A 72,089-nucleotide genomic window follows, 5' to 3' on the forward strand; every position below is an offset into this window, starting at 1 on the left:
TGCGAAAAATGCGAAATCAATCCCAGAACAACAGCAAAGGACCTTGTGAAGATGCTGGAGGAAATAGGTACCAAAGTATCTATATTCACAGTAAAACAAGTCCTATATCGACATAACCTGAAAGGCCGCTCAGCAAGGAAGAAGCCACTGCTCCGAAACCGCCATAAAAAATCCAGACCACGGTTTGCAACTGCACATTAGGACAAAGTTCGTACTTTTTGGAGAAATGTCCTCTGTTCTGATGAAACAAAAATAGAGCTGTTTGGCCATAATGACCATCGTTTTGTTTGGAGGAAAAAGGGGGTACCTTGCAAGCCGAAGAACACCATCCCAACCGTGAAGCCCGGGGGTGGCAGCATCATGCTGTGGGGGTGCTTTGCTGCAGGAGGGACTGGTGTACTTCACAAATTAGATGGCATCATGAGGAAGGAAAATTATGTGGATATATTGAAGCAACATCTCAAGACATCAGTCAGCAAGTTAAAGCTTGGTCGCAAATGGGTCTTCCAAATGGACCCCAAGCATACTTCCAAAGTTGTGGAAAAATGGCTTAAGGACAGGTATTGGAGTGGCCATCACAAAGCCCTGACCTCAATCCTATAGAACATTTGTGGGCAGAACTGAAAAAGCGTGTGCAAGCAAGGAGGCTTACAAACCTGACTCAGTTACACCAGCTCTGTCAGGAGGAATGGGCCAAAATTCACCCAACTAATTGTGGGAAGCTTGTGCAAGGATACCCGAAAAGTTTGATAATAAAATAATTTAAAGGCAACGCTACCAAATACTAATTCAGTGTATGTAAACTTCTGACCCACTGGGAATGTGATGAAAGAAAGAAAGAAAAGCTGAAATAAATCATTCTCTCTGCTATTATTCTGACATTTCACTTTCTTAGAATAAAGTGGTGATCCTAACTGACCTAAGACAGGGACTTTTTACTAGGATTAATTGTCAGTATTTGTGAAAAACTGAGTTTAAATGTATTTGGCTAAGGTGTATGTAAACTTCCGACTTCAACTGTACAAATGCATACAGCCTAATGATCTATTAGTTTAATAGCAGGACACTGTAAAGTCCATTATTCCACTGAAGAGTATGAATTTGTCTGTTTAAGAAGGTTTGAATCCTAAGCAACCTGCCTACACATTGTTTGAAGTACAATAGACCAACATAGCTACTGTAGTAGGTCAAAGCTGTGTGCTGGAAAACCTTGGTAGAGCATGGGTGGAAAAGGCATTCGACTTCGGACTGCCTACTTCTCACTCATAGTCGTTTTTTTGTTTTTACTTCCCATGGTTTTTGCACCCGCTTATTTGTCCTTGTTTTTTGGCTTGCTCCTTGAGAAATGCCGGCGGCCATGACAGAAGCCAAACGGGAGTTGTCTCGGGTTTGTGGTTCGATGTGGGTGTTTCTCGAGTGTGTCCTTGCCACCACCAAGACACACCCATCTGTCAGAACCTGTCGGTGGTCTGATAACATTTCTATTTACTTTTTTTTTTTTTATACTGGCCCCCCGCGGGAAACGAACCCACATCCCTGCCGGCCAAACCCTCCCCTATCTTTGACGACGCTGGACCAATTGTGCGCCGCTCATGGGTCTCCCGGTCGCGGCCGGCTGCGACAGAGCCTGGACTCGAACCAGGATCTCTTGTGGCACAGCTAGCACTGCGATGCAGTGCCTTAGACAACTGCGCCACTTTTCCAACAGTCTTGAAGGAGCTCCCACACACGCTGAGTACCTGCCGGCCGCCCCTCCCCCACTCCGCGGTCCAACCCATCCCAAACCACCTCAACTGAGTTGAGGTCGGGTGACCGTGGAGGCCAGGCCATCCAACGCAGCACTCCATCACTCTCCCTCCCGGTCAAACAGCCCCTACACAGCCCGGAGGCGTGCTGGGTCACTGCTCTGCCGAAAAACAAACGACAGTCCCACCAAGCGCAAACCAGATGCGACGGCGTATTGCTGCAGAATGCTGTGGCAGCCACGCTGGTCAAGTGTCCCCAAATTCTAATTAAATCACCATCAGTGTCACCAGCAAAGCACCCCCACACCATCTCACCTCCTCCTCCATGCTTCACGGTGGGAACCACACATGCAGAGACCATCCGCCCACCCACTCCGCGCCCCACAAAGACACAGCGGCTGGAACCAAAAATCTCAAACTTGGACTCATCAGACCAAAGGACAGATGTCCACCGGTCCAATGTCCATTGCTCGTGCCCCTCGGCACAAGCAAGTCTCCTCTTCCCATTGGTGTCCTCTAGCAGTGGCTTCTCCGCAGCAATCCGACCATGAAGGCCTGATTCACGCAGTCTCCCCCGAACAGCCGATGTCGAGATATGTCTGTTACTTGAACACTGTGAAGCATTTATTTGGGCTGCAATCTGAAGTGCAGTCAACTCTAATCAACTAATCCTCTGCAGCAGAGGTAACTCTGGGTCCTCCTCTCACGTGGCAGTCCTCATGAGAGCCAGCCCCACCATAGCGCTGATGGTTCCTGCAAATGCACCAAAGAAACTTTCAAAGTTCCTGAAATCCTCCGGAATGACTGACCCTCATGTCTCAAAGCAATGATGGACCGTCGTCTCTCCTCGCTTATCTGAACTGTTCTTGCCATAACATGGACATGGTCTTCCACCAAACAGGGCTATCTTCTGTATACCCCCCACCCTGTCACAACACAACTGATTGGCTCAAACGCATCAAGGAGGAAAGAAACTCCACAAACCAACTTCCAACAAGGCACACCTGTTAATTGAAATGTGTTCCAGGTGACTACCTCATGATGCTTGTTGAGAGAGTGCCAAGAGTGTGCACAGCTGTCACCAAGGCAAAGGGCGGCCACCCCGAACGATCCCAAATACAAAATATATTTTGATCTGTTCAACACTTCTTTGGCTACTACATGATTCCATATGTGCCACTCCACAGCTTTGATATCTTCACTACTACTCCACAATCTAGAAAATAGCAAAAACAAAGAAAAACCACGGAATGAGCAGGTGTGTCCAAACTTTTGACTAGCACCGCATACCCATTGATTCTTGAAGAATATAACTTATAAATGCCTCGTGAGCTTAGTTTAACTGTCCTCCTCATCAGAACCCAAAATAGAAGCTTGTTTTACTCCAATGTTTGTAAACAATGTAAATGGAAACAAACACTGTATAGCCTCAAAACATGGTTCAATCTATAATGTTGGTATCATGGATGGTCAGTCCTTGCATCCATAGCTCTGTCTATTCATCTGAGAGTGGTTACATTTCTCCAGGCCCATTCCTCAGCTTTTTACCAAAACAGAGGCGGGGTGTACGCTTTGTTATTGTTTCAATTAAGGATTGTAGCTTTACTTTTTATGTTTAGTTCACATAATGTAATTTAAAAGTATGCATTAAAAGTATGCATTAAATGTTTCAGGGCGGCAGGTAGCTTAGTGGGTAAGAGCGTTGTGCCAGTAACCGGAAGGTTGCTGGTTCTAATCCCCGAGCTGACTAGGTGAAAAATCTGTCGATGTGCCCTTAAGCAAGGCACTTAACCTCCATGTGCTGGCTCCATACATGTTTCTGTGAACACAAACACACTGTTCTATTACCAATGGCAGTTAGGATTGGAAAATGTCTGACACACAAACCGGTACTATGTTGAAGTTTGAACAGGTCAGATAAAACTATGGTCTCCCCATCGACGACCGTTGGTGAGGCTGGAGGTGAGATTTTTGCCAGAAGCCCGGTTGATGGGCATAGCAGTGTAGATCAGCTTCTGGCCCCTCATCAAAGATACTGGACTGTCAAAAAACACAAAAATGATACTGATGAGGGCCCCCCTTGCTGGTCTGTTGTGCTGCAAACTGGACATCTCTGGAACAACTGGAGCAGGCAATCCTCATAAACAATGTACTTCCTCATCTTATGATGTGGTGTTGACTGGGAGGGCGTGTGACAGGGAGATACAATAGACAGCCAAGTGGTAAACTGTATTTTGTTGTAAAGAACGGACAAGGCTTTTAATAATGCACTTCACAACCAAAATTACTCTACTAATTGTATCTGCTTGGCTGGGGAATTAACCTACTAGTTTATCAAAACCGGGTATTTTTTAATACAACGGTTAAAATATACATAACCAGATACATAACCATCAGTCTATGGTCTAGCTACCGGTATACTCACCGCCACTGGGGACCAATGAACTCCAACCACCTGTTCTGCATGATAGGGTCCAAACCATAGTTTGGCAATATGTATAGGGCTCTTCAGTTGGAGGCGATGAAACAACAGAGCCCCATTCAATGAAGGCAAGCGAAGGCACACTTAGAGCTAAGACGCTAGTATTTGTGTAAACTCTGCATAGTTCTGTGAGCGTCACTGAGTAGGCTGATACCAATTTCATGGGTCCACCATCTGTATAAGTATGTCCTCATTGTAAAGTCTATCACATCCACAGGTGGGAATACATTTTTATCATCGATAGTTTTTTTTGTCTGGTAGTAAGCATTTTGAGAAACAACCTTCATTTTACTATCTGTGAAATCATGTGACCCTTAAGAACCAATGAGGTTGTATCTGAACGTTGATTAATCATTGCATAACAGATGCAGTATAACGGTATGATTTCCCAGAATGGACCATCAAAACGTTTCACTTTCATTTTACTTTCTATAAAAGGTGTTGGACTCAGGCTGTAGATCTACCGCTCTGTGACCCTGACTCAGCGCGCAACCTGCTTGTCCGAAAGCGTCAAAGATTTCAAAGTAAGTGTGCATTTAATGGACTAGATCAGTGTTTCTTAAACTATGGGTCGGGACCCAAAGTGGGCCTTGGGCATGTGAGAGGTGAGTCGCAAGATATGAGAATACATATATATAATCGCACACTATTTCTTCTTAATTTGAGTCGTTGGAGGATGATTTCGGTCATGGGATGACGGTCAATTTCTAATTTGGGTCTCGAGCTGAAAAACTTGAAGAACCCCTGGATTAGATCCTTAGCTCTGTACAGTTCCATTAGAAGTTGTGCTGTTATCACCTAAGGCAGATGTTTCCTCAATCGACATTGAAAGGACTCAAACCTAATTGAAACTGTAGAAATAATGGACCACATTTATTTTCCTCTTGTCATGTCAGTCATTGCAGACCTTAGAGAGCAGTGGAGGCTGGTTGGAAGACCCACAGTATAGGTTCGGAACGCACAGAGACGAAAATCAGGGAACAGGAGGGGACATACAGTGGGGGAAAAAAAAGTATTTAGTCAGCCACCAATTGTGCAAGTTCTCTCACTTAAAAAGATGAGAGAGGCCTGTAATTTTCATCATAGGGACACGTCAACTATGACAGACAAATTGAGAAAAAAAATTTCTCCAGAAAATCACATTGTAGGAATTTTTATGAATTTATTTGCAAATTATGGTGGAAAATAAGTATTTGGTCACCTACAAACAAGCAAGATTTCTGGCTTTCACAGACCTGTAACTTCTTCTTTAAGAGGCTCCTCTGTCCTCCACTCGTTACCTGTATTAATGGCACCTGTTTGAACTTGTTATCAGTATAAAAGAAACCTGTCCACAACCTCAAACAGTCACACTCCAAACTCCACTATGGCCAAGACCAAAGAGCTGTCAAAGGACAACAGAAACAAAATTGTAGACCTGCACCAGGCTGGGAAGACTGAATCTGCAATAGGTAGGCAGCTTGGTTTGAAGAAATCAACTGTGGGAGCAATTATTAGGAAATGGAAGACATACAAGACCACTGATAATCTCCCTCGATCTGGGGCTCCACGCAAGATCTCACCCCATGGGGTCAAAATGATTACAAGAACGGTGAGCAAAATTCCCAGAACCACACGGGGGGGACCTAGTGAATGATCTGCAGAGAGCTGGGACCAAAGTAACAAAGCCTACCATCAGTAACACACTACGCCGCCAGGGACTCAAATCCTGCTGTGCCAGATGTGTCCCCCTGCTTAAGCCAGTACATGTCCAGGCCCGTCTGAAGTTTGCTAGAGTGCATATGGATGATCCATAAGAGGATTGGGAGAATGTCATATGGTCAGATGAAACCAAAATAGAACTTTTTGGTAAAAACTCAACTCGTCGTGTTTGGAGGACAAAGAATGCTGAGTTGCATCCAAAGAACACCATACCTACTGTGAAGCATGGGGGTGGAAACATCATGCTTTAGGGCTGTTTTTCTGCAAAGGGACCAGGACGACTGATCCGTGTAAAGGAAAGAATGAATGGGGCCATGTATCGTGAGATTTTGAGTGAAAACCTCATTCCATCAGCAAGGGCATTGAAGATGAAACGTGGCTGGGTCTTTCAGCATGACAATGATCCCAAACATACCGCCCGGGCAACGAAGGAGTGGCTTCGTAAGAAGCATTTCAAGGTCCTGGAGTGGCCTAGCTAGTCTCCAGATCTCAACCCCATAGAAAATCTTTGGAGGGAGTTGAAAATCCATGTTGCCCAGCAACAGCCCCAAAACATCACTGCTCTAGAGGAGATCTGCATGGAGGAATGGGCCAAAATACCAGCAACAGTGTGTGAAAACCTTGTGAAGACTTACATAAAACGTTTGACCTGTGTCATTGCCAGTGGCGGCTCCTGAAAAAATTCTCAGGGGGGGCAATTTTTCTGATGATTTAGGTGACCTACACACATTTTAAAAAAGATATGTCCAGCAACAACATGAAGACAGGGGCAGCATATAAGTCAATACCATAAGCATTTATTGACTGATCTCAAAAGTGTTGGCTTACCAGGGTTGGTGGAGCCCTCAGTTTCATCTTTGCCTCGCAAAGCTAACTCAAACACTCCGCAAAACTTCACACACTGGATTAGCCGGCTGAGGATGTGGCGGTTCTTGCTAATGTCGTAGTAAATATATTTGTTATAGTGAATATGGAATATGATATGTTGAGTAAAATGTTGTGCTAAGATCTATTTAGGTCAGGAGCTGGTTATAAATTCTGTTCCTATCCAATAACAATGGACAAAAGGGTCCTATCTTGTCAGCCTTGTCAGTTTCAGTTCTCCAGTAAACTTGTGATTATCAACACTAACCTCATCGTTGTGGCGGCGGACAGCTAGCCTGTATCCCTCATCCAGTTGAGTGGGAATGTTCACTCTCCCCAAAGCAGACAATCTCAAACAGCTATCCATGTGGGTCTTTGACAGCTCATGTTTCTTAATCTTTCCTGAAAGATGGTGCATGTCCGTTACACACCAGTCGCTGTCCAAGCGGTGCTGTCTGCCGTGCCGCCTTCAGGGTGAAAGAGTAAGCAGGGGGTAGCAGAAGACTGCATTAGCTACATCGCAGCCTGCTAGCCAGGTTTTTGTTCGTACCAATTTTTGGAAAATCCTCGGGTGTAGGACTTCCCCCCTTTAGTAGAAACCTGTTGAATTATTAAATTTGGTCTGGGAGGTCCTAATTGTTTCGTTGCCAATTTATCTTCATTTGTTCGCCGACAAAAAGGAACTTCTTTCAAAGACACAATCGAGTTGCACTGAAGCCTAGCCATTTTGATAGTAGTAGTGAATTGATTGACGCTCACGCTGCTACCCGCTCTTTTCTTAGTTACGTTCATGGTTATGTTACGTATGACGAAAGCGCGTAAGTGCAAGCCCTCAGAAATCCATAGAGATTGTATTGAAAGCTCTGATATTTGAAAAAAATAGATTTTACATGGGAGTCAATGACAGACTTCTGGGCGATTTTCAACCTGACTGAAATCGCCCCAAAAGGGGGGGGGGGGCATTTGAAACACGACTTTAGCCTGATTGGACATTTAGTGGCACTGTGGCAGATCAGACGTCTAGATTACAACACTGATAACTACTGTTGCCGTGATATAATTGATTAGAAAAAAAATCCCTTCCTTTTCCCGTTTGGCAGTGCGTCGCCCATATCGCCCTATTGAACGCACCGCCCCTGGTCATTGCCAACAAAGGGTATATAACAAAGTATTGAGAAACTTTTGTTATTGACCAAATACTTATTTTCCACCATAATTTGCAAATAAATTCATTATAAATCCTACAATGTGAGTTTCTGGAAAAAAAATTCTCATTATTTCTGTCACAGTTGACGTGTACCTATGATGAAAATTACAGGCCTCTCTCATCTTTTTAGGTGGGAGAACTTGCACAATTGGTGGCTGACTAAATAATTTTTCCCCCACTGTAGCTGTAAATACAAATAGCAGATACATTCCATTACAGCTGCTCCATCGTCGGTTTGGACAACGAGTTTCTCTATGAAGTTTTTTTATTTTTTATTTTTTTATTTTATTTAACCTTTATTTAACCAGTTAAGCCAGTTGAGAACAAGTTCTCATTTACAACTGCGACCTGGCCAAGATAAAGCAAAGCAGTGCGATAAAAACAACAACAACACAGAGTTACATATGGAATAAACAAAAACGTACAGTCAATAACACAATAGAAAATTGAAAATCTATATACAGTGTGTGCAAATGTAGTAAGTTATGGAGGTAAGGCAATAAATAGGCCATAGTGCAAAATAATTACAATTTAGTATTAACACTGGAGTGATAGATGTGCAGAAGATGATGTGCAAATAGAGATACTGGGGTGCAAATTAGCAAAATAAATAACAATATGGGGATGAGGTAGTTGGGTGGGCTAATTTCAGATGGGCTGTGTACAGGTACAGTGATCGGGTAAGGTGCTCTGACAACTGATGCTTAAAGTTAGTGAGGGAGATAAGTGTCTCCAGCTTCAGAGATTTTTGCAGTTCGTTCCAGTCATTGGCAGCAGAGAACTGGAAGGAATGGCAGCCAAAGGAGGTGTTGGCTTTGGGGATGACCAGTGAGATATACCTGCTGGAGCGCAGACTATGGGTGGGTGTTGCTATGGTGACCAATGATCTAAGATAAGGCGGGGATTTGCCTAGAAGTGATTTATAGATGACCTGGAGCCAGTGGGTTTGGCGACGAATATGTAGTGAGGGCCAGCCAACGAGAGTGTACAGGTCACAATGGTGGGTAGTATATGGGGCTTTGGTGACAAAACGGATGGCACTGTGATAGACTACATCCAATTTGCTGAGTTGAGTGTTGGAAGCAATTTTGTAAATTACATCACCGAAGTCAAGGATCAGTAGGATAGTCCGTTTTACGAGGGATTGTTTAGCAGCATGAGTGAAGGAGGCTTTGTTGCGAAACAGGAAGCCGATTCTCGATTTAACTCAGACAAAACTCAAAATTCATAAAGTCAAACACATACTGCGCATCTTGCCCACATCAAAATAGCCCAAGAAACGTTCCTGAATAAAGCCCTGATCGTCCACATACCTGACGATAACTGACGACTGCAAGCAGACTGATGGCACCATAGGTCCCAGAGTGGTGGGGACATTTCTATCCCCTGGGGCTGGGAGTTTTTCCTTATATGTTAACCTAACCAGGAAAACTCTGGACATTATAAGGTGATTAATCAGTTGTAAAAAGGTTTTATATGGGCTATGATGGGACCAGTTTTAAAAAAGTCCTGAAAAAAACTTCAGTCTACTTTATTTACTAGACTAAATAAATTGGAAAATTAGGTAGGGGATTACCCGGACGAAAGTCACACTTCATTTTTGTCCTATTTACTCAGAGATCGATAGAGCTAGAGACAGCATATTTTATGACAACCAACTTATATATGTCCTCTACCATTAGCAATTGTAAATCCATTTCTACGGTAAATTAGTCAAAATTAAATAGACCGAGAACAGAACTACCATTACTTTCCTAACTGTCAGTGGGGCGGGAGCAACACAGACTTTGGACAGAACTAACAGCTGACAAGTGCAGAATATCTGTTCTACCTTCATGTTTCTGGTTTGTGTCGTAGTAAATATATAATGTTATAGCTTGGTCTGACTAAAATCTTGTGCATGACCCATTTTGTGTTGGGCCTTTGTATTCAATACAATGGACAAAAGAGTCCTATCTTGTCAGCCTTGTCAGCAGGTGGCTAAGGACAACACCCACGCCATAGGTCTCTCAGTTCTTCCAACTCACGAGTTCTTGCTCTGAGGACACACACACACACACCCACACACACACACACACACACACACACACATCATCACTGATAAACACACACACACACACACACACACACATCATCACTGATAACACACACACACACACACACACACACACACACACACACACATCATCACTGTTAAACACACACACACACACACACACACAAAAATCCCCTTCTCTTAGGCTGAACATCTGAAGACAGAGAACCCGACTCAGAGCCAATGCAACAGTGATACTAACCTGGAGGGGACCTCGCCCAACTCATCAGGACCAATCAGAAGATCAGAACTACTGGATTCAACCTACTTCATTTTATTGTATAAAATGTCAGCACACAATGTTTCGGGGCTCTCTTCTGATAAACTCCCTACGAGTTTGACGAACGGGTCCGTGCACGCTATTCCAGATATCTTTACCTCTGAATAAACTGCCTTATATTATACAATTATCCACCTTGTCCGAAAGTCTCTACTTGGTCTCCGTTCTCCAGTAAACTTGTGATCATCAACATTTGTAATGCTACTTACTTTCAACAAATGTACTATCAGCCGTAAATTCATGTTTGTGTCGATTAGAATAATTAATGCTATAGGTTAAACATGTATGAAAAATGAACCATGCGTCAACATGTTCAACCTTCATGTTGCGCAACCTCAATATTTTGCCTTACAATATTAATCAGACTAAAATGGATCATACAATAGCTATATTAACCATCATTTTCTCTTCTCACCTTAATGGGAATGTAGTAGGAGATGTTTTTCACTATTTTCAATACCTATTCATGCTTAGTCCAACCAATCAGGTACGCTCCAGCTGTCCTTGTCATGCGCGCTCCTCGTGTCTTGATAGAATAAACCAGGACCGGCACCAGAACGAATCAGTTGAACCGGCCTTTGATTTCCATAGGCGGGCATGTTTTTCACGGGACTTCCTATGTGTGCACGCGCTTGCACGGGTTTAATAGTAAAGACCATAGGCAACTCGTGAGTTTCAAGTTTGGGGAAGCTTACAATTTATCCTACTATTTCTACCGATCTGCGTGCCAGTTATGGTTATTTTTATATGCGCATTTTTCGTGGAACAGTTTCATTTCAATAATAACGTTTTCCTTTCTCAAAATCATTGTCACGTGGTTAATCATAAAAAGCTGAAGTAAATTGATAACGATCTAAAAGTTTAAATTCAACTATGGCCCGAGCACCTGCCTCTGGCATATGGACACATTGATACACTGTGATTCATTGGCGGCTGAAGACATAAGAGCCCAGAACTACTAGATAGCCTACAGGCCAGAGCAACAGTAGGCCTAGAACATGCATCATCAACTAAGTAAAATACATAGGCCTAAAGCCGACAAAAATAAACAGTAGAAAATATCCTAATGAAAATGACGGTTCTTTCAATCACATTTATCTCTTTACTCCGCATGTCTACCTCCCTTTCTATCTGTCTTGACCTGAGCTACTGCTGGCGAACTTGCAACATTGTATCAGCCAGCCTAGTGAACTTGCAACATTGTATCAGCCAGCCTGGTGAACTTGCAACATTGTATCAGCCAGCCTGGTGAACTTGCAACATTGTATCAGCCAGCCTGGTGAACTTGCAACATTGTATCAGCCAGCCTGGTGAACTTGCAACATTATATCAGCCAGCCTAGTGAACTTGCAACATTGTATCAGCCAGCCTTGTGAACTTGCAACATTGTATCAGCCAGCCTGGTGAACTTGCAACATTGTATCAGCCAGCCTAGTGAACTTGCAACATTGTATCAGCCAGCCTAGTGAACTTGCAAAATTGTATCAGCCAGCCTGGTGAACTTGCAACATTGTATCAGCCAGCCTAGTGAACTTGCAACATTGTATCAGCCAGCCTGGTGAACTTGCAACATTGTATCAGCCAGCCTGGTGAACTTGCAAAATTGTATCAGCCAGCCTAGTGAACTTGCAACATTGTATCAGCCAGCCTGGTGAACTTGCAAAGTGTATCAGCCAGCCTGGTGAACTTGCAACATTGTATCAGCCAGCCTGGTGAACTTGCAACATTGTATCAGCCAGCCTAGTGAACTTGCAACATTGTATCAGCCAGCTTGGTGAACTTGCAACATTGTATCAGCCAGCCTGGTGAACTTGCAACATTGTATCAGCCAGCCTGGTGAACTTGCAACATTGTAATAGCCAGCCTGGTGAACTTGCAACATTGTATCAGCCAGCCTAGTGAACTTGCAACATTGTATCAGCCAGCCTGGTGAACTTGCAACATTGTATCAGCCAGCCTGGTGAACTTGCAACATTGTATCAGCCAGCCTAGTGAACTTGCAACATTGTATCAGCCAGCCTAGTGAACTTGCAACATTGTATCAGCCAGCCTGGTGAACTTGCAACATTGTATCAGCCAGCCTAGTGAACTTGAAACATTGTATCAGCCAGCCTAGTGAACTTGCACCATTGTATCAGCCAGCCTGGTGAACTTGCAACATTGTATCAGCCAGCCTGGTGAACTTGCAACATTGTATCAGCCAGCCTGGTGAACTTGCAACATTGTATCAGCCATCCTGGTGAACTTGCAACATTGTATCAGCCAGCCTTGTGAACTTGCAACATTGTATCAGCCAGCCTGGTGAACTTGCAACATTGTATCAGCCAGCCTAGTGAACTTGCAACATTGTATCAGCCAGCCTAGTGAACTTGCAAAATTGTATCAGCCAGCCTGGTGAACTTGCAACATTGTATCAGCCAGCCTAGTGAACTTGCAACATTGTATCAGCCAGCCTGGTGAACTTGCAACATTGTATCAGCCAGCCTGGTGAACTTGCAAAATTGTATCAGCCAGCCTAGTGAACTTGCAACATTGTATCAGCCAGCCTGGTGAACTTGCAAAGTGTATCAGCCAGCCTGGTGAACTTGCAACATTGTATCAGCCAGCCTGGTGAACTTGCAACATTGTATCAGCCAGCCTAGTGAACTTGCAACATTGTATCAGCCAGCTTGGTGAACTTGCAACATTGTATCAGCCAGCCTGGTGAACTTGCAACATTGTATCAGCCAGCCTGGTGAACTTGCAACATTGTAATAGCCAGCCTGGTGAACTTGCAACATTGTATCAGCCAGCCTAGTGAACTTGCAACATTGTATCAGCCAGCCTGGTGAACTTGCAACATTGTATCAGCCAGCCTGGTGAACTTGCAACATTGTATCAGCCAGCCTAGTGAACTTGCAACATTGTATCAGCCAGCCTAGTGAACTTGCAACATTGTATCAGCCAGCCTGGTGAACTTGCAACATTGTATCAGCCAGCCTAGTGAACTTGAAACATTGTATCAGCCAGCCTAGTGAACTTGCACCATTGTATCAGCCAGCCTGGTGAACTTGCAACATTGTATCAGCCAGCCTGGTGAACTTGCAACATTGTATCAGCCAGCCTGGTGAACTTGCAACATTGTATCAGCCATCCTGGTGAACTTGCAACATTGTATCAGCCAGCCTGGTGAACTTGCAACATTGTATCAGCCAGCCTGGTGAACTTGCAACATTGTATCAGCCAGCCTGGTGAACTTGCAACATTGTATCAGCCAGCCTGGTGAACTTGCAACATTGTATCAGCCAGCCTGGTGAACTTGCAACATTGTATCAGCCATCCTAGTGAACTTGCAACATTGTATCAGCCAGCCTAGTGAACTTGCAACATTGTATCAGCCAGCCTAGTGAACTTGCAACATTGTATCAGCCAGCCTGGTGAACTTGCAACATTGTATCAGCCAGCCTGGTGAACTTGCAACATTGTATCAGCCAGCCTGGTGAACTTGCAACATTGTATCAGCCAGCCTGGTGAACTGTCAACATTGTATCAGCCAGCCTATTCTGCGCCCTCAGAGTTTCCTGCGCCAGTGACAGACAGCTGTTTTTTTTTGTGTGCCAAATGGGCACTTGATATATGGGATCATCAGATCATAATCTTTAGCTCTTTCACACCGAGGCTTGGTGATTATCCAGGCTGGGAGTGTTGGAATACATTTTCAAATACCGTGGGACTACCATTCGCAATGGATGTTAAACAAAACTGACTTGGTTGACTTGTGTGAGGAAGAAAAACTGACTGAGAAACGTATCTTATTAGTGGTGAACATGGTGAGTTAAGACAATCAGAAATCACACATTGCCAAATGGGCACTTTCCTACATACGCATGGAGAGAGATGCACAATGTCTTCGCCACACACCACTCCCCTTCTTCATGACATTTTCTCATTTAAAAAAGGTTTATTTAAATAGATGAAATGTACTTTGTGTGGGTGTCATCCCTCAACAGGTGCTACTTATGTACAGTAGCATGGATAGTATGAATTATATTAAAATATCAATGAAAACATGTCATTTTTACCAGTAAATGTGTGCTTGTTTTCTTTTTTGTAACGCGTGGTATAAGCGGGATAAACGTCTTCACTCTTGTGGTCCTCTGTAGCTCAGCTGGTAGAGCACGGCGCGTGGTCCTCTGTAGCTCAGCTGGTAGAGCACGGCGCTTGGTCCTCTGTAGCTCAGCTGGTAGAGCACGGCGCTTGGTCCTCTGTAGCTCAGCTGGTAGAGCACGGCGCTTGGTCCTCTGTAGCTCAGCTGGTAGAGCACGGCGCTTGGTCCTCTGTAGCTCAGCTGGTAGAGCACGGCGCTTGGTCCTCTGTAGCTCAGCTGGTAGCGCACGGCGCTTGGTCCTCTGTAGCTCAGCTGGTAGAGCACGGCGCTTGGTCCTCTGTAGCTCAGCTGGTAGAGCACGGCGCTTGGTCCTCTGTAGCTCAGCTGGTAGAGCACGGCGCTTGTAATGCCAAGGTAGTGGGTTTGATCCCCGGGACCACCCCATACGCAAAAATGTATGCACGCATGACTGTAAGTCGCTTTGGATAAAAGCATCTGCTAAGTGGCATATTATTATTATTATTATACATTATCTGGAACTAATCAACTCTGGGAGCACCAAGTCCTCCATTGTTTCCAGATAATGTACAAAGCGTCAGTGTTTATCGCTTACATGTATGTGTGTATGTACAGTGCATTCGTAAAGTACTCAGACCCCTTGACTTCTCCCACATTTATTTAGGTTACAGCCTTATTCTAAAATGGATTAAATACAAAAAAGTTCCTTATCAATCTACACACAATACCCCAATACCCAATGGCTTCGGGACGAGTCTCTGAATGTCCTTGAGTTGCCCAGCCAGAGCCCGAACTTGAACATGATCCAACATCTCCGGAGAGACCTGAGAATAGCTGTGCAGCGACGCTCCCCATCCAACCTGACAGAACTTGAGAGGATCTGCAGAGAAGAATGGGAGAAATTCCCCAAATACAGTTGTGCCAAGCTTGTAGCATCATACCCAAGAAGACTCCAGGCTGTAATCGCTGCCAAAGGTGCTTCAACAAAGTACTGAGTAAAGGGTCTGAATACTTACGTAAATGTGATATTTCAGTTTTACATTTTTAATACTTTTGCAAAAATTTCGAACAACCTGTTTTAGCTTTGTCATCATGGGGTATTGTGTGTAGATTGATTAGAAGAAAAAAAGAAAAGAAAAAGTCAAGTGGTCTGAATACTTTCCGAATCCACTGTAAACGTATCTATGTCTCTCTGGGTCTATCCACCGTTTCCTTGCTGTGTTCGGTCCGCTCCTTTCTGCCTCTGTCTGGTGCTGTAGCTGCAGCCACCTAATGACGAACTTCTCCGTCTCTCCATCTGGATGTGAAAGTGTTTCTCCTGACAGCACCTTCAAATAACAGAACAAAAGAGCAAAATAAATAACAACTAAAATCCTAGGAATCACAATCCAGACCTATAATGGGAAACACATCAACACATCACAATAACCACAGAGGTTTTCAATTTCAACACTGAGTCAAAAAGATCAAGCGATATAAATATGTTACTGTGGTAGCGCCACCGTGTGGTCAATCTGAATGTGCTTGCATATGTTGAGTTTTGACAGGGTTTGGAACATGCAGTGGAGGAAAAAGTACCCAATTGTCATACTTGAGTAAAAGTAAAGATACCATAATAGAAAATGACTCAAGTAAAAATGAAAGTCACCCAGTAAAATCCTACTTGAGTAAAAGCATTTGGTTTTAAATATACTTAAGTATCCAGAACGCTGCAGCCCGTCTGGTGTTCAACCTTCCCAAGTTTTCTCATGTCACCCCGCTCCTCCGCACACTCCACTGGCTTCCAGTTGAAGCTCGCATCTACTACAAAACCATGGTGCTTGCCTACGGAGCTGTGAGGGGAACGGCACCTCCTTACCTTCAGGCTCTGATCAGACCCTACACCCAAACGAGGGCACTACGTTCATCCACCTCTGGCCTGCTAGCCCCCCTACCTCGACGGAAGCACAGTTCCCGCTCAGCCCAGTCAAAGCTATTCGCTGCTCTGGCACCCCAATGGTGGAACAATCTCCCCCATGAGTCACTGACCACTTTCCGGAGACACTTGAAACCCTACCTCTTGAAGGAATACTTGGAATTGTATAACAGTAATCCTTCTATAATTGTATAATTTGATTTAGACAACATGCCTACCACTTTGAAGAGACATACCCCAAGAGACTTGCAGCTGTATGGCACGCCCTGGCTCTGGGTACTCTTTAATGTTGAGCCAGGGTGTTAGTTTCCATGTTTTGTGTTTCTATGTTGGCCGGGGTGGTTCTCAATCAGAGGCAACGTGAATCAGCTGTTGCTTGTTGTCTCTGATTGGGAACCATACTTAGGTAGTCGTTTGGCATTTGTGTGGTGTGGTATCTTGTTCCGTGTAGGTTTGTGTTGGTGAACCTGTGGACTTCACGTATTGTTTGTTGTTTTTGTTCGTGTGTTGTACATCTAATAAATCATGTACGCTTATCACGCTGCGCCTTGGCCCGTTTCATCTAATGACGATCGTGACACTGTAATTGCTGCAAAAGGTGGCACTACAAAGTATTGACTTTGGGGGGTGAATAGTTATGGACGCTCAAGTTTTCTGTTTTTTTTTTGTCTTCTTTCTTGTTTGTTTCACAATAGAAAATATTTTGCATCTTCAAAGTGGTAGGCATGTTGAGTAAATCAAATTATCTATAAGCTTGGCACATCTAGCCACTGGGAATTTTGCCCATTCTTAAAGGAAAACTACTCTAGCTCCTTCAAGTTGGATGGTGTTGGGTTTGCCCCAGACATAGCATTTTCCTTGATAGCCAAAAAGCTCAATTTTAGTCTCATCTGAACAGATTACCTTCTTCCATATTTTTGGGGAGTCTCCCACATGCCTTTTGGCGAACACCAAACGTGTTTGCTTATTTTTGTCTTCAAGCAAAGGCTTTTTTCTGGCCACTCATCCGTAAAGCCCAGCTTTGTGGAGTGTACAGTTTAAAGTGGTCCTATGGACAGATACTCCAATCTCCGCTGTGGAGCTTTGCAGCTCCTTCAGGGTTATCTTTGGTTTCTTTGTTGCCTCTCTGATTAATGCCCTCCTTGCCTGGTCCGTGAGTTTTGGTGGGCGGCCCTAGCTTGCCAGGTTTGTTGTGGTGCCATATTCTTTCCATTTTTAAATCATCGATTTAATTATGCTCCGTGGGATGTTCAAGGTTTCAGACTATTTTTTAAAACCCAACCCTGATCTGTACTTCTCCACAACTTTGTCCCTGACCTGTTTGGAGAGGTCCTTGGTCTTCATGGTGCCGCTTGCTTGGTGGTGCCCCTTGCTTAGTGGTGTTGCAGACTCTGGGGCCTTTCAGAACAGGTGTAAATATACTGAGATCATGTGACACTTAGATTGCACACAGGTGGACTTTATTTAACTAATTATGTGACTTCTGAAGGTAATTGGTTAGACCAGATCTTATTTAGGGGCTTCATAGCAAAGGGGGTGAATACATATGCACGCACCACTTTTCGGTTGTTCATTTTTAAGTAATTTTTTTCATTTCACTTCACCAATTTGGACTATTTTGTGTATGTCCATTACATGAAATCCAAATAAAAATCAATTTAAATGACAGGTTGTAATGAAACAAAATAGGAAAAACGCCAAGAGGGATGAATACTTTTGCAAGGCACTGTACACACAGTCACTACAAAGATAAAGGCGTCCTTCCTAACTTAGTTGCCGGAGAGGAAGGAAACTGCTCAGAGATCTCACCATGAGGCCAATGGTGACTTTAAAACAGTTACAGAGTTTCATGGCTGTGATAAGAGAAAACTGAGGATGGATCAACAACATTGTAGTTACTCCACAATACTAACCTAATTGACAGAGTGAAAAGAAGGAAGCCTGTACAGAATGAAAATATTCCAAAACATGCATCCTGTTTGCAACAAGGCACTAAAGTAATACTGCACTTTTTGTCCTGTTTACAAAGTGTTATGTTTGGGGCAAATCCAATACAACACATTACTGAGTACCACTCTCCATATTTTCAAGAATAGTGTTGGCTGCATCATGTTATGGGTATGCTTGTAATCGTTTTGTTCGCAGCAAGAGAGGAGTTGTTTATCCAATAAACGATTTTTTCATCATGCTATTGAGCGAATTAAGAAGGAATATCGACGGAATTAGCAACGACGTAGGCTAAGAAGCTAAATTCGGTTTTCCATCAAAATAATAATTATTGCGAGTTTATGAATATGTCGCAAGAGAAAATAAATGTTAACTCTGCTGTGGGTTTCAGATAAATAGATGCACAATTCACTTTTGTAAAACATTTAGTGTAAATTAAGTTTGGTTTTAGTTGAATGATGACGTAATGATTAGAACGTTTTAGGCTTTTATTTTGGGAGAAAACTATGACAGCTCTTTAAAATTATTTTTATGGTAGTTAAATAACTACACTACATGACCAGAAGTATGTGGACACCTGCTCGTCGAACAACTCATTCCAAAATCATGGGCATTAATATGGAGTATGTCCCCCATTTGCTGCTATAACAGCCTCCACTCTTCTGGGAAGGCTTTTCCACTAGATGTTGTAACATTTTTGCGGTGACTTGCTGCCATTCAGTCACAAAAGCATTAGTGAGGTTGGGCACTGATGTTGGCCGATTAGGCCTGGCTCGCAGTCAGTGTTCCAATTCTTCCCAAAAGTGTTCGATGTGTTTGAGGTCAGGGTTCTGTGCAGGCCAGTCAAGTTCTTCCACAACGATCTTGACAAACCATTTCTGTATGGCCCTCGCTTTGTGCATGGGTGCATTGTCATGCAGAAACAGGAAAGGGCCTTCCCCAAACTTTTGCCACCATGTTGGAAACACAGAATCGTCTAGAATGTAATTGTATTCTGTAGAGTTAAGATTTCCCTTCACTGGAACTAAGGGGCCTAGCCCGAACCATGAAAAACAGCCCCAAACCATTATTCCTCCTCCACCAAATTTTACACTTGGCACTATGCATTGGAGCAGGTAGCGTTCTCCTGGCATCCGCTAAACCCAGATTTGTCCGTCAGACTGCCAGATGGTAAAGCGTGATTCATCATTCCAGAGAACGTGTTTCCACTGCTCCAGAGTCCAATGGCGGCAAGCTTTACACCACTCCAGCCGATGCTACAACTTTGCGACTGAGCTGTTGTTGCTTCCACCTCACAATAACAGCTGTCGTGGTATTTTATCTTATCTGTCCGGAATGACGTATCCACTCACTGACACCTCCGGCAGGTCCGAGGCGGGTCCCTCTCTGCTCCGTTTTAGTCGGAGTGTGGGCTACCCTGAGCCACGTCTAATTGAGCGCGCAGTTTAACCTCGGTCTCCCGAGAGCAATCAGCAAGCGGAGTTAGCATCCCATCATCGTCGCCAATTGTCGTGGTAATTCTTACCAAAAGGAGAGAGACTGTATTCTTCAAAACAACTTCATTATAAGATTTGCAAAATAGAAGCAATCGATAACAACCACTCAACAGTGCATTGTTAGGAAAGCCAAATAATCAGAGTTGTCTCTCTCCTCTTCTAGAAAAAGTAGATCCTATTTTGTCTATGTGACAGTTTAGCAGATGGGTGGAAACAGGGGGAGAACAGTTTAGCAGATGGGTGGAAACAGGGGTGGAACAATTTAGCAGATGGGTGGAAACAGGGGCGGAAAAGTTTAGCAGATGGGTGGACACAGGGGTGGAACAGTTTAGCAGATGGGTGGAAACAGAGATGGAACAGTTTAGCAGATGGGTGGAAACAGGGATGGAACAGTTTAGCAGATGGGTGGAAACAGAGATGGAACAGTTTAGCAGATGGGTGGAAACAGGGATGGAACAGTTTAGCAGATGGGTGGAAACAGGACCGGAACAGTTTAGCAGATGGGTGGAAACAGGGACGGAACAGTTTAGCAGATGGGTGGAAACAGGGACGGAACAGTTTAGCAGATGGGTGGAAACAGGGGCGGAACAGTTTAGCAGATGGGTGGAAACAGGGGCGGAACAGTTTAGCAGATGGGTGGAAACAGGGGTGGAACAGATTAGCAGATGGGTGGAAACAGGGACGGAACAGTTTAGCAGATGGGTGGAAACAGGGACGGAACAGTTTAGCAGATGGGTGGAAACAGGGACGGAACAGTTTAGCAGATGGGTGGAAACAGGGACGGAACAGTTTAGCAGATGGGTGGAAACAGGGACGGAACAGTTTAGCAGATGGGTGGAAACAGGGACGGAACAGTTTAGCAGATGGGTGGAAACAGGGGCGGAACAGTTTAGCAGATGGGTGGAAACAGGGGCGGAACAGTTTAGCAGATGGGTGGAAACAGGGGTGGAACAGATTAGCAGATGGGTGGAAACAGGGATGGAACAGTTTAGCAGATGGGTGGAAACAGGGATGGAACAGTTTAGCAGATGGGTGGAAACAGGGGTGGAACAGTTTAGCAGATGGGTGGAAACAGGGGTGGAACAGTTTATCAGATGGGTGGAAACCGGGACGGAACAGTTTAGCAGATGGGTGGAAACAGAGATAGAACAGTTTAGCAGATGGGTGGAAACAGGGGCGGAACATGGTGTGTAAAAGCTGATTTAGCTTGTGCAGATTAAGATAGCTGACGATGCCACCATTGTCTGTTCCTTCCTGCATGTTTCCACCCATTTAAATTCCTGTAGATTGTGAAAACAGGATGTCACATACTGAGGTCGCACCTAAAAAGCTCAGAACTCTGTATGCCCATACTTATGACTAAGTCACATAAGACAATCCTGTATCAGCAAAAAATACTAACATATAACAATGGAGTTGAAGGATGGGACTAATAATAACTAACAACAAAATAATAACAAGATAACTAATAATGTAAGCATACTGTGTCCATAATAAGTATATAGGTTGTATGTTGGGAGCTTTTGGGAAAGAGCACAGTTAGAAAGATATGGCATATAGAAGCAAACCGGATGGACATCATGAAAATGATCGGAGAGGTTGAGAGTAGAAGAAGTTCAGGAGAAAAAAACAAATAAAAATATAATTATTGTAAAATTGACTGTGTCCATAAAATGTAGATAGTAAGTATAAACTGGAAGTAGAGGCCTAAGCATTGTTGTTCACTAATTTACCCCAAGTAGGGAAAGGGTGGCGGGGTTGGAAAGTAATAAAGGGGAATATATATATAAAAAACATGGGGGATTGGAAGTGATGTAGACAATTACATTGATGGAAGTTACAATCTATCTGCAATATTAAGCTGATCTACCCCCCAAAAATAAAATTAAAATAAAATAAAAAATACTAACATATAACAATGGACAATTCTCAAGGTAAAAACATCGTAGTAGGTCTAATTAAACAGTATAGTATATCATTCAATCATTTCCTCCACACAGCATTTACAGTTGACCGGGGCAGCTCTGGCAGGGCTGAAATTTGATGAACTGACTTGCAGGAAAGGTGGCATCCTATGACGGTGCCACGTTGAAAGTCACTGAGCTCTTCAGTAGTCTATCACAGTGCCATCCGTTTTGTCACCAAAGCCCCATAGACTACCCACCACTGTGACCTGTACGCTCTTGTTGGCTGGTCCTCACAACATATTCGTCGCCAAACCCACTGGCTCCAGGCCATCTATAAATCACTGCTAGGCAAATCCCCGCCTTATCTTAGCTCATTGGTCACCATAGCAACATCCACCCGTAGTATGCACTCCAGCAGGTATATCTCACTGGTCATCCCCAAAGCCAACACCTCCTTTGGCCGCCATTCCTTCCAGTTCTCTGCTGCCAATGACTGGAACGAATTGCAAAAATCTCTGAAGCTGGAGACACTTATCTCCCTCACTAACTTTAAGCATCAGTTGTCAGAGCAGCTTACCGATCACTGCACCTGTACACGGCCCATCTGACATTAGCCCACCCAACTACCTCATCCCCATATTGTTATTTATTTTGCTCATTTGCACCCCAGTATCTCTATTTGCACATAATCTCTTGCACATCTATCATTCCAGTGTTAATACTAATTGTAATTATTTTGCACTATAGCCTATTTATTGCCTTACCTCCATAACTTGCTACATTTGCACTCACTGTATATATATTTTCTGTTGTATTTTCGACTTTTATGTTTTTTTTTACCCCATATGTAACTCTGTGTTGTTGTTTTTATCACACTGCTTTGCTTTATCTTGGCCAGGTCGCAGTTGTAAATGAGAACTTGTTCTCAACAGGCTTACCTGGTTAAATAAAGGTGAAATAAAATACATCTAAAAAGGCCATTCTTCTGCCAATGTTTGTCTATGGAGATTGCATGGCTGTGTGCTCGATTTTATACACCTGTCAGCAATGGGTGTGGCTGAAATAGCCGAATCCACTCATTTGAAGGGGTGTCCACAGACTTTTGTGTATATGGTGTATCAAGTTATGCTCCAATAGACGTTGACCTAGGGGATAAATACATTCTAATCTAATAGTTTAGTCTAATCTTTAACATCATGAAAGTATTTTACTCATTCAGTTGATACTCTACACTTTCATTTTTACAAGATTCTCATCTAGCAACTCAATATTAGGAAGGTGTTCTTAATGTTTGGTATACCAAGTGTATTACAGTTGGCAAATTCTAAGGTTCCGAACAGGCATGTGAGACTGTATCTCCTCTTATGTTGTATTATGTTATGTTATGTTTTAGATATACAGTGGGTGAAAAAAGTATTTAGTCAGCCACCAATTGTGCAAGTTCTCCCACTTAAAAAGATGAGACAGGCCTGTAATATTCATCATAGGTACACGTCAACTATGACAGACAAATTGAGAAAATCTTTTCCAGAAAACCACATTGTAGGATTTTTTATGAATTTATTTGCATATTATGGTGGAAAATAAGTATTTGGTCACCTACAAACAAGCAAAATGTCTGGCTTTCACAGACCTGTAACTTCTTCTTTAAGGGGCTCCTCTGTCCTCCACTCGTTACCTGTATTAATGGCACCTGTTTGAACTTGTTATCAGTATAAAAGACACCTGTCCACAACCTCAAACAGTCACACTCCAAACTCCACTATGGCCAAGACCAAAGAGCTGTCAAAGGACACCAGAAACAAAATTGTAGACCTGCACCAGGCTGGGAAGACTGAATCTGCAATAGGTAAGCAGCTTGGTTTGAAGAAATCAACTGTGGGAGCAATTATTAGGAAATGGAAGACATACAAGACCAGGGACTCAAATCCTGCAGTGCCAGACATGTCCCCCTGCTTAAGCCAGTACATGTCCAGGCCCGTCTGAAGTTAGCTAGAGTGCATTTGGATGATCCAGAAGAGGATTGGGAGAATGTCATATGGTCAGATGAAACCAAAATATAACTTTTTGGTAAAAACTCAACTCGTCGTGTTTGGAGGACAAAGAATGCTGAGTTGTATCCAAAGATCACCATACCTACTGTGAAGCATGGGGGTGGAAACATCATGCTTTGGGGCTGTTTTTCTGCAAAGGGACCAGGACGACTGATCCGTGTAAAGGAAAGAATGAATGGGGCCATGTATCGTGAGATTTTGAGTGAAAACCTCCTTCCATCAGCAAGGGCATTGAAGATGAAACGTGGCTGGGTCTTTCAGCATGACAATGATCCCAAACACAAATTTCAAGGTCCTGTAGGGGTGCCTAGCCAGTCTCCAGTTCTCAACCCCATAGAACATCTTTGGAGGGAGTTGAAAGTCCGTGTTGCCCAGCGACTGCCCCAAAACATCACTGCTCCAGAGGAGATCTGCATGGAAGAATGGGCCAAAATACCAGCAAAAGTGTGTGAAAACCTTGACCTGGTCAAAACGTTTGACCTGTGTCATTGCCAACAAAGGGTATATAACAAAGTATTGAGAAACTTTTGTTATTGACCAAATACTTATTTTCCACCATAATTTGCAAATAAATTCATAAAAAATCCTACAATGTGATTTTCTGGATTTTCTTTTCTCATTTTGTCTGTCATAGTTGACTTGTACCTATGATGAAAATTACAGGCCTCTCTCATCTTTTTAAGTGGGAGAACTTGCACAATTGGTGGCTGACTAAATACTTTTTTTCCCCACTGTACATAACTTTAGTTCAAAATACAGATACATTCCTGTTAATGTTTATTTGCATTCTTTTTTATTTCAGGGGGAGAAAGAAATGTCATATGAAGATGGACCGAGGTGGGACAACATTACTTCAGTTTTCAGTTTTGAAATGATGAAGGCCTCCATTTTCCACTTGTTATTGCACCCTTGCAGTACTACTCTGCACTACACTGTACCACCGTACTATAATCCTAATTTTCTGAATTTTATGGTGATGGGGATTATTTATACAGTTGTGACTATTTATGCTGTGGTGATTATTTATACAGTGGTGATTATTTATGCAGTGGTGATTTTTTATGCATTGGTGATTATTTATGCAGTGGTGATTTTTTATGCAGTGGTGATTTTTTATGCAGTGGTGATTATTTATACAGTGGTGATTATTTATACAGTGTTGATTATTTTACAGTGGTGATTATTTATACAGTGGTGATTATTTTACAGTGGTGATTATTTTACAGTGGTGATTATTTATACAGTGGTGATTATTTATACAGTGGTGACTATTTATACAGTGGTGATTATTTATGCAGTGGTGATTATTTATGCAGTGGTGATTTTTTATGCATTGGTGATTATTTATGCAGTGGTGATTTTTTATGCAGTGGTGATTTTTTATGCAGTGGTGAATATTTATACAGTGGTGATTATTTATACAGTGTTGATTATTTTACAGTGGTGATTATTTATACAGTGGTGATTATTTTACAGTGGTTATTATTTATGCAGTGGTGATTATTTATGCAGTGGTGATTATTTATGCAATGGTGATTATTTATACAGTGGTGATTATTTATACAGTGGTGACTATTTATACAGTGGTGATTATTTATGAAGTGGTGACTATTTATACAGTGGTGATTATTTATACAGTGGTGATTATTTATGCAGTGATGATTATTTATGCAGTAGTGATTATTTATACAGTGGTGATTATTTATACAGTGGTGATTATTTATACAGTGGTGATTATTTATGCAGTGGTGATTATTCATACAGTGGTGATTATTCATACAGTGGTGATTATTTATGCAGTGGTGATTATTTATACAGTGGTGATTATTTATGCAGTGGTGATTATTTATGCAGTGGTGATTTTTTATGCATTGGTGATTATTTATGCAGTGGTGATTTTTTATGCAGTGGTGATTTTTTATGCAGTGGTGATTATTTATACAGTGGTGATTATTTATACAGTGGTGATTATTTTACAGTGGTGATTATTTTACAGTGGTGATTATTTATACAGTGGTGATTATTTATGCAGTGGTGATTATTTATGCAGTGGTGATTATTTATGCAGTGGTGATTATTTATGCAGTGGTGATTATTTATACAGTGGTGATTATTTATGCAGTGGTGATTATTTATACAGTGGTTATTATTTATACAGTGGTGACTATTTATACAGTGGTGATTATTTATACAGTGGTGATTATTTATACAATGGTGATTATTTTTACAGTGGTGATTATTTATACAGTGGTGATTATTTATGCAGTGGTGATTATTTATGCAGTGGTGATTATTTATACAGTGGTGATTATTTATACAGTGGTGATTATTTATACAGTGGTGATTATTTATGCAGTGGTGATTATTTATATAGTGGTGATTATTTATGCAGTGGTGATTATTTATGCAGTGGTGATTATTTATGCAGTGGTGATTATTTATACAGTGGTGATTATTTATGCAGTGGTTATTATTTATACAGTGGTGACTATTTATGCAGTGGTTATTATTTATACAGTGGTGACTATTTATACAGTCTTGATTATTTATACAGTGGTGATTATTTATACAGTGGTGACTATTTATACAGTGGTGGTTATTTATACAGTGGTGATTATTTATACAGTGGTGATTATTTAAACAGTGGTGATTATTTATGCAGTGGTGATTATTTATACAGTGGTGATTATTTATACAGTGGTGATTATTTATGCAGTGGTGATTATTTATATAGTGGTGATTATTTATATAGTGGTGATTATTTATACAGTGGTGATTATTTATACAGTGGTGATTATTTCTACAGTGGTGATTATTTATGCAGTGGTGATTATTTATACAGTGGTGATTATTTAAACAGTGGTGATTATTTATGCAGTGGTGATTATTTATACAGTGGTGATTATTTATACAGTGGTGACTATTTATACAGTGGTGGTTATTTATACAGTGGTGATTATTTATACAGTGGTGATTATTTAAACAGTGGTGATTATTTATGCAGTGGTGATTATTTATACAGTGGTGATTATTTATACAGTGGTGATTATTTATGCAGTGGTGATTATTTATATAGTGGTGATTATTTATATAGTGGTGATTATTTATACAGTGGTGATTATTTATACAGTGGTGATTATTTCTACAGTGGTGATTATTTATGCAGTGGTGATTATTTGTACAGTGGTGATTATTTATACAGTGGTGATTATTTATACAGTGGTGATTATTTATACAGTGGTGATTATTTAGATAGTGGTGATTATTTATACAGTGGTTATTATTTATACAGTGGTGATTATTTATGCAGTGGTGATTATTTATGCAGTGGTGATTATTTATACAGTGGTGATTATTTATGCAGTGGTGATTATTTATACAGTGGTGATTATTTATACAGTGGTGATTATTTATACAGTGGTGATTATTTAGATAGTGGTGATTATTTATACAGTGGTTATTATTTATACAGTGGTGATTATTTATGCAGTGGTGTTTATTTATGCAGTGGTGATTATTTATACAGTGGTGATTATTTATGCAGTGGTGATTATTTATACAGTGGTGATTATTTATACAGTGGTGTTTATTTATGCAGTGGTGATTATTTATACAGTGGTGATTATTTATACAGTGGTGATTATTTATACAGTGGTGATTATTTATACAGTGGTGATTATTTATGCAGTGGTGATTATTTATACAGTGGTGATTATTTATACAGTAAATAGTGTGACATTTTCTTACACTTGGTGCAGTATAATTTTTTTTGGGGGGATACATTTTCTTGTTCCATGTACGCCTAATGATAGTTAGTTACTAACTAGAAAAACTGTGTAAAATGATCAATTTAGCCATTTATAAGTCTATCAACAAATTAACCATTCATAATTGCATTGTTTTGTACTCCTGACATACCCCCAGCATGTTCCAAGACCAGCTGGCGGAGAAGGTCCGGCCTTTCATAGACTTAATAGATGACTTGAGATCCATAGGGATAGATAAGGAGCTGCCACTGCCAACCATTGCTGTGGTGGGAGACCAGAGTTCAGGAAAGAGCTCTGTGCTTGAGACCCTTTCTGGGGTGGCGCTGCCCAGAGGGACTGGTGAGATTCTGTATTGTTTCCTGAATATACAAAAAAACTATTGAAATCTATATTAGCATTTTAAATGTCATGCCCAAATCACCCTAAGTCTCTGAAAGTGGTTGTTTAACTTAGACTTAATTTGGGCATTGACTAGTTTTTGGTTTGAAAATGCTGAAGTTGGCGATTTAGGACACTGGCAAGGTAAACAACCCTGAAGCAGGTTTTCACACTATCCTTGTCCATAGACATGGTCAGGAAATATATACAGTACAATAGGACCACAGAGACACGGACATTGCTGAAATGTTTAGAATATTCAAATTAACTTGATAACCGCAGCAAACCTGTTAAATGCGTATTTACTGTACATTCGTTTTCTAACCATTTAGTGACACTGTAAATGTCTGACATGCTTTTAGATCATTGATTGTTCTGTTATACAGTATAATGAGCTGTCATTGGTACTTCCTTGTTTACAGGTATTGTCACCAGGTGCCCACTGCTACTTAAACTGTGTAATGACAGGTCAGTGAGATGGAAGGCTGTCATCTCATACGGAGGCAAATTGAGATATGAATTTGACGAACCCTCAGAAGTCGTGAGACACGTTGAACAAGGTCAGATGGGAACGAACACACACACACACACACGCACACACACACACACACACACACACACACACACACACACACACACATTATTTTATACTGTATATTAACCATTTGAGGCTCCTCAGAGGAGGAATGGGAGGACCATCCTCCTCAGTGAATTTCAGAAAAATGTAAATAGTGAAACATTAAAAAAAGTTATATTATTTAAATAAAACTGTACTAAATATCACCAAATAATTGATTAAAACCCACTGTTTTGCAATGAAGGTCTACATTAGCCTCAACAGCCTTCTGTAGGGTAGCACCATGGTGTAGCCGGAGGACAGCTAGTTTCCGTCCTCCTCTGGGTACATTGACTTCAATACAAAACCTAGGGGGCTCATGGTTCTCACCCCCTTCCATAGACTTACACAGCAATTATGACAACTTCTGGAGGATGCCCTCCAACCTGTCAGAGGTCTTGCAACATGAACTGACATGTTGTCCACCCAATTAAAGGATCAGAGAATTAATCTAGAACTGAAAGCATAAGCTACAGCTAGCTAGCACTGCAATACATAAAATGTGATGAGTATTTGACTCAAAGAGAGAAAAACAATAGTTGAACAGTTTTCAACAAATTAATGTCTTCAAAAATTAAGGAGAAGCAGGAGAGAGAGAGAGCTATCTATATTTCATTTTTACTTACTTAGCTAGCGAATGCAGCTAGCTAGTTTAGCCTAGTCAAACACAATGCTCAAACAGAGAGGGATGCTATGTTAGCTAGCTGGCTATGGCAATCCAACACAGGAACTCTTCCAAGTCAAGGTAAGCTTTGATGTTTAATTAGTTTTTAGCCATTGTCTCTGAAACACTGCCTGTGTCACTGCTAAACTGCTTGCTGCTGACTGAAAACTGTACTGCATCATTGTAGCAGCTGATGTGTTGTGCCCCTAAGTCTACAAGCGAAGGGAAAAGGTGAGAGGTGGAGAGTGGCAAGGCGGTATTGAATGTGTCAATGTCTGTCACCTTGATTACGAAAATGTCTCTCGACTTATGTTGTAAACTTTCATTTGTAGGCTAGGTTGTAGCAACCTCACGATGGGTATAGGGAAACTTAGACTATGATATAGTAGCCTAAACTTATCGATGTGACATTGAGCTGGGTGAATGGAATACGTATGTCAGTCATCCAATATGCTGTAATAGAAAAAATGTCACCCCTGATTCTAAAAAAAAAATATTCTCCTTTATTTTAAACGGCCCCGACCGCCACTGACATTGACATATCTATTCTTATTTTTTGGTGGAAAAGTTGATACGGTATTTACCATAGACAACCACAGAATACGTAATATATTATAATAATAAGAGTTCAGTTGGGGTATAAATCAGACAGACATGCAAATAATAAACACATCTGTTTTTTTCATCAATATTTGAATTGATTTAACAGCTCAGAACATGTTAGCTGGAAAGGGATTGGGGATATGTGAAGACCTGATCACTCTACAGATCACATCCTCCACGGTGTGTGATCTCAGTCTGATTGACTTACCTGGGATCACCAGGGTAGCTGTGAAAGGACAACCAGATGACATTGGAGCCCAAGTAAGTCTAATGTTAAGAGTGTATAGCTTTTGGACTTTTGTCCAGTACATTGCTTGGTTATCTCATGGCTATTGGTTCTCATCTCATGATACACTAATGATGAATTGTTTTAGCCGGGTGTACGGACTTTTTACCATAATTGCTAGAAAGGTAGCTCTGATGGTTGAAGCTGGTGAAAGGTACTTTGAATGTGTTGGCTTTGAAGAAGGTTAAGCTTCAGAACCATGAAAAACAGAGTGCCCCACACAGGGCTATATCACGGTAACAAGCGGTCGGCTACCCTCTTGTGGATGAATCAAATAACTCGGTCAAAGGCTTGCATCCTGACTGTGTGTCACATTCTTCTTCCTTTTTTTGCTAGATCAATAATCTCATTACAAAATACATAAAGAATAAGAGAACCATTATTTTGGTGGTGGTACCATGTAATGTTGACATAGCAACAACAGAGGCCCTGAAAATGGCAAAAGAAGTGGATACTGAAGGCACAAGAACTCTGGGTAAAGAAATTATGTAGATACATGTATTTTTTATAGGGTTTATGTATTAGCAGTTATCATCATGCTTTTCATTTGCCTTCAAGCCATTCTGACAAAGCCAGACCTGATAGACCCGGGAGCAGAGAATAATGTGTTGGAAATTGTCCACAATGAAATCATCGTTCTCAATATGGGCTATGTCATTGTGAAATGTCGTGGTCAGAAGCAAATTGATGAAAACATGTCCATAGCTCGTGCGATTGAGGATGAGTTGGAATTCTTCCAAAAGCATGAAGACTTCAGGTAAAATGTGTTCTTGCCATGTGTTAAGTGAACTAGCATCTTTGTTTTTTGATGGCTTCACATCTGAAAATGTTCAGGGCCACAAACTGTATGTTTCAGGATTTTATGAAAAGTATATTTTTCCACATATCCACTGAGAGTAGTTCCATATAGTATTGATGAATGGTATTTTCAGGCCTTTTTATTGCTCACTCACCTCCCTTCTCTTACATTTCTACATATAGTACTTTTTAACATTCAAAATCAAATAGCTAAATGATCCTTGGTGTGATCATCTTTAAACAATTCCACAGGTTAACTTAGCTCATGCACATATCTCTAGCTTAAACAGACAGATTTTGATGGGGATCATTGTATTATGTTAATTAGATTTCCATGGGGGTGCGACCATTGTAGGCCAAGGGGTTAACTGACATTTGTATTTGACATTTTTTATACCATTTTCGGGATGAAATACTGTTTTTGTTAAACTTCTCTTCCTTTTAATGTATAGATCCCTCTTGCATCAGGAGAAGGCAACCACCAAGTGCCTAGCCACTAAGCTCACCAATGCCCTGGTCAAACAGATCAAGGTTAGTCCAACCACATACCCTATGATGATCTGTTTCCAGTGCACACTGGAAAACATGTGGTCTGGTACCTATTAACTTGTTGTATGTTTGCTCCTGGTCAGAAAAACCTGCCCCAGATCTCAGAGAAGATAAAGGAGCAGCTGGCGGATGTAAAGATTGAATTGAGTAAAATAGAGTGTGGGCCTCCCCTGGAACCTGAAGAGAAGAGAAAGTACCTCATTCAGGTGAGTCAATCTTTCACCTTTCCATCTTTCAGCTTCGTAAACGGCTTATTTTCTACAAAATTGCCACACAAATGTATGATGTAAGGTTTGGAAACCACCACTGTTGCACAGTGGTCCAGCTGTGTTATTGTCATGGTTTGGTAAATTGTCAGGAGAATGTCCTTAGGAGACAAAGTCTGTTTCTATCACTCCTATAGACAGTAAAGGCATCAACTCTGTTGCACATCCTCTGCCAATTGGATTGGTCAGATTTGCAACACAGCTGTAAGAGTAGAACCACTGTCCAGAAAGACAAATAAAACAGCATCAAAACTTTCTCCACTCTCCCACTTCCTCCACTGTCCTTCCTTAATTTCCCACGGATTATGTTTGTCACCAGGTTAAACAATACTTTGCCTCGACAGCAGATCTTGTAAAAACACTTGGACACACCAGTGTAAGATAGTTCTTGCTTAATATCTGTAGATGACGTAAGGATGGATGGGTCTTGTGGAGCCATCTCATAAAACAGTAATCTAAAAGGACGAAATAGGAAACATTTATACAGGTAGGTTTTATTGTGTTATGTATTTATAGTGTTATGTTTCCTTCTTCAGGTCATAACAGAGTTCAATGAGCAGATTACCCAACTGTCCACAGGGGATATTATCGTTGAGGAAAATCTATTTGAGCTCATGCGAAAGGCATTTAAAGACTGGATGGAATGTCTGAAATGTGCCGAATCAAATTGTAGGTACAATTTTGAATAGACAGGATATTGCTCACCAAATAAATATTTATGTTTCTAAATATCCCTAATATTTACTGATATAATTATTATACTACTAATAGTTATGTCATACAATAGTGATTATAATCCATTATATCTCCAATAAATTATTAACATTGTTTTCCTCAATTTAGACAACGATGAAGTGCAACAAGTGGTCAATGAATATGACAAGGAACACAGGGGAAGCGAGCTGCCTGGTTTCAGTAACTACAGGGTATTTCAACATGTTGTTCAGAAACTAGTGGCTAAACTTAAGGCTCCAGCTATGGCGACACTAGAGAAAATCAGAGGTAAGTGACCAAAAAGCCCTAGGTTTGATGTGATTTTCCAAAAGCCCCTTTATTGAACATCATGCATGGGTCTCTATGGTACTTCTGACAAGACAAACATGCCTATTATATTAAGCAGTAAGCACCCAAGAAAGTAAGTATTGGTGAATCACACCCCCATCCACAACGACAGGGCTGAAGTGGCCGGGGTCGAGAGCATTAAGTTCCTCGGTGTCCAAATCACTAATGACTTAAAATGGTCCACACACGTGCACACTTGTTAAGAAGGCAAGACAGCGCCTCTCCCCCTCAGGAGGTTGAAACGGTTTGGCATAAGAAGGCGAAACAGCGCCTCTCCCCCTCAGAAGGTTAAAAAAGGTTTGGCATAAGAAGGCGAGACAGCGCCTCTCCCCCTCAGGAGGTTGAAAAGGTTTGGCATTAGAAGGCGAAACAGCGCCTCTCCCCGTCAGGAGGTTAAAAAAGGTTTGGCATAAGAAGGCGAAACAGCGCCTCTCCCCCTCAGGAGGTTGAAAAGGTTTGGCATAAGAAGGCAAGACAGAGCCTCTCCCCCTCAGGAGGTTAAAAAAGGTTTGTCATAAGAAGGCGAAACAGAGCCTCTCCCCCTCAGGAGGTTAAAAAAGGTTTGGCATAAGAAGGCAAGACAGAGCCTCTCCCCCTCAGGAGGTTAAAAAAGGTTTGTCATAAGAAGGCGAAACAGAGCCTCTCCCCCTCAGGAGGTTAAAAAAGGTTTGGCATAAGAAGGCAAGACAGAGCCTCTCCCCCTCAGGAGGTTAAAAACGGTTTGGCATAAGAAGGCAAGACAGCGCCTCTCCCCCTCAGGAGGTTAAAAAAGGTTTGGCATAAGAAGGCAAGACAGAGCCTCTCCCCCTCAGGAGGTTGAAAAGGTTTGGCATAAGAAGGCAAGACAGAGCCTCTCCCCCTCATGAGGTTAAAAAAGGTTTGGCATAAGAAGGCAAGACAGAGCCTCTCCCCCTCAGGAGGTTAAAAACGGTTTGGCATAAGAAGGCAAGACAGCGCCTCTCCCCCTCAGGAGGTTAAAAAAGGTTTGGCATAAGAAGGCAAGACAGAGCCTCTCCCCCTCAGGAGGTTGAAAAGGTTTGGCATAAGAAGGCAAGACAGAGCCTCTCCCCCTCAGGAGGTTAAAAAAGGTTTGGCATAAGAAGGCAAGACAGAGCCTCTCCCCCTCAGGAGGTTAAAAAAGGTTTGGCATAAGAAGGCGAAACAGCGCCTCGACCCCTCAGGAGGTTAAAAAGGTTTGGCATGGGGCCCTCAAATCATCAAACAGTTCTACAGCTGCACCACTGAGAGCATCTTGACTAGCTGCATCACCGCTTGGTATGGCAACAGCGCCACCCTCCATCGCATGGCGCTACAGAGGGTGGTACGGACAGCCCAGTATATTGTTGGCGTCGAGCTCCGTGCCATCCAGGACCTCTATAGCAGGCGGTGTGAAAGGAAGGCCCGGAAAATTGTTAAAGACCTGTTATGATAATTGTTTAACAAACTATATCAGTGTCTCTGTGCGTCTCCCAAAAGGTTGTAAGTATTTTGGATCAAGAAACGGACAGAGCTCCCAGTTGCAATAGTCAGATATTTATTCATTGAGAATTCTGCCACAAAATGGTGGTACAATATTTTTATACGCACACGTCATACAAAAATCCCACCCCTCTGTAGGCGGGCTGTAGTTTTCCACTTTAAAACTGCTCTCCTGAACATCAGTTCACACACACTCTCATGTGAATTTCTATCTCTAATTCGACCTAAGCTTGAATCATTACCAGAGATTGTAAAGCTCTGGTTTTAATCATCAATGATTCAAGGTCCACAATCCACAAGTAATTATCAGTAAATTTATTAATGGAGAGCTCTGCTCAAAAACACAAATATCCTGTTTTTATACTCCTTGACAAACAAAGACACTATGCTCCTCCCACCTTTCTTAAACAGTTCCCGCCTTCCCCCTTGAATGGTTAGTAACGCCCCCTCTGTTAGTGGGTTGACACTACATGATAATTCTAACATTTATACTGTGTTTGGGGTGAAATTCTTTAGTCATTATTCTTAAAATCCAAATTAATCTAATAATCCACCCCTTTGACTAAATATTCCCACATTCAGGATAAATGTATTTTACAAGCATGATTAATCTCAGAGATCACATCAGAACTAATAAACATTTCATCCAATTGCGGTCTTTCAGGGTCCAAATCCTCGTCATCCACCAAGCCTGGAGGATTGTTTTTCACATTCCCCTGGTCAGAGTCCGGAGTCAGTCCATCTCTCATCATTGTTTAGATACTGCATTTCACCAACGCCTGACTCACCAATCCTCGGACACAGGGAACAAGACAACAACCACATAATACAAGGATACCCATACAAACACTGATCGCTCCTAAGATGGTGGCTGCTAGTGTTTTCCATTTACCAAATATTTAATTAAACCACCCTATCCACAATGTACTAACTTCTGAGTTCAGTTCATCCTTCACTTAGTGCAGTTAATTCTGTAAGAGCTCTGGTGACTGTCCCATCCGGTGTGGTGTTGTTAGGGATAAATATGCAACAATGGCTCATCTTTCTATAGACACCGGCCCTTTCTGCCTGATCTAGAACCAACCTCTACTAAATTATGAGCGGGATGGCGGATAATCGCTCAGAGATCCCCTTTACTGCATCTCTAGTCTTGTCAATAAATCGTTGTTGGTTGTAATAGATATAATTTATCCAATCCATATTTTTGTTTGTCCCCCACCAGAAAAATGTTGTAGTAAAACTCTCCCATATTTGATTTATAGCTTTGTATTCGTCTGGAACACCCCTGGGGATGCCTATACCATCTATCCAAATTGGGCTATTTCCTTCCTGACTTATTTATTTTTCTCCTAATTATTCTTCCTGTCACTGGTCTTTGATGACCAATTCTTACAGGTTGGACCAAAAATACTGGTGCACAAGTACCCACCCATCCCTCTGGTAATGTCTGCCGAATGCTCCCTTTTTTAGTGCATGCCCACCACACATCAGTCAAAGGGATGGTTAGGTTCCTAATTTTTTTTCCCTTCCTTCCTTATCACATTAATTATCTCCTTACAGCCATCAAAATCACCCAAGTTACGGGTGCCATTTCTGTCTGTAACACTGGTATTCGCCAGGAGTTAAAGTGAATCTAGGTGGGCTGGCCGAGTATGTCAATTTTGCCAGCCCAATCCCTGTGCAATTTGGCTCTTTTTGATTGGACCCCAGGTCTAATACACAGGGAAACATTGCCTTTGGCATTGGGGCGGTCAACATTGTTGGTCGCCCAATGGAGCATACATAACAATTGGTCTCCCCCAAGGCCCTAGCGGTGTATTTCATCCACTTTAACGAGAGATTCTCATCAGGGACCCCCTCCACTTCCCCATTGTTCCATTCTTGGAGGAGAAAATCTTTCATAGTGGACGGGTTAGTTGAATTGAGTCCGTCATCCCTTGACTGATTTACTCAGTCTATTGCTGTTAGTGGATTAATGACAGTACCTGCTCCCTCTATATCTTTTGACTCCATCAAATATAATTTTAGACAAGTACCCTGTCCGTATACGTCCGCGCAAGCCCAGTAAGTTCTTCTCATGTCCTCTTTAGTGACTTTTACTATTGTTACTACCATTTCCGTGGGGATGTCATTATACCTTCTTATCCTCCATCTTGATGTCCAGCCCCCCCCCCCGTCTCATATCTCCTTCCCCCAGTATGTCTAAATACCTGAGCCCAGGAAAAATCCGCTGAGGGGGCTGAACATAAATACAACGGGATCTTATAATCCCATGTTGCTTGCTCATCCACTCTGATAAGATCCCTAATCATAATTTTGAATCTTACTCCCCACCCTTCTCTGACTCCTATTTTGTAGATCACTCGCCCTTGATGGTCAGTATGTCGGGTCGCTTTCCCTTTATTTCTTAATAATGGTAAGGCCATAGCGTAATTGGTGCGAGGTGGTGGTGGATTTTGACCTACCACGACTATTGCCGAGACTATGATGCAGCTCAGGGTCACCCATATTCCCAAAAAAAAACAACCCTCTCCTGTCTTGAGTCCTTCTGCTCGGTACCACCCCATACTCACACCCTAGGAACACACTACAGTGATGATAGGTCTGGGTAGGAGATCTTCGTTGACAGAGGTGACCCCCGCACCCTGTGGCGCAGTTCCGCTCGTCAACTCTGCGTGTGCTAAGCGGTGCTTGTATGTGGTCCTACTTTCTTGCAGTGGGTAACATGGACCCAGGTTCCTCTCTCTGCTATTCTAATGGCCAAGGTGGTTACCAACATAACCTGATAGGGGCCTTCCCAACAGGCCTGCTTCCAGTTTTCCTTCTAGTGACTGGATGCTCACCAGTCACCTGGTTAGATAGTGGGTCACCTTCTCCTTTAGTTCACCTGTGGGGCACAAAACCTCTGACATACGGGTGTGGTTAATAAACTATCTTCACACATGTTCAGATTAATGTAACAATTTCTGACTGCATTCTCTTTTTAGACTATCTAAAAAATCTTTTTTTTAAAGTATTTTGTCCTCTCCTTCGTATATTATCTAATACAATTAGCCTCTTCCCCCCTCTTGACACATAGTTCTGCTTATGTGTCAATTTTTTCCACCTTCCTAAACATTCCCTTAGGTTATTTATCAACCAATTGCCATGCCTTTCATTTTTGAGATTATTTTTTGCTTCTTTATTGCTCCTCCCACTTCCTTTGTCTTTATGGCGGCTAAATTCGACTTTCATTCAGTTCAGAATCAATTAGTAATCCAATCAAACAATCTCTTATCTTGTAAAAACACTTATGTTTAGTTCAACCTCTGTTCTACCCCGGCTCTCCCGGGCTTGACCTGAAGACTGATTGTTGGACATGACAAGTCCATTTTTTAGGTCACTTAAGTATTCTGCCTAGCAACAAAGAATAAAAACCTCTATGTTCGTGATTAACCCAGTTATCTCTAATAGCCCACCAAAAAAAAAAACATCATCTTTAAACCACGACCAATGTCATCCCTCTTTACTCTCTACCATTTGGGTAACATCCCTGATATATTTATTAAAAGCTAAGACTGTTTGGAAAGAGAGCAACAACATAACCTGTTCTTCCTCCTCAGAGTTCCAAATGATTTTACCATGGGCTGCCATTGCCTTCCCATAGATAAGATCACTTGATTTACCCGTATGCAGTACATAATGATGACCTTAGCTTTACAGAAGTCTATCCTTACCAAAAAGCTAATCATTCTTCATCTAATTGTTTTCTTCTTTTCCTTATCTACCTGACCCTATTGCTAAACCAATGATCTAGGCAATAGTTGTCTCGCCTTAGATTGTACATTCTTCTGATTACTGCAGCTTATTCCATGAATTTAGTTTCAAATATCACCCAATAAACCGTTCCATCCCACAGCATAGTAAACACCACCTATGAACTTTTGAAAATTCCCTAAATTCAACATAACAACCCTTTATAAACATCATGCTGGGAGTGTTTTTATTTTATTTGAAAAACCCAATTGAAAAATAACAATCAAAGATAGTTAGGCTCAACTTAATTTGGTAGCTCCCTCTTATGACCTAAATACTGCCTAACTTCATAAAATCCCTCAAAATTCCTCGAGTATACAATGATTATTTAATTGATTACTCTAAATCTGCTACATGTGATCTCATTCAAATGATCCATTATCAATTATTTGATCCACCCCCTAGTAAAATCTCTCTCAGCCTGCTTGTTTTTCAAACCTAAACAGTTTCCTTCTCTCTTTTTCTTTTATTCTCTCCCTCTCTAACTTCCTCTGTCTCTCTAAGTCTGTCTCTGCCTCTCCTTTTTCCCACCAACCAGAGCCACAAATCATTCTCCTTGTCCTCAACTCAACCCTCTACTTTATCGCTACTTCCCTCCTATCATTACTGAATCAATGATAATACATTTACATTCTAGTCACCCAGCAGACGCTCCTATCCAGAGCAACCTAGTGAATACATGTTTATTATTTTAATCTTTTTTTTTTTTTACTGGCCCCCCCCCGTGGGAATCGAACCCATAACCCTGGCGTTGCAAACACCATGCTCTATCAACTGAGCTCTAACCCTGCCGGCCATTTCCCCCCCTACCCTGGATGACGCTGGGCCAATTGTGAGCCGCCCATGAGTCTCCCGGTCGCTGTCGGCTGCGACAGAGCCTGGATCCGAACCAGGATCTCTAGTTGCACAGTTACAGTGGGGAAAAAAGTATTTAGTCAGCCACCAATTGTGCAAGTTCTCCCACTTAAAAAGATGAGAGAGGCCTGTAATTTTCATCATAGGTACACGTCAACTATGACAGACAAATTGAGGAAAAAAAATCCAGAAAATCACATTGTAGGATTTTTAATGAATTTATTTGCAAATTATGGTGGAAAATAAGTATTTGGTCAATAACAAAAGTTTCTCAATACTTTGTTATATACCCTTTGTTGGCAATGACACAGGTCAAACATTTTCTGTAAGTCTTCACAAGGTTTTCACACACTGTTGCTGGTATTTTGGCCCATTCCTCCATGCATATCTCCTCTAGAGCAGTGATGTTTTGGGGCTGTCGCTGGGCAACACAGACTTTCAACTCCCTCCAAAGATTTTCTATGGGGTTGAGATCTGGAGACTGGCTAGGCCACTCCAGGACCTTGAAATGCTTCTTACGAAGCCACTCCTTCGTTGCCCTGGCGGTGTGTTTGGGATCATTGTCATGCTGAAAGACCCAGCCATGTTTCATCTTCAATGCCCTTGCTGATGGAAGGAGGTTTTCACTCAAAATCTCACGATACATGGCCCCATTCAATCTTTCCTTTACACAGATCAGTCGTCCTGGTCCCTTTGCAGAAAAACAGCCCCAAAGCATGATGTTTCCACCCCCATGCTTCACAGTAGGTATGGTGTTCTTTGGATGCAACTCAGCATTCTTTGTCCTCCAAACACGACGAGTTGAGTTTTTACCAAAAAGTTATATTTTGGTTTCATCTGACCATATGACATTCTCCCAATCCTCTTCTGGATCATCCAAATGCACTCTAGAAAACTTCAGATGGGCCTGGACATGTACTGGCTTAAGCAGGGGGACACGTCTTGCACTAAAGGATTTGAGTCCCTGGCGGCGTAGTGTGTTACTGATGGTAGGCTTTGATACTTTGGTCCCAGCTCTCTGCAGGTCATTCACTAGGTCCCCCCGTGTTGTTCTGGGATTTTTGCTCACCGTTCTTGTGATCATTTTGACCCCACGGGGTGAGATCTTGCGGAGAGCCCCAGATCGAGGGAGATTATCAGTGGTCTTGTATGTCTTTCATTTCCTAATAATTGCTCCCACAGTTGATTTCTTCAAACCAAGCTGCTTACCTATTGCAGATTCAGTCTTCCCAGCCTGGTGCAGGTCTACAATTTTGTTTCTGGTGTCCTTTGACAGCTCTTTGGTCTTGGCCATAGTGGAGTTTGGAGTGTGACTGTTTGAGGTTGTGGACAGGTGTCTTTTATACTGATAACAAGTTCAAACAGGTGCCATTAATACAGGTAACGAGTGGAGGACAGAGGAGCCTCTTAAAGAAGAAGTTACAGGTCTGTGAGAGCCAGAAATCTATATTGTTTGTAGGTGACCAAATACTTATTTTCCACCATAATTTGCAAATAAATTCATTAAAAATCCTACAATGTGATTTTCAGGATTTTTTCCCCTCAATTTGTCTTTCATGGTTGACGTGCACCTATGATGAAAATTACAGGCCTCTCTCATCTTTTTAAGTGGGAGAACTTGCACAATTGGTGGCTGACTAAATACTTTTTTTTCCCCACTGTAGCCCTGCGATGCAGTGCCTTAGACCACTGCGCCACTCAGGATAGTAATAATTGCAATAACTATCAATAATAATTATAATAACTATTACGAATTATATTGTCCTTTTTCTGATGTTCCAATTGTAGTCTATTCATTTTAGTTTAAAATATAAAGTTATTTATAAGAAATCCAGAACCCACCACAGGCTGGCGCTAATCCCCCAGCACAACAGCCAATGCCACTTGCTTCCTTGTAACGAAAATAAATTATCGTTTTAAAAATTTCCAATTATTTTATTCCATGCCTTTCATTTTCAGTTCGCTATTCAATATATTTAACAGTTTTCTCTGATTCGGCCCCAATCAATAAAACAAATGCTTGATATTATTTATCAGCATACACTTAATGACATTCCTACCATTTGAACGATGTCCTGTCTCTCACTCCCCCCCTCTCCTGCTCCTTCCTACATTATGGGGGAGGCGCGGGAAACTTCCCTACAATTTTCCTTCTTAGGAAATAATGTCATTAGTACTTATAACATATTTTCATAGACATATCTAGAATATTACTAAAGCTATCTAATGCAACTTTTAATACACGTAAAAAAACTCTCTCTCTCCTCCCATTCCTTTTTGAATAAGTGCGTCTTCCTAGTTACCCCATAACCACGCCTCAAATCTTTTATTTAGCATTTAACCAACCAAATACTAAGTAGTATCCGGTTATCATTCATACCCGCCGTTGAATTTCCTCATACACACATATTTCACCTTCTGCCATTCAAATGCCCAACACGACAGAATAGTTCCATGCAAACCTCTATTGGCTCTTCAAGTCGCTCCGGATTAGAGCGTCTGCCAACCGACCAAAAACGCAAATATTCTCCACCTTCTCACCCATTACGTACGTCTACGTTTGAGTGCGAAAGTCCAGACACACGCTTAATAATATGCAATCTAGCAGACGCTTCCATCCAAAGCAACCTACAGTCATGCGTGCATACATTTTTTATTATGGGTGGTCCCGGGGATCGAACCCACTACCTTGGCGTTACAAGCGCCGTGCTCTACCAGCTGAGCTACAGAGGACCACATCGTTGGACTTTATAGGTACCTCTCAAATAATCGCTTTGTGGTGTTTTTAGCCAATTCTTAATTGACACGAATCATTTTTTCAAACATTTGTTCGAACCAAAAATATTGACTGTCATTCTCCTTTTCCCCTGCAGTCACGATAGTTAAATATTCCTTTGTCCCCGTTAAAGCATTTTCGCGCTTAAAAAAAACACACTCGCTGTCTTCAGCCCCTCCTTTCGCTATTTTTTCCATCTAATTTTATATGCATCTCCCTACTAACTTTTTTACTTCGAGATGCCCAATAAATTCATACCTCTTCTCCCAAATGGACCCATAAAACATATTTCTCCGATCCCTCCCTAACATATATCTTTCATCTCCCGTTCATTCTCGGACTTGTTTAGAAGATGTCTTTCCCATCGTGGAACATTAAGAAATCCCTCCCCCCCTTTTTGTTTTTTAAATAATTCACTCCCGAATTATTTCCGTAGGAGCCAATCTCTTAGTGAGCCTCTTGCTTTTGTAATTAACCCTTTAAAATTATTTAACCCCTAACCCAGAGTTTCTATTTAAAACTCCGGTTTCAGGAAAAGAGTAAGTTACCCAATTTTCCTCACACGACTTATTTTTTCCCCCACCCCTGAAATAATAATCACGTCTCCCGAGGGATTCCGTCTCACACACATATGACCTTATCATCTGTTAAACTTGTTTGCACAGTTCTAGCAAATGCCCAGTCGCACATAGAACTCCCGACATATCCCTCTCATACGATGATAATTATTTCCCTGTTTATACTGAACATTGCAATTCGTACAATTACAATATTAACTTAGTTTACATTTGTGATTGCAATTCACTACCATGTCATTTTGGACAAGTTTTTTTTTTGTAATAGCTATTTACCTCTAGGATAAATTGCGGACCCTCCCTGTCGTAATAATTATTACCTTCTTTGACTTTGGTAACTAAGTTCAACTCATTTTACCAAAATCCATGAATAAAAATTACTGACCTTTTCCTCGCAGTCTGGATTAAAATGCTTTTTCAAACTTGTTAACGTCTTTATCGTTCATAAAGAGTAATCACCGGCCTGTCTTATAACCTTAACGTGGAAGGCCAGGACTATTTTTCACGGATGCGATCACCCGGCCGTGCACGGATTTCGGTGTCTCTAGAACGATAAAGATGTATTAAGCTCCGCTTCGAAGGACCAATCTGTCATATGAATTTCTATCTCTAATTCGACCTAAGCTTGAATCATTACCAGAGGTTGTAAAGCTCTGGTTTTAATCATCAATGATTCAAGGTCCACAATCCACAAGTAATTATCAGTAAATGTATTCATGGAGAGCTCTGCTCAAAAACACAAATATCCTGTTTTTATACTCCTTGACAAACAAAGACACTATGCTCCTCCCACCTTTCTTAAACAGTTCCCGCCTTCCCCCTTGAATGGTTAGTAACGCCCCCTCTGTTAGTGGGTTGACACTACATGATAATTCTAACATTTACACTGTGTTTGGGGTGAAATTCTTTAGTCATTATTCTTAAAATCCAAATTAATCTAACACACACACACACACACACACACACACACACACACACACACACACACACACAAACACATACATACACATACACACACATACATACACACATATGTTCTTATCATAGTCTCTCTCCTCCCTAAATTGGGAGGCCTCTTTATCTTGGTTTCTCAGTTGCCTGTAGCCAGTTATCCTTGTCCTTTGTTGTCTGGCCTAACTCTTACTCGCATTGCTAAATAGTAGCACAATGTCATAATCTTTACTGGTCCTACACTCACACATTACCAGGTAGTAGATTCTAACACATCTCACACAGTTTCGGAGTGTAATAATTAGTCACTACTAAAAAAGTACTAATCATACTTAAAACAAGAACATTTCACAACTATATTTAAGGGTGGAACATTTAGTCATTACTTTTAACCTGTATGTATTTAAATTTCTATATCAATCCACCCTTTGACTAAATTATCCACACTTTAATACACAGAAAATTATTAAAATTACTTTTAACCTAGAGATTTATAGTTCTAGGAAAACATCCAGTCTCAAACTATCTTAATCGTCGTCGTCCTCCACCAAGCCTGGTGGGTCATATTCTTCATTCCTTAGGTCGGAGTCCGGGATTGTGCCGTATCTCACCATCTGTTGGGAAACTGCATTCACCAACCCTCGGACACAGGGAATAAGACAACATCCACAAAGAACAAACATACCCATAGAAGCTATAGCTGCACACAGAGCAGTTGCAACAATAGCTTTCCATTTTCCAAACATGTTATGAAACCAACCAGTCATTGATATATTCACCCCCCAGTTCTCAGCCCATTATTTACTTAATGCAGTGAGACCTGCCAGTGCTCTAGTTACTGTACCATCTGGGGCTGTATTGTTGGGGATAAACATACAACAATGACGTCCCACCATCTTGTAAATCCGCCCTTCTCTGCTAAAAGCTTATCGAGAGCCAATCTATTCTGCAGGTCATGAGTGAGGTGGCGGATAGTTGGCCTGAGATTCTCTTCACTGCATCCCTTGTCTAATTAACAAACCTTTGTAGATGTAATTAATCCAGTCAAAATTTTTATCAATTGTAACCCACCAGAAAAACGTTGTTGTAAACCCTTCTCCAATTTGATCTGTGATTCACATTACTTTGGTGTCTATAACATTGATAATCTCCGGGGGTCATGGTGAATTGGGGTGCCTTAGTATTATCCTTTTTAAGAGTGGTTATTTTAATATCAGAACAATTAGGTATGGTTTGGTTTGATCCCAAATCTATCACACAAGAGAACATGGTCTGAGACATAGGTGCAGTTAGAAGGTTTGGCCTACCTGTTGAACAGGCATAATAATTAGTTTGACCCAATGCCCTAGCTGTGTAGTTCACCCACCTTACCCAGAAGTTCTCATTTGAAATTGCTTCTACTTCTCCTTGGTTAATTTCCTGCAAGAGGAAATATTCTACCCTTGGTGGTTTAGTGCTATTTAGGATTCCTTCTGAGGGCCTTCCAAGGGGTGTTAGGCTAGTTTTTGATACCTCTGGTGATAACATTGGATCTACCTGCTGATCTGTCTCGGGGGTGGAAGATTCATTTCTCTCCTGTAAAATGAACCTCAAACATATATCTGCCCCGGAATCATCAACACAGGCCCAATAGTTCCTTGCAATGTCATCTTGCATAATTTACTTTACCGTTATGACCAGTTCCGTTTTATATTTATCATGGGTTTGTTTAATTCCCCATCGGTGTACTGCGTCCATCCCATTCTCATAGTATGTTCCCCAGGTATGTTTAAACACCCTTGCCCAAGGACATGAGCATTCCCCAGTCCAAATGTATTTACCATACCTTCTAGGACCTAACTTTCTTGTACACGCCCCCTTCTTACTAAAGCCCCCAAAACCTCCTATCTCTTCATGGGAGGTCGAATGGTATCTTGAATCCCCCATCTTATCCTAAACTGACTTTAACTATAAACTAATCATTTCCCTGTTTAGGTTGACCTGGATTAATCCATAATATGGTTAACACGATGATGCAGCTCAGAGTCCCCCAAAATCCCCATAACCGCCATCCCAATCCTGTCCGTGACATACACCTGCTGGATGTAGCTCAGTTGATAGAGCATGGTGTTTGCAACGCCATGGTTGTGGGTTAGATTCCCACAGGGGGTATGAAAAGATATATAATGTATGCACTAACTAACTGTAAGTCGCTCTGGATAAGAGCATCTGCTAAATTACTAAAATGTAAATGTAAATGTACTTCCCACACCTCTATAAACACCCCACAGTGATGAAAGGTCGGGGTAGGGTTTCTTCGTTAACAGAGTTTACCCCCGAACCCTAGTGGTACAGTTCTTCTCTTTAACTCTGTGTGTGTTCAACGGTGTTGGTATGTGGGCCTTCCTTTTTGGCAGTGGGTAACGTGGACCCAAGTGTCTCTCTCAGCTATTCTTATAGCGAAGGCAGTTACCAATAGGGCTTGGTATGGTCCCTCCCTGTCACGCTCGTCGATAGAAGTGGACCAATGCGCAGCGTGATGAGTGAACATACTTTATTTAGATTCACCACACGAAACAAAACAGCAAAACGATACGTGAAGTCCTAGTTAACAGACACAAACCATACACGGAACAAGATCCCACAAAACACTGTGGAAAACAGGCTGCCTAAGTATGGTTCCCAATCAGAGACAACAAGCAACAGCTGATACTCGTTGCCTCTGATTGAGAACCACCCCAGCCAACACAGAAACACATGAGCTAGATAATCAACCTAGAACACAAAACACATAGAAACAACACACCCTGGCTCAACATAACAGAGTCCCAGAGCCAGGGCGTGACAGTAACCCCCCCCCAAAGACGCGGACAGCGACCGCGCCAAACATAAACCGAACATTCCTCCTCGGAGGCGGTTCCGGCTCCGGGCTTGACCACCACCCTCCGTAGCGCCCCTGATCCGGTCTGGCCCCGCTGGCTGGAGCTGGACTGGACATCGGTGGAGCGGAATGCTTAGGCTCTGATGTGGAGCAGCTGACCGGTACCTGACCAGGCACCGGTGACCAAGGCACGGGCTGTGCCGGACTGACGACGCGCACCACAGGCTTGGTGCGGGGAGCAGGAACGGGCCGGACCGGGCTGACGACGCACACAACAGGCTTGGTGCGGGGAGCAGGGACGGGCCGAACCGGGCTGACGAAGCGCACTACAGGCTTGGTGCGGGGAGCAGGAACAGGCCGGGCCGGGCTAGCAACGCGCACCATTGGCTTAGTGCGGGGAGCAGGAACAGGCCGGGCAGGGCTGGCGACGCGCACCATTGGCTTGGTGCGGGGAGCAGGAACAGGCCGGGCCGGGCTGGCGACGCGCACCATAGGCTTGGTGCGGGGAGCAGGAACAGGCCGGGCCGGGCTGGCGACGCGCACCATTGGCTTGGTGCGGGGAGCAGGAACAGGCCGGGCCGGGCTGGCGACGCGCACCATTGGCTTGGTGCGGGGAGCAGGAACAGGCCGGGCCGGGCTGGCGACGCGCACGATTGGCTTGGTGCGGGGAGCAGGAACAGGCTGGGCCGGGCTGGCGACGTGCACCATAGGCTTGGTGCGAGAGGCAGGAACAGGCCGTACCGGGCTGGCGACGCGCATCACAGGCTTGGTGCGAGGGACAGGAACAGGCCGGACCGCACTGGGAACACACACCACTGGCCTTACCCGGGGATCAGGAACAGGCCGGACCGGACTGGCAACACACCTCAGTACCTCTCGCCGTGCCTCTACATTTTCCTTCCCTCTACTCGCCAATGGCTCCCGTAACCCGGTGGCCTTCTCTCCTCGTCCACTAACTCACCCCTTATCTGCCTCCAGCAGTCCCGTCGTCCACGGTGTGAGCCCCCCCCCCTAAAAATGTCTTGGGTTCGTCTCTCCCCCGTGGCTATGGCCTCCATGGCTCTCGCCAGACTCTCCAGCCTCTGCTCCCAAGTCCAACCTCTCTCCTCCTCACGCGGCTTGACCCAGTCGAGGTTGATATCCATTACAGTCCTCTCTGGCGTTGGCTCCTGGACACGCTGCTTGACCCAGTCGAGGTGGATATCCGCTAGATTCACCTCTGGCGTTGGCTCCTGGACACGCTGCTTGGTCCAGTTATGGTGGAATCTTCTGTCACGCTCGTCGATAGAAGTGGACCAATGCGCAGCGTGATGAGTGAACATACTTTATTTAGATTCACCACACGAAGAAAACAACAAAACGATACTTGAAGTCCTAGTTAACAGACACAAACCATACACGGAACAAGATCCCACAAAACACTGTGGAAAACAGGCTGCCTTAGTATGGTTCCCAATCAGAGACAACAAGCAACAGCTGATACTCGTTGCCTCTGATTGAGAACCACCCCGGCCAACACAGAAACACATGAGCTAGATAATCAACCTAGAACACAAAACACATAGAAACAATACACCCTGGCTCAACATAACAGAGTCCCAGAGCCAGAGCGTGACACTCCCAGCGTGACTGCTTTCAATCCTTTTTCCTCAACGATTGGATCCACACCCAGTCTCCAGGTTGTATACTATGAGTCACCTTCTCCTTTAATTCTCCTCTAGAACAAAAATTCTTAGACATACGGGTATGGTTAACGAACAATTTTCTCATGTGTTCTGCTATTGTATTCTCTAGTTCTATGTCTGCCTTTTCTGGTCCTGCCAACTGTGGCATTCTGTAAGGTCTTTCAAACACTTTCTCAAAGGGGGACAACCCAATTTATCTGGTGTTACCCTAATCGTCATTAATACTATCGGTAGACATTGTACGCAATTTCTTCCTTTCACTCCGTGATAACTCTATAAAATCAATTTCCAATTGCTGGACTGGATATTTTGACAGGGGGATATTCCCCCTGCGGTGCTCTCTGTCTACCTTGGTGATTTTTTTTTTAATTTTTAATTTTTTTTGTAGTAATTCGTTATACCATAGGCCACAAAGTGTTTCATAACCTGCTCTACCATCTAACCTGCTCTACCATTCCCCCTATTGACACATTGTTTTACCCATATGTCAATATTTCTGCATATCAAAACAGTGACTTAATAAATGTAATATGCCAGCCATTATCTCGTAGGATTGCCCATTTCTTTACAGTATGAACATTAATATGTATTCACTAACTGTAAGTCGCTCCGGATAAGAGCGTCTGCTAAATGGCCCAAATGCAAAATATATAATCAAGAACATAGGAAATATCTGTTTCTCCGTATATTGTTCCTGTCACCCTTGTTAATGTCATAATTCACTCATTTGTCAATTTAATCCCTTACTGCATATAAGTAAGCAGTGATATTTTATTCCAGGTATCTATTTTAAAAAATGTTTGATATGTTGTCTCCTACTGTCCCTTAACATATACTGTAGGGGATTTTCCTCAGTCCTGAAAAATAAATAAAAATTATAATAATCCCTCTCAGAACACATCGGATAACTCCATGTTTCATTAAATTCACTAAACCTATAAATAACAAGCCAATAACCACCTTCCGGTAATCTACTGATTTAAACCTGTTGCATTAATCTATTAAAATATAAACCTATTGTTTAATAAATCCACTGTTTGCATTGAACACATCTCTCAGTCTCTCTAGGTATTGACTAATAGTCTCACTGTCTCCCTGTTTACACTCGTGGACTTTGGAGAAGTCGGCATGTCTGTGATAATATTCTCTCCGATTATCACAGAGTTGTGCCAATTTATCTCCATAAGCCCCTCCCTCTTCCCACTCTAACACCGGCGCGTTCCCATCTCCGGGAACCCAGTTTCCCCTTACTGCCGCTCAGTCCTTCAACACCATCTGTCTGACTGCCCTCTCTAGTTCCCCTGTATTCAGCTTAAAGCTGGCGGTCAGCCTGTCCATATCTCTTTGAAACTGGTGTACCCCTGTCTTAGGGTGGGGTATCCCTTCCGCTGCTCTCACTACATCTATCTGCTTTGTTTACTAAATCCTGGCATTAGTAAATTATATCCACACACCACCAAAAACGAATAACATATTGGCATAAACATAACTAGAAAGCATGAATGTAATGACATTCTTGCTTAAACAATGCATTTCAACATTTCTCATCACCCAATTTCTATTACTTTTTTTCACACAGGATACCCTGTACAATCCCTATCCTCTATTGCTGACTTTCCATCTAACATTACTTTTCAACATTTCTCAAATCTAATTACCTCTGTTATCAACTAAAATTATAGCCACCTCTTATGAAACCCCCAATCTGTAATTGTTTAAAATACAGCAGATATAGGTAACGGTCCTTTCTAAGTAGGCTACAAATAACACCAAACACAAATGCCATAGTTGACCAGCATATATTGAATTTATCTCCATAGTATTAATTTCCAATGTATTGATTGACGTTCCTTAATGGCAACCCTAAATTGGCTTTGTACAATATTATATTAATTATGTCTCACCCATGATGTATGTCTACGTTTGGGTGAGCAAGTTAATATATAATTATTATTCCAATTATTATTTTATGAAGTCTCTAGCCTCTCCAAATCCCATCATCAAATATACTCCCAGCAGAACTGAAAAAAAAAAAAAAACAGACTGTGATTTCCAGGACACTGCTCCTTTGTTTCTGACCTCACTATCTCCCAGAGAGTTGAACTCCCTTTAGGTCTCTCTTAATGAGTGTTGCTGTGCCCCAGCCAATCAGGGTCTATTTAATGGTTCTGCTTATCTCTGGTCTCATTCCACTGAGGAATGCTATATTTTTAGTTGCTGATGGTAGGGCTTATCATTCCCCTGTCTCTGGTCTGGCTCGGGTATGCCACTGTTTATGTTAAACACATCTTTAACCCTCTTCTAAGTACTATCCTCTTGTTTACACTTATGTACTTTAGAGAAGTCTGCATGACGATAATAATGTTCTCTGAGGCTATTACACAATTCAGTTATTTTCCCAACATACTCTCCGTGATCGGCCCATGGCAAAAGTGCCCTCTGGGCATCCCCTGAAACCCACTGCCCTCTAACGGCAGCCCAAACCTTACTATTCCTGTTTTGGGGTGGGTCATTCCTTCTACCGCTAGGGCCATGTCCCTCTGTGTTCATGGGCCTGTATACATCTAAGGTTGCTGGGGCCCCTTCATTCCCTACCAATAGATTAGGTAAGGCTATCAGTGGGTACTGGCCCCCTCCTACTCTCTCATCTCCTGACTCATACGGACTCCCTCCTGAGCTCAGCTCCTAACTGGACTTTTGTTGTGGGGTTCAAGTCTCCTCAGGGGCCTGGGTCTTCCACCCTTCGGTCCCTTGACCCCCCTATTGTACCCTAGTACTCTAGTTACTTTCTTAGCCTTCTTTTTCTGTCTCTCTCTCTCTCTCTCTCTCTCTCTCTCTCTCTCTCTCTCTCTCTCTCTCTCTCTCTCTCTCTCTCTCTCTCTCTCTCTCTCTCTCTCTCTTTCTAATTTCTGCAATGACCAATTGGGTGGCTGCTGTTGTTCTAAAAATGTCATACTGTTACAGAGGAATGTATCCCCTCAAATGTAATCTTGATAATTCCCGGCAGTCTCATACAACAGGAATGGGTTCTCCCTCTACTCTATACAACCACCTCTTCTATATAACAAGTTACTCAAAACAGTTTCACACCACACCTGGAATCACCCCTTCCTGTATAGGTAATCTTGACTAGTCCCTCAGAATTATATCATACTGTTACAGAGGAATTTATCCCCACAATGTAATCTTGATAATTCCTGACAGTCTCATACAACAGGAATGGGTTCTCCCTCCTCACTTCACTCTTTCACTGTATTTCTTTATCTCGGATTATTTGTTGAACATTACTGTTCTATAATCTACTACAGGTTCTCTGAATACAGGGTAGTTTCTTTTGGTAATGGCCTATTACCGTGAATCGTTACGGACCCACCCTGAGCAATCCCAGACTGCCCCAATTAATGAATAAAGACTACTGACCTTATCCTTGCAGCCGAGATTCAATGTAGATTGGATTCCGTCACCGTCTCTGTCATTAATCAGGTGTCCTCTGGCCTGTCTTAACCCTTAATGTCAAAGGGCAGGACTTTCTATTTACCAATGTATCATTCGCCCGTCGACGGTTTTCAGAGTTACCTGGAATGACAGAGGCAGGTATTGGATTCCGGCTCAGAAGGACCAAGCTGTTATGATAATTATTTAACAAACAATTTCAGTGTCTCTGTGCGTCTCCCAAAAGGTTGTAAGTCTTTTGGATCAAGAAACGGACAGAGCTCCCAGTTGCAATAGTCAGATCTTTATTCATTGAGAATTCTGCCACAAAATGGTCATACAATATTTTTATACACACACGTCATACAAAAAACCCACCCCTCTGTAGGCGGGCTGTAGTTTTCCACTTTAAAACTGCTCTCCTGACCATCAGTTCACACACACACACACACACACACACACACACACACACACACACACACACACACATACATACACATACACACACATACATACACACACATATGTTCTTATTATAGTCTCTCTCCTCCCTAAATTGGGAGGCCTCTTTATCTTGGTTTCTCAGTTGCCTGTAGACAGTTATCCTTGTCCTTTGTTGTCTGGCCTAACTCTTACTCACATTACTAAATAGTAGCACAATGTCATAATCTTTACTGGTCCTACACTCACACATTACCAGGTAGTAGATTCTAACACATCTCACACAGTTTCGGAGTGTAATAATTAGTCACTTCTAAGAAAATACTAATCATACTTAAAACAAGAACATTTCACAACTATATTTAAGGGTGGAACATTTAGTCATTACTTTTAACCTGTATATATTTTAATTTCTATATCAAGACCCCAGCCACCCAAGCCATAGACTGTTCTCTCTGCTTCTGCACGGCAAGCGACTCCTGAACAGGCTCCTGAACAGCTTCTATCCCCAAGCCATAAGACTGCTAAACAGATAACAGAATGGCTACCAGACAATCTGAGTTGACCCCTGTATTTATTTGTATACCATTTTTTTTGTCTCTATGCACACACACACACACACACACACACACACACACACACACACACACACACACACACACACACACACTCACTTAACTTGCTCAAACACATATATCCACACACATTTATACTGACTCTAAACACACACACTCACATGTATTCATCATATACACAGCTGCTACTCTGTTTATCATATACCCTGATGCCTAGTTACCTTACCCCTATACATATCTACCTCCATCACTCCAGTATCCCTGTCCCCTTACCCCTATACATATCTACCTCCATCACTCCAGTATCCCTGTCCCCTTACCCCTATACATATCTACCTCCATCACTCCAGTATCCCTGTCCCCTTACCCCTATACATATCTACCTCCATCACTCCAGTATCCCTGTCCCCTTACCCCTATACATATCCACCTCTATCACTCCAGTATCCCTGTCACCTTACCCCTATACATATACACCTCCATCACTCCAGTATCCCTGTCCCCTTACCCCTATACATATCTACCTCTATGACGCCCGTATCCCTGTCCCCTTACCCCTATACATATCTACCTCCATCACTCCAGTATCCCTGTCCCCTTACCCCTATACATATCTACCTCTATCACTCCAGTATCCCTGTCCCCTTACCCCTATACATATCTACCTCTATCACTCCAGTATCCCTGCACGTTGTAAATATGGTATTAGAACTGACCCTGGAACTGACCTTGTATGTCGTTTCTTACTTCTCATCCTTTTATTATTTCTTATTTTTATTCCTCGAGTGTTTTTGTTCTACCTTGTGTTATTTTTATACTTCATTGTTGAGTTTAGAGCTTGCAAGAAAGGGATTTAATTGTACTTGTGCACGTGACATTAAAACTTTAATTGACTAAATAGGATAGTTCATCCAAAATGACAGATTGGTTTCCTTACCCTGTAAGCAGTCCATGGACAAGGTATGACATCAAGCCATGCTTTGGTTTAATTTACCTGGCCAATGTTTAAATTTTTCATACTTCATGTCCAAATGATCCTAATGTATCTCAAATTGTGTAACTCAATTAAGTTATTTATTGATTATTTGAACATGAAGCACAAACAAATTCTAATGTTGGGACTATTGACTTCATTTTGTAATTTGGCTGAACTACCCCTTTAAATATAAACATTTTGTGGACTCTCTTTACCAAATTCATTTGTTTTTGTTTTTCAGAAATGGTGCAGAAGCAATTTGATCATTTGTCCAGAGAGAGCTTTAAGAATTATCCTTATCTTCAAAAGATTTCAACGGTAATTAAAATAGTAAATTGTTAAGCACTCTGAAATGATAATCATACAATTCTGTATTCTGTGATTTTAGCCTGAATTGGAAATCTTACGAGGTTAGTGGGACTAACAAGAAGGCGGGAAAACATGAGGCAAAGTAGCACTTAAAAATCACAATATTTTTTTATGAGGAATTCAAATTTACAGGTTGTCCTTTGTAGGATTGTAGCCTGAAATGTTCAGAATAAAACACCACAAGATACTTAAAGCATGTCGAACTTAACTTTTATCTGAAACATTAACATTATACTGCCTCTCTGCATCCAAGGTTCTTTATGTGCTCATGATATCTTAATCTTTGTTTAATCTCATAGAAAAAAATTGAAAGAATCCAGGAAAATCAGTCAAAAATAGTGAAGGAGAGGATCAAGGAGCAGTTTGAGATGGAGATGCAGGTCTACACACAGGATGAAATCTTCAACAAGCATAATCTTGAGGAGGGGGAAACAACAGACAACTCAGAGCACGACACCAGGAGGAAGTACCCTGGGCTGCTCAAGTCATACTATGAGGTAAAATGCAACACAAGTACTGTAAAGTATGTTTTGCTTAAAGAGAGTAGGAGGAGAAGTTCCAGAAATAATATAATAAGTGTCACATGTAAAATAATAATAATAAGTGTCACATGATCTCAGTATATATACACCTGTTCTGAAAAGCCCCAGAGTCTGCAACACCACTAAGCAAGGGGCACCACCAAGCAAGCGACACCATGAAGACCAAGGAGCTCTCCAAACAGGTCAGGAACAAAGTTGTGGAGAAGTACAGATCAGGGTTGGGTTATAAAAAAATATCAGAAACTTTGACCATCCCACAGAGCACCATTAAATCCATTATAAAAAAATTGAAAGAAATATGGCACCACAACAAACATGCCAAGAGAGGGCCACCCACTAAAACTCACAGACCAGGCAAGGAGGGCATTAATCAGAGAGGCAACAAAGAGACCAAAGATAACCAGCTGCAAAGCTCCACAGCGGAGATTGGAGTATCTGTCCATAGGACCACTTTAAGCCGTACACTCCACAGAGCTGGGCTTTACGGAAGAGTGGCCAGAAAAAAGACAGTGCTTAAAAAAATAAATAAGCAAACACGTTTGGTGTTCGCCAAAATGCATGTGGGAGACTCCACAAACATATGGAAGAAGGTACTCTGGTCAGAATCAAATAAAATTGAGCTTTTTGGTCATCAAGGAAAACGCTATGTCTGGCGCAATCCCAACACCTCTCATCACCCCGAGAACACCATCCCCACAGTGAAGCATGGTGGTGGCAGCATCATGCGGTGGGGATGTTTTTTCATCGGCAGGGACTGGGAAATTGGGCAGAATTGAAGGAATGATGGATGGCGCTAAAAACAGGGAAATTCTTGAGGGAAACCTGTTTCAGTCTTCCAGAGATTTGAGACTGGGACGGAGGTTCACCTTCCAGCAGGACAATGACCCTAAGCATTCTGCTAAAGCAACACTTGAGTGGTTTAAGGGGAAACATTTAAGTGTCTTGGAATGGCCTAGTCAAAGCCCAGACCTCATTCCAATTGAGAATCTGTGGTACGACTTAAAGATTGCTGTACACCAGCGTAACCCATCCAATTTGAAGGAGCTGGATCAGTTTTGCCTTTAAGAATGGGCAAACATCCCAGTGGCTAGATGTGTCAAGCTTATAGAGACATAAACCAATAGTCTTGCAGCTGTGATTGCTGAAAAAGGTGGCTCTACAAAGTATTGACTTTCGGGGGGTGAATAGTTAGGCACGCTCAAGTTTTCTGTTTTTTTTGGTCTTATTTCTTGTTTGTTTCATAATAACAAATATTTTGCATCTTCAAAGTGGTAGGCATGTTGTGTAAATCAAATGATACAAACCCCCCAAAAATCAATTTTTATTCCAGGTTGTAAGGCAACAAAATTGGAAAAATGCCAACGGGGATGAATACTTTCGCAAGCCAATGTAGCGTACTTATCGACAAACTTTCTCATCAGGGTCTTCCACAAATTTGGGGAGATCTCAACGTGTATGTATGGACTACAGCTAGCCTGGTACTCCACCCCAGAGACAGATTAGAGATTGGACACTGAGGTTTCTGCATCAAATCAAATCTATTGTATTCATCACATATACAGTTCACAGCTGGTATAAAAGGTGCAGTGAAATGCTTATGTGCTAAATCCCTCAACAATGCAGTACCGTGCTGATATACCGTGTGTTATAGGGATATAATGCACGCTCTAGAATGCCACTCAAGCCAATCAGAAACGATTATTCAACAATGCCATGGTATATTCAATAATAACATTATGATGCATTTACATTACACAGTATAATCAAAAATGTCCATATGGCAGCCATGTTTACTCCCGATGGGCAATATTGACCAATAGCTGTGTAACTGAAAATCTAGAATTAGAATTTGAATCCACATACTTGTCATGAATGGATAAATAGAATGCTCAAAGGCGGTAACATGGCGTCCGTTCTAAAAGTTGGTCCAACTCTCTATGTCATCTCTCGTCTGGACTACTGCAACTCGCTGTTGGCTGGCCTCCCTGCCTGTGCCATTAAACCCCTACAACTCATCCAGAATGCCGCAGCCCGTTTGGTGTTCAACCTTCCCAAGTTCTCTCACGTCACCCCCCTCCTCCGCACACTCCACTGGCTTCCAGTTGAAGCTCGCATCCGCTACAAGACCATGGTGCTTGCCTATGGAGCAGTGAGGGGAACGGCACCTCTGTACCTTCAGGCTCTGATCAGTCCCTACACCCAAACGAGGGCATTGCGTTCATCCACCTCTGGCCTGCTGGCTCCCCTTCCTCTGCGGAAGCATAGCTCCCGCTCAGCCCAGTCAAAACTGTTCGCTGCTCTGGCAACCCAATGGTGGAACAAGCTCCCTCACGACGCCAGGACAGCGGAGTCACTCACCACCTTCCGGAGACATTTGAAACCCCACCTCTTTAAGGAATACCTGGGATAGGATAAAGTAATCCTTCTAACCCCCCCCCCCCCCAAATTGTAAAGTGGTTATCCCACTGGCTATAGGGTGAGCGCACCAATTTGTGAGTCGCTCTGGCTAAGAGCGTCTGCTAAATGACGTTAATGTGCCCTTGAGCAAGGCACTTAACCCTAATTGCTCCTGTAAGTCGCTCTGGATAAGAGCGTCTGCTAAATGACTAAAATGTAAATGTAAAATGTATGTACAGTATATAGCTCTGCTCCAGCCTGTACAATGAATCCATGACATCATCAATGGGCATGATCAGATCTCTCATGAATGCTTTTTTGACAAATCTTTCAAACATGAATTGTTGTGGCAGGGTTGCTTTATGTTAAGTTGCATTTTGCGTACCAATCCAACTCTGAAGTCTATATGTTCACCTTGCTGAACCTTGGTTGCCGTTTGGCAATATTTTGATTGCCTTGTGGCCAACTCATCACTTCGGGCCCTCACTCTCCCTCCCACCTCACCTCTCTCACCTCTTTCACCTCTCTCACCTCTCTCACAGATTGTGGTGCAAAGACTGGCTGACCAGGTGCCCATGCTGATCCGTTACTTCATCCTCAAGCAGTCAGCCAAGATTGTGTGCAGTGAAATGCTGGAACTGCTACACAGAGACGACACTGATAACATCCTACAGGAGAACTTGGAGATCGGACAGTATCGTGCAAAGTTGCAGGCCCAAGTGGAACGCCTTTTACTGGCCAATGACAAAGTCAGCAGCCTCTGAGAGGGTGACGTCTAGACAGTTACAAAATTCAGAGATGTTGCCAAAAAAAGAAACAGTTTAATTAATTGCTGGATCAGTGTCCCAAAATCGGGACAGTTGCTGCTCAATGTGCGATATGTGACTAGAATGGCGTTGTTAACAACAGCCAACTTTCTGGGACATAGACATGTCTTATACCGTCAGAAAGCTTAAATTATTGTTAATCTAACTGCAGTGTCCAATTTAAAATAGCTATTACAGCGGAAAAATACCATGCTATTGTTTAGGATAGTGTACAACAACAAAACACTTTTATCAATGCAACTGGTTTGATACATTCACCTCTGAAGGTAAATAATGTACTTTCATTCAGTAATCTTGCTCTGATTTGTCATCCTGAGGATCCCAGAGATAAAATGTAGTGTAGTTTGGTTGATGAAATCAATTTTTATATCCTAACACGATCCATGTTTTATATATAGCGTTTTGCATGGATTCCGACTCTTTCAACTTGCAACAAAACAATTAATGAAATCTAACCTGGTCAAGTTTGAGTGTCTTATTGCCTATTGGTCCACATATTTCATTATAGTGATTGTGTTCCCCATACTCTATATAATATATACATGTTTATAAATATGTGTTGTGTATTTAATGTATTGATGCAGTGCTCATCCATAAAAGTATTTTACCACCGGGTAAAATAAAGGTGAAATAAAATAAGTAATAGTTAACTTGAGTTCTAACTCAATTTTTTTAAATCCTCAATAGTGGTAGAGAGTCAGATGACCTCTGGGAGCAAACACCAAAGAGGCTAAATTCAAGTCCTCCATCCCCCAACTCATTTAAACGTAGGAACTGGTTCTTCCAGTCTGACCCCTCTGCGGTCTCTGGCTCCCCACCCACCCCCGCCCGGCCATCAAGAGGTGTGAAAATGTGTTCCTTTTATGTAGAGAAGCTAATGATCCGTCATGTATGACATTCCCGGGAGTGTGTAAACTTTATTTTTTTATTACCATAGCATTTTTGTATGTTCTCTATAGTTATGTACTTGAAAATGTATCAATTTACCAATTCGGCCACTTAGGTACATGTGGGCAAACTCGTGAGGGACACCTGGGAGACTCCATTCAAAATAGTGTGTAGCTCTCTCGTTCTTTCATGTATCAGTCTGAAACTTTGCACACACACTGTTGCCCTCTTGTCGACAACATCTGAATTACCTCCAGCTTCCTATCTCAATGTATGGCCTTGCCTTTTCTTGTCAAAGATGATTCAACAAAAATAAAAATAGAAAACGTTTTTTAATTTTTTTAAAAGTATTTTACCAGATCTAATGTGTTATATTCTCCTACATTAATTTCACATTTCCACAAACTTCAAAGTGTTTCCTTTCAAATGGTATCAAGAATATGCATATCCTTGCTTCAGGTCCTGAGCTACAGGCAGTTAGATTTGGGTATGTCATTTTAGACAGAAATTGAGATGAAGGGTCCTATCCTCAAGAAGTTTTAATAGGAGGATAACCAGATTTTTGGAAAGGGCACTAATGGCCAAATGCAATTTATTTTAAATGATGATGTGTAAAATAAGCTGTATTTTGTATATTTTTATTCAATAAATGTATAAGATCGGCTAAGATCAGTGAGATGTTATGTCTGCTGTTCAGACGACCCCAGTGAAATCCTACAGGAGGAACCAGAGGGCGGCCAGAAACGCAAAAGGTTGCAGTACCAAGCGGATCACCTTGGACTGGCCAATGGCAAGACTAGTAGACTGTGGTTGACAATTTGTCAATGCAGAAATTCTGAGATGTAGCCAACAAAGACTACAATAATTATACCTACATTTGATCTCAGCATTCAGAAACATTGTAAATGATGGTCATCTCTACATTTTAGAGTTGTCAAAATTGTGATTCAGAGAAAACGATGTGACGGTTGTATCATCACATATCTTCAATGTGGAGTGTTATTATGTTTTCATCTCATAATGTACTAATGAAATATGTGAAGATGGTTGATATTATTATTTAAAGTGACAAATGAAATAAAGGTTGAATCCATTTTCTTATTGGTCAGAGCGCATCAATGTAGAGAAACACTATAGGATGGCATTATTGTCACGTGCGCCAATGAAGTACGACCAAAGCGCAGCGTTGGGAGTGAACATGATGATTTTAATGTAGAAACACACGACAAAACAAAACACGATCCGTGACGTCCTCAGTTACACCGACTGAATATAGAACAAAAACCCACAACCACAAGGTGAACACAGACATTTAAATATGGCTCCCAATCAGAGATAACGAGCCGACAGCTGACACTCGTTACCTCCGATTGGGAGTCACTGACCAAACATAGAACGCGAACACCTAGACACTACCCACAGTACAAAACACACGGAAATCTACACACCCTGACTAAACATAAAAAGTCCTAGAACCAGAGTGTGACAGTACTGTGGGTAGTGTCTAGGTGTTCGCGTTCTATGTTTGGTCAGTGACTCCCAATCGGAGGTAACGAGTGTCAGCTGTCGGCTCGTTATCTCTGATTGGGAGCCATATTTAAATGTCTGTGTTCACCTTGTGGTTGTGGGTTTTTGTTCTTTATTCAGTCGGTGTAACTGAGGACGTCACGGATCGTGTTTTGTTTTGTCGTGTGTTTCAAAATTAAAATCATCATGTTCACTCCCAACGCTGCGCTTTGGTCATACTTCATTGGCGATCGTGACAGAAAAACCCACCACAACGAGACCAAGCAGCAGTTGGATGACGAGTGGTGGAGCCAGAAGAGCGAAGGTTGGGAGAGGACATTAGAGGCCTGGTCCACGGGGAGGAGAGACCCCCAGAAATTTTTTAGGGGGGGGCTCACGACGTCGGGGCAGCAGGAGTACGGGATTGAGGAGTGCAGAAGGTTGGCAGAGGAGGCCGCCAGGTTAAGGGGGCCACTGGTCACGAAGGGGAAGGAAGGTGTGGAGGCAGGGCGAAAGGTACTGGGGTGTGTTACCAGTCCGGTCCGGCCCGTTCCTGATCCCCGTGGAGGGCCAGGGGTGTGTGTCCCCAGTGCGGTCCTGTCTGTTCCTGCTCCCCGCACCAAGTCTGTGGTGCGTTTCGTCAGCCCTGTCCGGCCCGTGCCTGCTCCCCGCTCCAAGCCAATGATGCGCGTCGCCAGCCCGGCCCGGCCTGTTCCTGCTCCCCGCACCAAGTCTGTGGTGCGTTTCGTCAGCCCTGTCCGGCCCGTGCCTGCTCTCCGCACCAAGGCTGTGGTACGTGTCGCCAGCCCGGTTCGGCCTGTTCCTGCTCCCCGGCTCAAGTCTGTGGTGCGTCTTGTCAGCCCTGTCCGGCCTGGTCCTGCTCCACGCCCCAAGCCAAGGGTGCGTTTCGTCAGCCCTGTCCGGCTCGTCCCTACTCTCCGCACCAAGTCTGTGGTGCGCGTTGCCAGCCCATTCCGGTCCGGTCCTGCTCCACGCACCAAGCCAGGGGTGTGTATCGTCAGCCCGGTCCGGTCCGTTCCTGTTCCACGCGCCAAGCCAGGGGCGCGTGTCGTCAGTCCGGTTCCGGCCAGCGGGGCTAGACAGGACCAGGGGTACTTTGGGGGGTTGGAGAGGAAGTGGGGAGGAAGCCCGGAGCCGGAGCCGCCGCCGAGGAGGAATGCCCACCCAGCCCTCCCCTGTTTGCTTGTAGTTAGGCGCGGTCGCAGTCCGCGCCTTTGGGGGGGGGTACTGTCACACTCTGGTTCTAGGACTTTTTGTGTTTAGTCAGGGTGTGTAGATTTCCGTGTGTTGTGTACTGTGGGTAGTGTCTAGGTGTTCGCGTTCTATGTTTGGTCAGTGACTCCCAATCGGAGGTAACGAGTGTCAGCTGTCGGCTCGTTATCTCTGATTGGGAGCCATATTTAAATGTCTGTGTTCACCTTGTGGTTGTGGGTTTTTGTTCTTTATTCAGTCGGTGTAACTGAGGACGTCACGGATCGTGTTTTGTTTTGTCGTGTGTTTCAAAATTAAAATCATCATGTTCACTCCCAACGCTGCGCTTTGGTCATACTTCATTGGCGATCGTGACAATTATAACGGACTTGATGCCAGTTTTGATAAAAAGTGAATAACAACCGTGATAATGTCAGGTCCCTCTTTAAAACTGGAATGGTTTAGTTATAAATGATGTTTAAGGAGATTTGAAGGAGACAAAGACCTATTCTAAAGAGATATTAAACAGAGAAGACCATAGCAGACCTTTACACAACCCTATGTCTTTATTTGGACAAAGAGATATTAAACAGAGAAGACCATAGCAGACCTTTACACAGCCCTACGTCTTTATTTGGACATTGAAGCTAAATTGTGTACATTTGGCCCCCAATTCTTTTTTTCCACCATGTCAAATTAATGTATTTTGTTAGATGTTTCATGACGCTTGTCTCTAAACCAAAATAGATCATTTTAAGATTGTTCCCGATCTAACATCTCTGGAGAGACCTGAAAATAGCTGTGCAGCAACGCTCCCCATCCAACCGGAAAAAGTGGATCTGCAGAGAAGAATGGGAGAAAGTCCCCAAATACAGGTGTGCGAAGCTTGTAGCGTCATACCCAAGAAGACTCGAGGCTGTAATCGCTTCCAAACATGCTTCAACAAAGTAAAGTGTCTGAATACTTATGTAAATGTGATATTTTGTTTTTCTAATTTTAATACATTAGCAACAATTTCTCAAAAACCGTTTTTGCTTTGTCATTATGGGGTATTGTGTGTAGATTGATGAGGGGGGGAGGGGGGGGAACAATTTAATCCGTTTTAGAAAAGGCTGTAACGCAGGGTTCTTCAATTCCGGACCTGGAGGGCCGAAACACTTCTGTTTTTTATTTATACCTGGTAGTTAATTGCACTCACCTGGTGTCCCAGGTCTGAATTAGCCCCTGATTAGAAGGAGAGGATGAAAAACAGAGGTGTTTCAGCCCTCCAGGACCGGAATTGAAGAACCCTGCTGTAACGTAACAAATTCAAGGGGGTCTCAATACATTCCGAATGCATTCGGACTGTATTATAAGTGTGTCACTAATATAAATACCTGAGAAAACTATAAATCTACACTGAGCTGTATAGGTGTGTATTCTGGGGCCAATCTAAGAAAAGGCTTCATTTGAATCCAGCTATCTCTATACCTATTATCAGAGGGAGGGGGACCTCTGTCCATGATCTTGACCAGATAGACAGAACACCTGCAGATGATGGAGAACCTTATAACTCTCCAGAGCTGTAACCAGGGTTTGAGTTTTACTGAGGTCTGGAAGGACATTGATTTACGGCATTTCTATTCAATAAAAACACATTCAAATGCTATTTGTAGAACGGCAAAAACAAGCAAAAATGACCCCAGCCATTATGACCGTGGCTGCTGTAGGTTCATGCACCTCAGTCCATCTACAAACACCTAGCCTATTAGCTATACAATTGTAATGATATACTCCTGAAAGGGGGAAATCTGATAAATTATTCACACTGATATGTAGGATCAACGACGAAACGAAAACGTAGGACATTTTTACAACTGTATTGTTTGCATTTTGATTGCATTTTAATGACGGCCTACAGGGAAGGTAGGACCTGTGGAGATGTTCATATCGAAACATATCTTCTTTTTTTATTTTTATTTTTTTTATTTTTTTAGAAGATTAGTACAGATTTTCTCAGGGGACCCTAAATGGGCACCGATCCCAAGTTTGGGAACCACTGTACTAACCACTCCCTCTGCTTGCTTACTTGTGGTCCTCTGTAGCTCAGCTGGTAGAGCACGGCGCTTATAACGCCAAGGTAGTGGGTTCGATCCCCGGGACCACCCATACACAACAAAAAATGTATGCACGCATGACTGTAAGTTGCTTTGGATAAAAGCGTCTGTGTAGTGTATTAGGATTATGCCTTTGTTAATGGTTTTTCATGAAGAAATGGAATGTTGTTTATGTTAGTTCAAAAGTAGCCAGTTGTAGGGTGTCGCCCCAGGGGAGACAGGTGATTGGACGGCAGAGGGAGCAACCCATATTTTTACATTGTTTATAAGTATATGCTGGAGGCACAGGAAAGCAGAGCAACCATTGCAATCTGAGGCGTCGCTCTCCGGGTGGGCATGTCACCTGTAACTCATGCTGAAAGCTTGTGATATGAATAAACTTATGATCAAAGGTTCAGTATGAGCGGACTCCTTTGTTTATCAGCAATAATTGCCAGCATTTACTCGATACGACAAATGGCGCCCAACGTGGGGCTGGTCTGCAAATGTTCTTTGTTTCATTCGTGGCCGCCAAGCTAACTCGTTCTGAAGTCATGGCCAGACAAGGGTGAGTTTTTCTTACCGCTTTGGAGGTTGTTAGTTTGGATACTACTTGTGTACACTGGAGAAATGTACCATTAGGACCGAAATGTGCCTTGTGTGGCGTTATTGCTGAGAACTAGGGGTCTGGCTAATCATTATCAATTGTTGCACTGGTAGACAGGGCAAAAGGGGGGAGAGTAGGCTTGGAATTTTAGAGCAATCGATGGTAGGGATTAAGGCAGATATTGGCAGATGTACAAGGCAGAGATACGTATACATTAGGGCACTGCACCATTTAAGACCCCGGGGTGGGCCATCTAGGAATGGGCCGAAAATCCATTTGCGCGTTAAAATGTGCATTCGGTGTGTTCTAAAGAACTCGGGTTGATGAGATTTATCTGATTGTGATTATTGCTCCTCTTTCATCCGACGGGGTGTCTGCTTGGGGGTAATCTCTCAGTGGATGGTCATTGAACCCACGGCATCACAAACGGTAGGAAAATAGACAAAGGAAAAAGGGCAGTGAAAGGTACCTGTTGCGTGGTGCCAGCCACAGGTTAGCTAAAGGCTAATGCTAATGCTGATGCTAAATGCTGGTTTTGTTTCATGCCACATTGTACATAAAGGCTAAGGCTAAATGCTAAATGCTAAATGCTAATTGTGTTGCGTGCTACATGCTAACGGGTGACCTTAGGGGGGCCATTGCGATGGAATAAGCCTCTTAAATTATGTTTGTGTGTAGAATTCAGAGTTCTATGCAATTGTGAGCTCTGTTAAGTGTTATTGTTTGACTATAAGTGTAAAAAAGAGAGGCTGTGGTAGAATGCTGGCGTTCTATTGTTTGAGAAAGTATTTTTGAATGTATCGCGCATGCGTGGGATTTTACTAGACTACAACATGTTGGTTGCTAAAACTACAACACGGGATTGTGGGTAAATGGGTCATATTTCTGTTAGACTGGGCTGCAGGGGGAGACAGAGACACAGACGAGGGAACAAAGAGGAGAGATTTTAACACGAATCTTCTAGTTTTAAAGCGGCTGTTGTTTGAAAATGAAACTATTTGTTGAGATGTAGTGAATTTATAAATTAGATATATGTTGACGGATTATAATAAATTAAATTAAATGACGGATTAAAATAAATAAAAATGTTATTGAGCTATTTAGTCCTGAGTTAAGTCTTAGAGCGAATATGAGTGGGGGAATATTGAATGTGGATAACTCAGTGATTGCATGACTGCTAAATTCTTTTTCTGTTTCTATGCTCTTTTGTCATATGAGAGGAACGATAGGACGAGACGAGAGGAGAGAGAGGGAGAAAGAAAGAGAGGTGCTGACTTGACAAGGTGTGACGCGGCAGAGGATCAGATATCAGGCTAGTTCACAAAATCTTCCCCTACAGGATATTTGATGTTATGACAATTTCACAGAGGCTTGGAAACAGACTGATCATTTCAATAAAATTAGCATTTTAGAGTCTCTGGCATCACTTGGGTTTGATTGCAGTTGGGTTGGAAATCGAGTACCAACATTATTCTGTAAAATTAAGATAATTAGGTGCTTATAGAGCAAGGGGGTTTATGGGAATTGTAGTGTTGTAAGGTTAGAGGGCTTTGTTTTTAGGATTGGAAGATAGCCACTAATTGATAAATTGGTAAGATAGGATATAGAAATAAAAAATTGGTTTTAATTATTCATGATTTTTAATTAATTTTGATTTTAATTAAAAATATTTTTTGAATAAAAATTTTAATGTAATTTTTTATATTCATATTTTTTTATATTCATATTATTATTATTTTTTTGGTTGTTTAGGTTATATTAATAATTAAAGGGGGGAAGCCATAGGCTATATAGTCTAAAATAAAATAAGTCACAACAAAGGAATATAAAAGAGTAGTTACAATGGGGAGAAAGGACAGCAAGGCTATGAAAGTCATTACACCGGTTGATATAGTTGAAAATAGTAATCCTTTAACTAAAGTATTGCTAGGTTATCCGGCAAATGAAACAAAAGTTGCCCTTCATTCTCAAACAAAAACTGATAAAAGATTCCAGCGATAAGATAAACAAAGGTATAGAGAAAATGCTAAAGGAAGAGAAGGCGACAGAAAAATTAAGGGCAGAAGTTAGTACACCTTTCTCACATACGGATTCAGCAAAAAGACACCCACCTTACGAGAAGGAAGTAGAGCTTAGGGATGTTTATCCTCAGCTTCCAGTGATCATCGAGCAGGGTGATTATTGGATCAGAGATGAAGATGAACGAATAATAGATAGAGGACAAGCAGAAACGACCAGAAAGATGAATCCAAAACTCCAGAAGGAAGAAAATGAGATGTCGGGAAGAGAAGAGTGAGGTTAAGGAAGATGGAACTTGAAGAAGATGATGAAGATGAAGATCAGAGGGATTGAGAAGAGATCATGGGTGGATATGACTCTGTGATCAGAAGGAAGTTGGCAAGAGAGGAAAGAAGGATACTAGAGATTTGATCTCTGATGGAAGTTGAAGGAAGAAGGATACAAGAGATTCGAGTTCAGATGAAGACAGCGATAAAGAGGAGACTAAATGTGCTGTGTATTCAAAAGGAGTTTATCCTACAAGGACTGGCACAGAAGAAATAGAAGGAGATATAGACCGATGCTTATCATGCCTGGATAAAGCGAATAGTTTAGAAGAAGTAACACAACTGGATAAACAACTCAAGAAGGGAAGATACAGAAGAAAAACTGCTGAGAAAAGAATCCCAAGAATTGGAGGAGAAGAATACATTGAGGTCAAGGAAAGGCCAATAGTAAGAAGATGATGGAAGATGATATTTCGAGGACAGAACTTAGAATATAAGATTTTGAAGAATACTGATAGGTCAACAACAAGAAGGAACAGGACCAAGGAACTCTCAGAAAACTCAATCATACAACTGGTGGAGAAGAGAAGCTTTGGTTATGAAGAATCAGAGTGAACCAAATCAACAATCACTGCTACAGCTTCAACAGGACCAGTTCCAACCGCAATTGTACCAGCCACCAAGGGCAGTACCAGGTGTTTCATATCCACAGCCAGTTTCGGGACAGACACAGAATTGGAGAGGAAGAGGACGAGAAGGCTTAGAAGGAGGAGGAAGATTTCAGCTACACTTCCAGCAACTTTCAGAAGAATGTTGTAATTGTGGACAGGTTGGTCACTTTACCTGTGAGTGCAATAAGTCAGGAGGAAACATCAGAGGGAATTTCAGAGATACAGGGGCCAGTCAAAATCACCTGTTCTCCAGGTGAACCCCTACAGGGGTCCGGAGCAAGGATTCTAGAGGTGTCTAGAAGATACGAAGGGGGGTGTCAGCTGATAGCACCAATTAGGAAGAAAATATCTAACAATTGAAGTAAAAACAAAGGACTAGGAGAGGTGAATAGTGGAAAAACTTTTATCTGTGTTGAGCCTAAAGAGGTTAAACATCTCACTATGTAAAATTAACTAATTAGGATAGGGATTTGAGGTAGTAAAACAGCTAATTACTCTTAAGGAACCAATTGAGCTCTGCTATAAAAATCAAAGAGAAATTAAAATAGACATACTAATATTAGAACATATACCTATTGCATTGTTGGAAAGAGATGCATTGTGTAAATTGAACTGTACAATAAGATGTACACTAGACGGCTGTCTGGTAGAGGATAAAAAAAAAAAAAGGGGTTTTGGGAATCATATTTGCTTAAAAAGATAATATCATAGGAAGGATGATAATCTATTAGACTGCCTTTTAGACAATCTGTCTGAAAAATAAAGTTAAAAGGGGTGACTGTTATTCTGGGTTACATTCCTACACCAAGAGATTTCAGGCTAAGCTAAAATATGTTTAGTCGTTTGCCAAGTCTGTGTGTAAAGAAGTCAGAAGCAGGTGGGGACTTCCCAATCACATATTCTAACAATTAGTGGTAAAGGATTTTGTGAATAAATCAGTGGGAAAACGTTTTTAAAGGTTAGGAGAAAATATTAGGAAAAAAGTTAGGAGAACTAGGGTTGAAGGAACTTGTCACGCCCTGGCTCTGGGGACACTGTTATGTTGAGCCAGGGTGTGTAGATCTATGTTGTGTTTCTATGTCGGGGTTCTAGGTATTGTATTTCTGTGTTTGCCAGAGTGGTTCCCAATCAGAGGCAACGAGTGTCAGCTGTGGCTGGTTGTCTCTGATTGGGAGCCATACTTATAGAGGCTGTTTTCCCACATTAGTTGTGGGATCTTGTTCTAGTCGGTTTGTGTTAGACCGTTGACTGTCACATTATCGTTTTTGTCGTTTCTTGTCATTTATCACTAATAAAGAGTATGTTCGTCTGCAACGCTGCGCCTTGGTCCTCATCTCTTACCGACGATCGTGACAGAAGATCCCACCAAAACTGGACCAAGCAGCGTGTCCAGGAGCCATCGCTAGGGGAGTCGCTAGCAGATCTCCGTGGCAACCTCGACTGGGTCAAACCTAATGAAGAGCAGAGAGGGTGGACTTGGGAACAGTGGAGGAAGAGTCTCGACTGGGTCAAGCCAAATGAGGAGCAGAATGGCTGGAGTTGGAAGCAGAAGAGCGAGATTTGGGCGAGAACTATAGAGGCCTGGCCCACGGGGAAGAGAGACCTCCAGAAATTTTTTAGGGGGGGGCTCACGACGTGGACGTCGGGGCAGCAGGAGGCCGCAATAGAGCGGTCCAGCGGGTTGGCAGAAGAGGCTGCCAGGTTACGGGGGCCACTGGTCAAAGAAGGGAAGGAAGGTGTAGAGGCACGGCGAGAGGTACTGGGGTGTGTTACCAGTCCGGTCCGGCCCGTTCCAGATCCCGGTGTAGGGCCAGTGGTGTGTGTCCCCAGTACGGTCCGGTCTGTTCCTGCCCCTCGCACCAAGCCTACGGTGCGCGTCGCCAGCCCAGCCCGGCCTGTTCCTGCTCCCCGCACCAAGCCTATGGTGCGCGTCGCCAGCCCGGCCCGGCCTGTTCCTGCCCCTCGCACCAGGCCTATGGTGCTCGTCGCCAGCCCAGCCCGGCCTGTTCCTGCTCCCCGTACCAAGCCTATGGTGCGCGTCGCCAGCCCGGTCCGGCCTGTTCCTGCCACTAGCACCAAGCCAGGGGTGCGAGTCGTCAGCCCGGTCCAGCCCGTTCCTGCTCCACGCACCAAACCAGGGGTGCGCATCGTCAGCCCGGTCCGGTCCGTTCCTGCTCCACGCACTAAGCCAGGGGTGCGTATCGTCAGCCCGGTCCGGCCCGTTGCTGCTCCACACACTAAGCCAGGGGTGCGCATCGTCAGCCCGGTCCGGTCCGTTCCTGCTCCACGCACCAAGCCAGGGGTGCGCATCGTCAGCCCGGTCCGGCCCGCTCCTGCTCCCCACACCAAGCCAGTGGTGTGCGTCGTCAGTCCAGCACGGCCCGTGCCTGTTCCCCACATCAAGCCAGTGGTGTGCGTCGTCAGTCCGGCACGGCCCGTGCCTGTTCCACTGGTGCCTGGTTCAGCACCGGTCAGATGCTTTACGCCGGAGCTAGAGCAATCCGCTCCACCAGTGTGCAGTCCAGCTCCGGCCAGCGGGGCCAGACCGGACCAGGGGTACTTTGGGGGGTTGGAGAGGGAGGGGGGATCAGGTCCGGAGCCGGATCCGCCGCCTAGGCGGAGTGCCCACCCGGTCCCTCCCCTGTGGAATTTAGTTGGCGCGGTCGGAGTCCGCGCCTTTAGGGGGGGGTACTGTCACGCCCTGGCTCTGGGGACACTGTTATGTTGAGCCAGGGTGTGTATATCTATGTTGTGTTTCTATGTCGGGGTTCTAGGTATTCTATTTCTGTGTTTGCCAGAGTGGTTCCCAATCAGAGGCAACGAGTGTCAGCTGTGGCTGGTTGTCTCTGATTGGGAGCCATACTTATAGAGGCTGTTTTCCCACATTAGTTGTGGGATCTTGTTCTAGTCGGTTTGTGTTAGACCGTTGACTGTCACGTTATCATTTTTGTCGTTTTTTGTCGTTTATCACTAATAAAGAGTATGTTCGTCTGCAACGCTGCGCCTTGGTCCTCATCTCTTACCGACGATCGTGACAGAACTCTAAGACAGTAAGCTAAGTTTCAAAGTTAGAGTAGGAGGAGAGAGTGAATGTAAGTTACATGTACGTCATTTGACACTAGTGGTGATAGATGGAAGTACAAGCAAAGAGTTCAAAGCTTTGGGGAAACTAGATGAAGTAACAAAAAGGACATTAACACGTCAGTCTATTATAACAGCAGTGAGAAGCAATTTAACTCTTTCAACATTGATAGTTATTAAAGCCATAAATATATCGCATTTGATTATAAGGGAACCAATAGCTCCAGCACCAATTTTAGAGGAAAAGACTGTTATTAGGGTTAGGATGAGTGATCCAGCTCATCTTCAGTGTAGATGTGAGAGATGGAGTGGAGAGGGGACGTTCCTCCCACATGGAGAGATAATTATGGAGAAGAAGTATTGTTATCAGGACCAGAAGTAGAAGCTGTTGCACCTAGTCAAAGGAAGCATAGTTTGTACAACAATATGAAGTGGAAGAGGGTTATGAGTGATTGTTCATTTATTTTGCGTAATGTTACAGAGAAAGATCAGGGAGAATATATGTGTACTTATCTAGTGCAAGCATTAAAATTTGTTCCGGTTAAGAATTATTGGTTAAAAGGCTATGTAATTCGTAAAGTGACGCTTAAAATGGAAGATGTGAAATCTGTTGAAGCTTCCACAGTCACCGAAGGAGTTCAGGAGGAGTATATTATAGTAGTCACTCCAACAGTAGATAATACACAGAGGATATCGGGAACTTTCCCACTAGAAGTAGTTAAGGGTGTTAATACATCAACTAAATCAACTACTTTAATGGTAACTTTGGAAGGGATTAATGATGCGACGGCAATAACAAATGTAGGAAGTATGACACCGACACCGACTTTTCTGAAATTAAAGGGGGTAGCAAGAAGGACTCAGGAGTTTATGTTACGGATGGAGAGTGCTGTCAATGATAGTAAGGATAGGGTTAACATAGGAGAGCAGATAGTAGTAGAGAACAATATAGATTCATCTGAAATAGTGAAGGATACTATCATGGAGGTACAGGATGAGGTCTTTGACTTTAATGACAGACAAGGAGAGGTATCTGATCAGTACCGCTCGTTAGGGAAGAGAGAAACTAAATGGGTTTGATTCTTCTGTTGTGAACATTAAAGATGGATGGGCAGGTAGGAATCTTTGGTTCCAGCAGCTAGCTCATTCTGTAAGATCAGTGAGGAATCTTGAGGGTCCATGTCTGTTGAGAATTCCAGCACCAAACATTTTAGAGACGGTCGCTCGACCTCTATCAAGTATGTGTCAATCTTATGCTTTGTCATGGCTGTTGTATCAGCAACAACAATCAGTGACAGATAAAATAATGTTGTTGTCAAAACATTTGTTTAAGCCTAGGTTTAAGTGTTCTTGGGTTAAATGATTTACCCTATGGGAATTTGTTAGACGGGAGGGAAAGTCAGTTAACAGCGAACCCTGAAGCATTGGAGGTGAAACCAGTGAGGGCTAAAAGTTGTTTTTGTTCTAATAAAACATATGATGTAAAGGGTATGTTCATGGGAATATCAGATTGTGATGATTATATGATGACTTTGGATAAGCATGAACATAAGATTAGAGATGGCAAATATAATGTAACTTTTTATGTTCCAGTTAGTAAGAAGAGCAGGACTTTGATGGTTAAAAGATTGGCTTTTGCCTGGCAATGTGACTATTGGGAATTTTAGAGATATTTGGAGGGTTTGTGGTGATAAAGCGTATATATTCTTACCCTATGGATGGACAGGATGTTGTTACATGTCAACGTTGAAGCTTCCATATGAGGTTTCTACCATTAAAAGAGGGGTAGCACCGGACACAGATAAATCTGAATCTAGAGTTGAAAATAGGGTGAAAAGGGACATGGCGACATTTCATAGTCTTGAAGCCTATCATTGGAGGATAATTCTAAGAGAGAAGGGGGGACTTTTTCCATGGTATGGTGTAACATTTTTGGCAGATCATATTGATAATATTAGCTATACTTTGATTCCAGATAGTTCAGATAGTATCACTATGCGTTGAAGAATATAAGGGATGCGTTTGGTAGATCTGAAGGAGCGGGATGGTCAGCGAAGACTTGGTTGCAAGATCAGTTAGGCCCAGTAGGAGCAGTGATGGAGATACCATTTCTCTCTGCCTCCTTCTTTCCACTCCTCTCCTCTTTTGACCTCACCCTCTCACCGTCCCCCCCTACTCACAAGGCAGGCAATACGCTTGACCTCATCTTCACTAGATGCTGCTCCTCTACTAATCTCACTGCAACTCCCCTCCAAGTCTCCGACCACTACTTTGTTTCCTTTTCTCTCTCACTCTCCTCCCACACTACTCACTCTGCCCCTACACAGATGGTAATGCGCCGCCGCAACCTTCGCTCTCTCTCTCACACTACTCTCTCCTCTTCCATCCTATCATCTCTTCCCTCTGCTCAATCCTTCTCCCTCCAATCTCCTGATTCTGCCT

General features: G+C 42.6%; 1 protein-coding gene across 1 annotated transcript; it reads left to right on the plus strand.

The window, feature by feature from the left end:
- Positions 1-4,686: 4,686 nt before the first annotated feature.
- Positions 4,687-57,270, plus strand: LOC311143967 (interferon-induced GTP-binding protein Mx2-like). The gene is made up of 14 exons (XM_084179875.1): positions 4,687-4,751; positions 24,601-24,635; positions 27,723-27,904; positions 28,366-28,503; positions 29,933-30,087; positions 30,449-30,587; positions 30,671-30,869; positions 31,363-31,441; positions 31,543-31,665; positions 32,262-32,394; positions 32,569-32,727; positions 53,429-53,505; positions 53,856-54,053; positions 57,038-57,270. The coding sequence occupies exons 2-14, from the start codon at positions 24,613-24,615 to the stop codon at positions 57,257-57,259; spliced, it is 1,827 nt and encodes a 608-aa protein (XP_084036001.1). The 5' UTR covers positions 4,687-4,751; positions 24,601-24,612; the 3' UTR covers positions 57,260-57,270.
- The last annotated feature ends 14,819 nt before the right edge of the window (positions 57,271-72,089 follow it).

This window comes from Coregonus lavaretus (assembly GCF_964263955.1).
Source record: "Coregonus lavaretus genome assembly, chromosome: 16".
NCBI lineage: Eukaryota > Metazoa > Chordata > Actinopteri > Salmoniformes > Salmonidae > Coregonus > Coregonus lavaretus.

Bases quoted from the DNA above. Each gene is read 5' to 3' on its own strand.
- LOC311143967 (XM_084179875.1), top strand. From the start codon at position 24,613: ATGTCATATGAAGATGGACCGAG. The intron at 32,395-32,568 runs GTAGGTACAATT...TCCTCAATTTAG, and splicing joins GAAATGTGCCGAATCAAATT to ACAACGATGAAGTGCAACAA. The intron at 32,728-53,428 runs GTAAGTGACCAA...TTTGTTTTTCAG, and splicing joins GACACTAGAGAAAATCAGAG to AAATGGTGCAGAAGCAATTT.